Source organism: Nicotiana tabacum, chromosome 17 (genome assembly GCF_000715075.1).
Source record: "Nicotiana tabacum cultivar K326 chromosome 17, ASM71507v2, whole genome shotgun sequence".
Classification (NCBI taxonomy): Eukaryota; Viridiplantae; Streptophyta; class Magnoliopsida; order Solanales; family Solanaceae; genus Nicotiana; species Nicotiana tabacum.
Genome location: NC_134096.1, coordinates 25138075 through 25210163, shown reverse-complemented (window position 1 = coordinate 25210163; position 72089 = coordinate 25138075). Strand labels below are relative to the sequence as shown.

General features: G+C 39.4%; 1 protein-coding gene across 2 annotated transcripts; it reads left to right on the top strand.

Annotated features, from left to right (window-relative positions):
- The first annotated feature begins 36153 nt into the window (after positions 1-36153).
- LOC107778144 (uncharacterized) lies at positions 36154-46083 on the top strand. 2 transcript variants are annotated; one of them, XM_075234114.1, is made up of 4 exons: positions 36216-36370; positions 41994-42149; positions 42341-42572; positions 45558-46083. In XM_075234114.1, exons 2-4 carry the CDS (start codon positions 42142-42144, stop codon positions 45852-45854), a joined length of 537 nt encoding a protein of 178 aa, XP_075090215.1. In that variant the 5' UTR covers positions 36216-36370; positions 41994-42141; the 3' UTR covers positions 45855-46083. The 2 variants fall into 2 exon arrangements, with proteins under 2 accessions (XP_016453836.2, XP_075090215.1); XM_016598350.2 differs by lacking the exon at positions 41994-42149 and having other exon boundaries at positions 36154-36370.
- The last annotated feature ends 26006 nt before the right edge of the window (positions 46084-72089 follow it).

The following is a 72089-nucleotide window of genomic DNA, read 5'->3' as shown; positions in this document are numbered from 1 at the left end:
ATCACACCAAACAATATCAAAATCATGAATCGCACCTCAATTCAAGCCTAAGGAATTAATTCAAATTTCCAAATTCAGAACTTATACCAAATAAGCCTAAACAACTCTGGATGACCTCAAATATTGCATGCAAGTTACAAATGACATAGTGGACCTATTTTAACTCCCGGAACAAAAATTCAAACCCGATATCATCAAAGTCAAAACTCGGTCAAACCTATCAGCCTTTCAACTTTCGCCAAAAAATATCAAATCAACCTACGGACCTCCAAATCAATATCCGGACATGTGCCTAAGTCCAAAATTACCATACGAAGCTATAATGACCATCAAAACTTCATTCCGGAGTTGTATACACAAAATTCAAACTCCGATTAACTCTTACAACTTAAGCTTCCAACATTGAGACTAAGTATCCCAATTCACTCCAAAACCTTCCCGAAACCAAACCAACCACCCAGGCAAGTTACATAACCACAAATACACATATATAAAGCATCAAATAGGGTAAACGATACTAAATTACTCAAAACGACCGGCCGAGTCGTTACACCCTACGTATACCAATCCAATAACACATCACGACCGAAGATCTACCCTTTTAACCTACACTTGTAAGCCTTCAAACACAATATCAATACCTAGAATCTCCTTCCAAAACCTGATTCTCACAATAGCTCTATATTATCAACTTAAATAACCACTATCAAGTCATAGATGAACTAATGAAACACAACCACATGATATATCATGCATCATACACCTCTCTAGTCACACTTTATTGTCATAACACAACTCGTAGTCAAACCTAGTATCGATCAAATGCCCAAACTCAAATAGATCAACATGTTGCCCCTTCATAACACTGCTAATGATAAATTAGACCTATAGAAACTCATATCCACTATCATATAAACAAGTCATGTAGCTCACTCACCCGACAAGGACTATTACCAATTTCTAAGCTGTGGAATGACATTCTTCTTCTAAACATACCTTATCCAAATCCAATTGCACTAATTCCAAATCTGCTAAGTTTGGCTCACCTAGTACAAGCTACTCAGCTAACAAGTCACAACAAATTCTATATGTAATTTCACACACGTGGTCTGTGCATCAAACAAGCGATAACTCAAATATGATAAATAATTGTAAAAGGATCAAATAAGAGAACTATCAAGAAAGTTTAGCAGGCAGGGAAACAAAACATAGACATACAGACCATTTCCATAAAGGAGAAGCAAAACTCGTGAAATAAACACAAGGAATCCCATCCCATTATGATAATCGCACGATAGAAACCTCATGCTACATTAGTGATAATATCACAATAACTACACAACATAAGCCTCGTGTGACAACAATGCCAATATCATAATAACTGCACGGCACACACCTCGTGCCACAATCGTCTCAATACGCTCAAAATGTCCCAATGTGCCATAAGTATGTCAATTAATATAAGACTTTCATTTCTAAGAATTTATGCGTACATTTTAGAGATGATCGATAAGATGCACAAGCACATAATAAATAAAGATACGACGATGTACGCATGAACACATGAGATGGTCTCTAACCATGGTGTATGCCTGCATGTAACATATAATTACAGATTAAACACATAATCCATCAAACAAAGGACGTTCAATTTCAAAATAAAGCATCAAAGCCCAGTCATGGTCTCTAACCTATGGATAACTAAGTAGTCTCACAACCCATCTTAGCATAAGAGAAGAAAACATGAAACATTTAATGGCATGAATAGGACTAACTATACTTGATGGCACATCTATAGTAAAGGTTGCAGTGCATAACCAGATCTGATCCAACGCGAAATACATATCCCCCATAGGACTATCGATAACTCCCAAAACGACTTAAACCATTTCGAAATAGGTACATAGTCATGCCTCTAGAAAATAAATCCGGCCTCTAAACCTCAAGAACATAAGGATTTACATACCTGATCTCCAATTAACCCACTCAAATGTCGGCGCCTTCTCCTACACACAAGCAGCTAATAAAGCATATTTCTATCAATCTGACATGTCGAGTAGCCAAAAATTTGAACATCAACGGTTACCAGCCACGCAATTTCTGTAGTACTTAATCAAGTCACTCGCAAGTCAAGACACAATGCATCTCCTACAACACACACATATTTCTCAAGCGACTCCAGATAGTACCATCACTCTCATAAGCCTCTAAAATCTCTCGCGCTATCTCCAACTTATAGCTTTCCTTTCGGAAAGGAACCATAACCTTTTATGCCCAATCCAACTCTCACGTGACTTACCACGTGTATCACAATGCCATATAAAAATACAAAATTTGCTATCAACTCTAGTTCACAAATACGATAGTCATCCCCAAAGGTACTCTAACGACTAGATGCATACCATCTAAATTAATCTAGAAGATAATCACAACAACAAATTTTCCATACTCATAGAAGACATCTACCTCAAAGTCACGGTTAAATACATCATAGGCTCTCTAAACTCATTTACTCAAAATTATGCTATCAGAACTGAGTCTATCTAAACCACCCAAGCCACGCAGGCTGCCAAATCCAAAAGTCCAACCGCAAAAGTGTCACATCTAGAAACTCGAACCCGTTGAAATTATATCCCGAAAATCAACCACTATACTCTAGTGCCCCAATACATAACCAAGCATACCGAACAATTTGTGCCCTATTGCACCTCATCCCATCAGAAGGAGTAACCTAAATAAGGGATCCGAGTGAGTATCTTCCTATTTCATGCTATAACCACAATGAATTTCGAACCTAAGTCACTAAGAAATCCCTATACATCACTCAGGCGTAGTATATCACATATATGATAAATCCAAATTTGAGTCGACCTTGATGCCACTCTACTCAAGTCACTATAGGCCCACAAATATACCTAATCCAGAAACAACACACACACACATTACCCTGATAAACTCCCCCACTTAGGCTATAGCCCTAATCATATCATCCTAAATCACCTGGTAACCTCATAATCTTACAACCTCAAACCTCATCATAGAAGACAAACCATATGCTATGCCTCAACACGACACCTTTCTCTAACCTTACTAAGGTTACAACCTCTATATGTTCAACCAATTCTATCAAGTCTACACATGTCAACAATATGCAAGAATCTGTTCCTTCCCACTTATGAATAGCTAAAGATCCACCAATACACATGTAACCTAAAGCTGAACTACACCCCCGATATGATAATCAAATGCGCATATCATGTAGCATCTCAAACAACCCTTCTCATTATATCCAAACTCTCTAAACATAGTCCTTAAGACACACAACAACTATCACATAACCATCTCGTAGCACTTCCATAACATCATCACAAATCGCAGGTGCTTATCAAATAACATGTCTTCAACAATGCATACGAACAAATGGAAAGGATTAAAGTTTAAACCTCAAGCTAAAACGAAGTCGCACGATAAGGAAAGAAGGAAGTGAAGTTTCCTAAATATCTCGTAGCCTCTCGAAGATAAGTATAGACATCTCCATACCGATCCGAAAAACTCTACTAGACATGCTCATAACTCATAGAACCTATGAACCTAGGCACCTAACCCAACCTACTAGGTAATCCAACTAATGCATAACACAGTCTAAGCTTGAAATCATTAAATAATATTAAAATAAAATGCGAAAATCTTAGAACAACTTCCAAGGACTAGTAGTACAAGTCATGAGCAACTGAAATTTGAGTTACAACATTGGCAAGAAGAATTATATCATTTGTTTGAATGTTACATAAACAGAAAGCATGTCATATACTACCATGAACAAAATAATAGTAGATAGCTAGAACACCGAATCTTCAATGCTCGGCCTCGAACTCCGCAGCTGCTTAGCTCCAAATATCTGCACGCAATGTGTAGAAGTGTAGTATGAGTACAACCGACCTCATGTACTCAACAAGTATCTTGACTAACCTCGGTGAAGTAGTGACAAGGTTTAGGGTCAAAGATACCTACTCATATAACCTGGACAACTTGTAAGCATAGGAAAATAATATGAGGAATAACTAGGAAAAAACTAAAGAAGCAATGAATAGCAATGACAGGATACACATTCAAGGAATAAGATAACTACATATTGTTCCAAATTTCCAAGTCAAAACATGCAATGAAATCCCACATCCACATACAAAGTAAATATGCATCAATTAGTGCTAACTCAAATGCTCCTACATAATGATGGAGTATTTATACATGATAGGATTCCAATTCCATATTAATTACTAATTGGTGGTGTTATGTATGTGTAATGCCTCGTAACATTTCACCTAAAACCCGGGGTTTCATGATACCGGGGTAGACATATTCGTTGATGCGCGGTTCGGACTTTTTGGATTGAACAGTGCGTTGGGGAGTTGAAGAATTTTTTTGGAAGTGCAGGACGTTTCTACGGTCCATTCTGCGGTGGTAGAACTGGTTTGCGGACCGCAGATCTGTCGTAGACTGAAGCAGAAATCTAGGAATTTTTTTGGACCATTATACGGTCCATTATGTTGCCGCACAATCATTTTGCGGGCCGCATAACCCATCGCAGACCCAGCGTAAAAATTTCAGGTAGGAAGTTCTGTGGCGTATTATGCGACCGCAGACCGATCGCAGAGTGGGGCAGAAATGCCCAATTCTGGAGGGCCATTTTGCGGACCACAACAGTGTTATGCGGTCGCATATGCGACCACAGATCTGCAACGAGGATTTTTTTAAAAAGTTTTAAACCTGACCCCATTCTTATAAAATAACCTTAGGGATCATTTTAGGAGGATAAAACTTATATTTCTAGAGAGAGGGAGTGTCATAAAGGGGGGGGGAGTTCCTAAGCTCATCATTCATCAATTCTTGCTCAAAGTTGAAGAATTCACTAGGTCTTCATCCTAGAGGTAAGGTTCTACTCCATAGCCCTCAATTTCATGATTTTAACTGAAAATAGGTAATAAGCCAAGCAAATTCTTGGGTGTGGGAGTTGTTTATTTTACATGCATGTACCATCAAGGGTATTGGGAAGCTTGTTGAGCTCTTTTGGGTAAACCTTAGGTAGTGGGATGAAAGAATCCACCATAGGAGGACCTTAAAACCTTAATGCACACCTAGTATTTGATAAAATGCTCAAGTGAGCTGGAACTATGAACTTCTTCCTAATTTATGTTTAATTTTGCTATATCTCTAAATAGATCAAAGTCGTTAGGATTCCGAAACTGTGTAGTGAATTAAAGAAAGCTCAAAGCCTGGTATGTTGGCTAAACTCTTCTCTTAGAATTGTACCTCACAATATACTTGTAAGTCCCGTGATACTCATTATAAATTGATTATTCCAAATAAGCCTTGTGTCAAAAATAAATATGCGTTCAATATTCATTCCAAAGATTCTTGTTATGTTGAGTCACTGTTGAGAATGTTGTTTAAGTATGGGCTATGTGTTATTGTGTTATGATTTAAAAACGTGACTCTAATGAAAGCTATCAAGTCAATTGTATAAATATCACATGTGCCTAAGACCATGAATTGCTCAAATATGTGTTTAACGTCTTAATTTGAAAGGCATTGTTGTTGAATATCCATGATGATATTTGAAAGTTAAAGAAGAGAACATGAAATATGATGTGCGACCAACGTGCCAAGAATGATATTGCGTCAAGGCCATTGGTGCCAATGAGATGAATGATATGCAAAAGATTACGAAGTAAGTGATAAATTCTTTTAACAATAATAGATTTGGGAGTATCTATTAGCCACCGAGGAAGGGTAGGTCGAAATAACCTAACCCCGAAACTACACATGCCGGTGTAGGAGTGATTGAGGGGTAAGTCCCCGTGCTAATGTGATGGGATTGTTTCCCCTTATATGGGATGATATTGATGTGTTGAGATGTTTCCTCTTAAATGGGATGAGATTATTGCTAGCGAGATGTGATGTGATGTGATGTCGACCCACACGACATTGTGGTGAGACGGCTTAGTCAGTCGGGCTGAGATCGGATGCCATGCCGTGCACATGGTGGTATTGTGAGTGTATGTCTTGGGGTGAGACGGCTTAGCCGGTCGGGATGAGATCGGACTCTGTGCTAAAACACGGTGGTGTATCGGTGCTAAAGATCTCCCAACTCAAAGTACGAAAACTTACTTGAAATTTACCTTTCCCCTAACTTGACACCTTGATGTTGTTTGAGTCTCTTATTGATTTTATGTTTTATTCTCCGTTTACTATTACTCGTTCTATTGAGAGGGTGTTTAATTTTTCATACTAGTAATTTTGCATATGTACTAACATCTCTTTTGTCGGGGGAGATGCATCTTTAATAGATGCAGGTGGTTCCATAGCAGGTGGTATTTATCAGTGATAGCAGCACACCCTCTCCTCAGCTGAATTGGTGAGCCCCACTTCATTTCCGGGTCCTATATCTCTTATCCTTTGTACATAGCGTTTTGAGGTATAGCCGAGGCCTTATTCCCGGCGTTGTCATAGCACTCTTTTGTTCCTGTTAAAGTCTCCGTAGACATAGTGTGGGTTGTAACCTGTTTTGGGAAGGTTGAACTAAACTTGTTGTAATTGTATCATCTGTCCCACTTTAACTACGAATGTATATTGTACTATTTTGGGGATCTGTTAATGATGTAACTAATAGAAGTGAACTGGTGTTATTCACATGACCAGTTAATGTTTAATTAAAGATATAAATGTATCTTCTCTTTTTTCATGGGCGAGTTGGGTAGAAGGTATTGTACATGCTTGCTCGGCCGGGGTATCTCGGTTGAGCGCCGGTCGCGCTCCCCATGGTCGGGGCATGACAATATGCCTTTACATATGTTCAGTATATCAAGCAAGAAGAAATCTCTTTCTTTACATTAATCTGACACTTCTCCATTGTTCAACAACTTATTTACAAGTCTCATGCGTACGTAAGTATTATATCTAAAAGTGCATGGACATATATGTGTGCAGGTTGCATGTAAGAAAGCATGAATTTATTGTTGCAGTGGCAACCCGATCCAATGGGGCGGCAACCCGATCCTTTATACATTATGGTTGCGGCGGCAACCCGATTCTTTATATATTACTATTGCAGTGATAACCCGATTCTACACCATTGTAGTGTGCAATATGATCCCATCATATCAATTTGCACAAAACAGTAACAACCAAACTACCAACAATGAGGTAACATCAACAAACAAGGTGGAAGGCATGTATGTAACTGTATCAAACGAGGTAGATATATAGATGTAACATAAGCACCCAAGATAGAAGACATAGATGCAACAACAACGGTCAAGGTAGAAGAAATATATTTAACAATAGCAACCAAAGTAGATGGAAATTATGTAACAACAATAACTCAAGTAGAAAGCGTAGATGCAACGGTAGTAACAAGGTAGGAAACATAGATATGACGGTAACCGGTATGCGCGCCAAATTGGTCAACTATTCCACAATGACCCATGACTTTATTCTTTCGATAACGACCATTGCCAGATTTTGAGCTGATTAATGACTTTATTCTTCCATACATACCTTATCCAGATCTGATTGCTCTAATTCCAAGTCCAATAACCTTATCTCACCCAGTACAAGTTGTCCGACCGGCATGCCACACACAATGCCACCTAGAGCCACATCTAACACAATTTGCACCCAACAAGCAACAACTCAAATATAACCAAAGATGGATGGAGAACTAAATAAGAGAATCACCCAACAAGTTCAACAAATACCACTACAAAGCAGTATGCTATGAACCAATCTCACAAGAGAGAAGCAAAACACACAAAGAATCGTGTCCTATCATAACTTTGTTGTGGCACGTATCCCGATCCAAACATACTGATCCACATGGAATACCCATCTAGCCATAAATCTCACAATCAACAACCACGTGCGTATCAACATCAAACTTGTGAAGTGCATGGCCACAACCATGGAGAAACGGATAGCACAACATACCACAGACAGGAAAAACACGGCTAAGGCATGATAAACAATTCAACACCCCAGGAGCCATCTCGCTCGAATCTCGTCACAAGGCCCAAACAGAACCACGTCATGTGTATGAATAGCCATGTAGTCTCACATCCCATCATAGCATAAGAGCATAACACATGGAATATATCAGGACATGAATAAGGTCAACTTTAGCTGCTGACACACCCCCATCAATAGTTGTGTTGAGTAAACAAACCCTATTTGATGCAGAATACACATTCTCATTAGGCCTACAAATGGGCCCCCAAATCCATTATGATCATCCTAAAATAGGTAAATAACCTTCCAAAATCCCACAATAATATATCCATAACATATACAATCAGTTGTCTAACACTTAACATACTTTCACGGTCGGCAACCAAGGAATAGTCTGCCTTTGAGAACATCCAGTCCCTAAACCTCGAGAATACATGAATCTCCATATCTGATCCCAGCTCCTTCACTCAAATGATTGACACATCACTCGTACACAATCATCTCACGAAAAATACTCACAAAAATCTTCTGCGCCATGTAGTGTAACCTAAACCTCAGCAACTAACAACCGGATGATTACTCTAATGCTAGTCAAGAATCCACAAATCAATACACAATGTACCTTCCATATCACATACACTTCTCAGGTGATACAAGATAGTGCTAGCATCCTTTTAACATCTGAAATCTCCCATGTTGTCTAGAACTCGTGACCTTCCTTTCAAATCTGAACTGCAAACTTATCCCTGCAATCTCGATCTCATACGATGCACCACATCCATCATGCTAACATATGAAAATATGAGAATGTTATCTTAACTCTGAATCACAAGTAGGATAGTACATCAACCGGAACCTTCCACTTAACTCAAACCCGGAGGACCAAATCACAATATGTAGCAAACTCCCCACGCTTGTAGAGTACATCACTCGCAAGTCGTGGCCAAACCATCACAAACCCGTCGGAATCCATTGGCGCACAATCAAATAATCAGAACTGATTCCTTCTAACTCAACCAAGTCATGTACACTACCAAAACCAAAAGTAACTCAATCTGAAATGCTTTCTCTGAAGGGCCTTCTACGAATCCGAAGTCGTTTCTTGCATCTCTCTAATGTTGCCATTTAAAGTCAATAAAAATATAGAAGTACTACAAGTCTAGATACCATCCAATACAGATCTTAAGTCCTAGCCATACACTAATCCGAAAAATCCTTAAATACCACATATGAGTCTTTAGTCCACTAGGGCCTTCTTGACAGTCATTCACCTTTCTCTAATCTAAAACACACAATTAGTAAGCATCGAACAACCTATGCTTTACCATCACTTGAATATCCAAAAAGAAGCAATCAAGCGATTCCCTTTTCCTTGCACACTACATCCACAACGAATAACAAACTTGAATCATCCCAAGATTTTTATATCTATAAAGTGTAGTACATTATGCATCCGGAAATTTCATTGCTTGAGTCATCCTCAAAATCAAACTCTTCAAGTCATAACTTATCCACAAGCATCCCTTAGTCCAAAAATTGATATAACACATGACCATGCGGTCCGATTGTCGATTACAGACTCCCCCACTTTGTTCGAAGCCATAGAACATAACATTTGTAACCTATAGTACCATTGTTTTGTAGCCGCCCCAGTCTCACATTGTTAATCAGTTGAATACTCCATAAACTCATGTAACACTAATCATAAAACACTCCAAAGACTCTGGCAAGTGAATACTCATCCTCATGATAGTTGAACGAACTTCCTAAAGCGATCCAAATTGATAGTATATGCATTCTACTTAATAGAAGCCTTATACGAAACACACAACTTCAAATCTTCTCGCATGAGATAACCCACCGGCTAGCCTCAAATAAACATCTTCCCATGGACCTACCATGGTCACAACAACTAGGCAACCAATTAATTCTCCCGAGTCTACACTCATCAACAAGATATAAGAATAACCTTCATTCCTCAAATGAACAACTGAAAGATCCACTGACACACCCACTTCTTAAAACTATACAACATAACGAGATGGTGAACAAATATCTAGTAGCTATTCGCATTCCATCTGCAACACTACAAGATGTTGGTGCACCACTAATATCGAGTGCTCAACAACACATATGAGTGAATGGAAAGAAATCAAAGGTATAAGCGACAAGCTGAAATAAAGTCACACGATAAAAAAAGAAAGATGGAAAGTTTCCAAGATGCCTTGTAGCCTCTCAAAGATAAGTATGGACATCATCATACCGATCCGCAAGACTCTAATAGACACTTGTTCATGACTCGTAGAACTTATGAACCTAGAGCTCTGATACCAATTTGTCATGATCCAAAATCTCACCAAGTCATGAAGGAGCCTAACCCAACCTGTTAGATAAGCCAAACAATATAAGATACAACTATAATGAGAAATCATCAATATTATAAATAAAACTGCAAAAGAATACAATACAACTATACTAAGGACTGGTAGTACAACTCATGAGCCACTATGATTCAGATTTATTAAGTTGGTAAAAAAATACAACATATGTTTGAAGGTTACATAAACAGAAATGAGGTCCTAATCTACCAAGTACAGATGGTAGCTTGAATTTGGGATGCAACTACTTCAATACCTTACTTCGTCATCTATAGTAGCTCAGCTCCAAGAATCTGCACGCAAGGTGCAGAAGTGTAGTATGAGTACAACCGACCCATGTACTCAGTATGTATCTTGACTAACCTTAGAGAAGTAGTGACGAGGTTTTTAAATCAAAAGATACTTACTTACAGAACATGTGCAACTCAATAACAAGTATAATACATAGAAAAATATTCCAGAAAGACAGTTATAGAATAAAGAATATCAACAGTAAAGGTGCACAACTGGGATAGGGTAATAGACAACATTACCAATTAGACATGTTCCACAAATACAACCTGCACCAACTACGCTCACAAAGAGATATGCACCATATAATATGTGTGCTCAATACTCACACATGACTGTAAACTTGGGCCCAACATGATCCCATTCCATATTAATTGCCAAATAACACATTTAAGAGAACTTTACTAGAATTAAATATATCAATGTATGATGACAATTTCCTTATCACGTCAATTCGATATGCTCCCAATATCAAATCAATGTAGAAAAACCCATTTTTGTCAACAAATTATCAAGTAGAAATGGGGGCATGTATAACATGTAAAATTCAACTAACAACTCACTAAAAATACAAGACGAAATTTTAAGAAAACATGCCTATGATAAAAATATCAACCCCGTTGCAATCACTTAAACAACATCGAGAAAGACTCCTCCAAATCATCACAAAACATCAACAACAATGTCACTCTTATTTCGCCGCATGGGCACATAATTATAAAATTCCCTCCTTATTTTGCCACATGCATATATCACCACCCTTATTTTGCTACGTGGGTAATCCGAGAAAACGCCACCCTTATTCCGCCCTACACGCACAACTATAGACACATTCGTGTGGCAAAGACCTCATGCCACAATCACAATAATTGAAGATAACAAATTATCATCGAGAGGCATATCCTCATAACTTACCATTAAAGTGCACAAGGACATGATAACAATAACACTATGGATGGGGTTCAACATATAAAACATGACTATGGCTAAATCAATTATAGAAACTAAGTCCAACTACTTATACAAAGGATCACGTATGTGTAACAGAGTGCATACGTCCCAATCAAGGCACAACACAAGAATAAGTATGGATGTGTGTCATAGCATACGTGTATCTATCTCCGAGGCTAGTGTAGCTTAAATCTCAAGATTAGATCATCATGTTCAAACTAAGGTACCAATAGCCTTAACATTAGCTTTAGTATGGTTTATTACACTCATGTAGTCAATGAATTAAATTATACATAGAATCAAGTAGAACACATAACCAAACAAGGCATAGAGTAATCGAAAATCTACCCCGAGAATGGATACCCATGGAACATGTATATACGCTCGACACCTCATATATACATCACCCTTGCATGTAGCAAATAATACAAATTATTACGAAAATTTTTCTCAACCAAAGCTAGGCAAGACACTTGCATAAAAAAGCCAAATCAATACTCTAACAATGACTTACCGCACGAATCGACCTCTGAATGGCTCAAATCTAGCCAAGAACAACTCAATAACATCAAATAATTCCATAGGAATCAAACTCAAACGATAAAGTTGGAATCTTCAATCAAATATTCAAAGTAAACCAGAAAGTCAACTCCGACTCGCACCTCGAAACCCGACAAAACTCACAAATCTCAAACATCCATTTGAATACGAGTCCAAATACACAAGTTTCATCCAAAACCGACTCCAAATTGGAGTTCAAATCTCCATTTTTCACTTTAGAAAAGTTTTTTCAAAACCCCCCAAAATGCACTTTCTTATCTTTCAAGCCAAAACCCTTTTTCCTTCTTTAAGATTCCTTGATTTAGAGCTAAAATCAATGATAGATTCAATTTATAATCATAAATTCGAGTTAGCTTTACATACCCCAATAAAGTAGATGAATACTCTCTCAAAAATCATCTCTTCTCGAGCTCCAAAACCTTGTGAGAAAAAGTAACTAAATTCTGAAACAAGTAAAAAGGTGCAGTAGAGGTCCGGCCCAATTCAGATCCTAAATGATCCCCAAACTCACATTTGACGACATAAACCTTGTGATATTACACCCAATATAGCCCTTTGAATCACCTAATTTGGCCTTAAAATGATGGGGATATAATCAATATTTTCTAAATTATTACACTAGAAAAATCAGCAATCGCAAAATCTTTGTTTCAACACCCAAAACTCATTCAGAACCTCACTGAAACAAACCAAATATGAATTTCAATCATTAAACATGATACAAGCTTGCTCGCGTACTCAAAATACCGAAAATAGGTCGTCTTGACATGATATTTACCGTGGTCAAACTCCAAATCCTTAACTTAACTAGTCTCTCAAACAACGATCCAAAACACACCCGAGGCTCTCAGGACCCCATCCAATCATACCAATAAGTAAAAATACATTATCCAAACTTATCAAATGGCTCAAAAAACCCATGGGAACATCACAACAACGAATCGAGACTCAAACCGAATAGAAATTTTCTTAAGTTGTTAAATCTGCATTCGTTCAAAAGAGTGTCTGAATTACACTTACACACTTTGGATTACTTCCAAACTTTGAAAAAAGTTCAATTAAACTATATATACATATCCAAAGTCTCAGAACACCAATTGAAGTCCAATAACAACAGAGTCAACTCTTGGTCAAACTTATGAACTCTTAAGCTCTTCAATTGTAAGCTTTCGACAAATAGTATCAAATTCTTCTAGGAACCTCCAAAACTAAATCCGAACATATGGACAAGGCCAAAATAATCATAAGAACCTATCAGAATTCTCAAAACCCGATTCCGAGTCTATTTGCCCAAAAGTCAAACCTTAGTTAACTCTTCCAACTTAAAGCTTCCAAATCGAGATTTATTCTTCCAAATCAGCCCAATCCAATCGAAAGTACAAAATTGACCATAAACATAAGTCATATAAATCATATGAAGATACTCAAACACTAAAAGTACCGAATGGAATGCTAATGCTCAAAATATCTGGTCGGGTCGTTACACGATGAAGGATCTTTTACTCTCATTTATGTTATTCTGTTTGTTGATGATTAAACATGTCTTCTAATTTTGTTGTTTACATGTTATATTTGTATCTTATTTACTTTGTAGCATTATCTTTCCTAGCAAGTGGTATTATGCCCGTTGGTTGCGATTTTGGATCGTGAAGAATTCGTATCACAGAACTAGGTTCATAGGGACTCACGAGTCATGAGCAAGCCTAGTAGAGTCTTGAGTATTGGTATGGAGAAGTCTATACTTATATTTAAGAGGCTACAAGGTTCTTTAGGAAAACTTCCCTTTCTTTTCATTCCTTATCGTGCGATTAACTTTGGCTAGAGTTTGAATCTTTCTTTTTAGTTCTCTAAACGATGGTGAGGACTCGTTCCGTATCTGTAGTAGGTGGTGGAGATCCAGAGCCTCTGGCTAGAGCAGGTAGAGATAGAGCCCCGGCTAGAGGCAGCCCAGCTATGCTCAAAGGTGGAGCAACCAACAAAGTTCAGGGACCTTAGATAGCAATGCCAGCAAAACCATCCTTAGACTTAGAGGTGGATATTATTGATGATTTGGGTGAGGTTCCAAAACCATATCAGAGTTTGGAGGGAGTTATTGCCACACTGGTATTGCAGGAGGCCATGGCCAAGAAGGCCAACTTCATTGATGTTATGACTGAGGCTGGGGTAGCCTCATCAGCCCCAGACACATCTCAGGTAGGAGGGGGAGCTCAGACCCTTGTGACTTCTTAAATTGCTTGGCATATGATTGCACCCACTATGTCTGCCGATGACCAAAAGCAGATGGAACGGTTCCAAAAGTTATTTCCTCCTCACTTTAGTGGTTTACCTACAGAGAATCCTCATGAGTTCTTGGATCGTACTTTTGAGATTTTGCATGTTTTGGGCCTGGTTGAGTCCAACGGGGTGTACTTTGCTACTTTTCATATGCAGGGGTCGGCCAAGATATGGTGGAAAACCTACGAATTGGGTAGATCATCAGGATCACTTCTATTTCCTAGGTATAGTTCTCACAGTTGTTCTTGGAGAAGTTCATTCCGTTTACTCGGAGAGATGTGATTCGAAGTCAGTTCGAGTACCTTTAGCAGGGTGCCATGACTATCATGTAGTATGAGATACAATTTTTGGATCTGTGTCACCATGCCTCTATCATGATCCCTAACTAAGAGGTAAAACATGTGAAGGTTCATCAAGGGGATTCCTTATGGTATTATACTTTAGATGGACAGAGAGTCCGAGACCGGGACTTCTTTTTCCCAGGTAGTTGCGATCGCTCGGAGGATCAAGCGCATTTGAGGGCAAATGAGAGAGGGTACTTCTAACAAGATGCCTCGTCACTTTGGTGGTTTTAGTGGTGCCTCGTCTAGAGGAAATGGTCCATTTGGTAGAGGTCATGCTATGAGACCAATTCTGTTAAAACTTTAGATTTCTCGTGGTGATTCTAGCAGGCATGGTACATATGGTTCTCATACGTGACAGTCCTCGTACATTGCATCTCCATCTCGTGGTCCTATCAGTAGACCCTCAATTCTGAGTTTCTATAGTTGTCCTTTAGATCATCAAGGGCAGCATCGCATTCTGTAGTTATGCCAACCAATTGGGTGTTTTGAGTGTGGGAAGGCAGCACATATCAGAAGATATTGCTCGAGGATGTAGAGTGGTGTGTCACATTAGAGTAGTCACGCCATGATTCCGGCTGTAATGACTCGACTACTCGTTTTGAGCATTTACATTCAGTTTAGTGCTTTGAGCTCATGAGTAGTTTCATATGGTGTATTACGACGTGTTTGTATCATCGGTTCTGGTTTTTGAGTGGTTCGAGATTAATTTGGAAGAATGATTCTCAATTAGGAAGTTTTAACTTGGAAGAGTTGACCATCGATATTCTAAAGTGAATAATTGAATTTTGAACATCGATTCAGATTCGGATTCGAGTTTAATTAGCATGGTTGGACTTGTATTCGAATGGGTTGTCGGAATTTGTGAGTTTTATAGTGTTTTGGGGTGCGGGTCCAGGTTGAACTTTTGGTTCACTTTGAATATTTGATTAAAGATTCGACCTTTATCGTTTGGGTTAGTTTCCTATGGCATTATGTGATGTTTTTGAGTTACTTATGGCTAGTTTCGAGCCGTTCGGAGGTCGATTTGTGCCGGGTGGCATTTCTAGAGTATTGATTTGGCTTGATTGAGGTAAGTATATTACCTACACTTGGTTGAGTCACTACTTGCCCGAGTTATTTATGATAGCTACGTGCTACGGGTGGCGCACATGTGTTGGGTTGAGCCCATGTGCGTGCACCGGGGTATTATTAATGCTGGGAATAGTGCTTAGGCTATAATATGCCTTGAGTTGATTGCTAATCTTCATGTTGTGATGGTTCTTATATTAGTATCCCCTATTGTGAGTTATTTGAGCCATGTTTGAGGTTACATAGAGGTTAATCTCCTGATTGAACTTGATAATTATTACTTTCGTGATGTATTTGCCTGATTTGAGTTATGATAGCACACTTTACACATGTCTACACCTTAGGATGTCACTTATATCAGTCCAGGAGTATGAAATTTGATGTTCATTGATCATGTACATATATTCTTGCATATCTGTTTTTTGTGTGATATGGATTAGACTGGTAGCCCATGACCACACCGGGCAGATTATGATTATTGGCACGTGAGTTGCCCATGCAGCACGTGATTTGTCCATGTAGTTGAAATTATTAGACGTGAGTTGTCCATGCAGCACATGAGTTGTCTATGCGGATCTGAGATATAAATGTTATTGGTACGTGAGTTGTCCATGCATTACGTGAGTTGTCCGTGTATCACATGAGTTGTCCGTGCAGCGTGTGGATATGGATCCATCCCCCTAATGTCACCCTCTGATATTCCTTCTTGATGTTGTACATACGAATTGTGATAAACCGACGGGTTTCTAGTTGATGTGATCCTTGGGAAGGCTGATCAGTGGATTGGTTCGGTTATTGAGATTCTGATATGGGTCGTAGAGCTGTATTGTGATTTTTATTTGGATCGTGTTGTTTACCACAACAAATTTATATTTGGTTATTGCATTTCATCTTTACTTGCAATTCCCTTGGTTGTTTACCTGATTTAATTACACATCTTCCTTATATGTCGGCTTTTTGATTGAGCAGAGTACGTTAAGAAAAATTATGTGCAACAAAGTGATTTTATCCGTGATTTAATTTTTAACCATATTACTGTTTAGTACTTGTTGAACTTATGAACTGTACATGTGATTAGCGAGTATCATTTATAATTTTTGCTTCTATTACCTCGCTGAGGTTAGTTATGGTACTTGCTGAGTACATGGGATCGGTTGTACTCATACTACACTTTTGCACCTTGCGTGCAGATCTTAAAGCTGAGATGTTGTGGATGACGGGAGCTGGCACTAAAGATGTACCTGTGTTTCGGATATAACTACCATTTGTCCTTGGTAGTTTTGGATTTGTAATCTGCTTATGTATATTCCAATCAAATGTTGTATTTATTTTCATACCAGCCTTGTAAAGCTAAGTTTTAATGTTTCATGACTTGTACTATCAATCCCTGGGACGTTGTATAGAAGTTTCGTTATTTCACTTATTGATTCTTATTATTCTCATTTGAGTGTGTTGACTGCTATTTGGCTTACCTAGCAGGTTGGATTAGGTGCCATTACGACTAGGTGGATTTCGGATTGTGAAAAGTTGGTATTAGAGTTCTAGGTTCATAGGTTCTACGAGCCATGAGCAAGTGTCTAGTAGAGTCTTGCGGATCGGTATGATGACCTCCATAATCTATCTTCCAGAGGCTACATGGCATGTAGGAAAATTTTCCATTTTTATTTCCTTATCGTGCGGTATTGATTCATCTTAAAGAGTATCTTTTTGAATTCTTACCACCCACTCATATGTTATGTGAGCACCCGGTATCAGATGTGCCTCGGCGGCTTGTGATGTCATGGATGAGGTGCAAGATGTGTTTTTTCTGTGTTGTGGAGATAGGCTAGTCTGAAGGGCTTGAGGACAGGTTCAGACCGCAGTTTGGGCTCAGTGATTTTAATTGTATGAGTATGTTGGGGACTTATATGTCCGATAGCATCCCTAAGCGTGGGACTGATGGCTAAGAGAGTGGTTAGATAGCTAGATCACAAGTATTATATGATTGTTAAATGTGCTTAGATGGTTTGGATGTGAGGAGAAGATTTTTTCTTGGGATGTGAAAGGACTATGGATTCTTGATTTCTGTTTTGTTGGGCTATGCAGTCTTGAGTTCTGAGTGTGTTAGGCATCTTTTAGTTACTTGTTTGTGGAATAAAGTAGATTCTTATGTCTTTTTGACGAGTTCAGACTAAGGAGAATTAAGTGATTGCATAGTGGTTATGACCATGTTAGGATATAGAGAGATGTTAGTTTGAGGCTAAGCAAGTGGGTCATCTCCCATGGGATGTTTTGGGGTTGTGTGATCCTTATGATGTTTCTGTAAAAAGGTTTCTTTCTACCCAGTGGGATATATGTGTTGAAATTTAAGTTCGGATCGCTTGAAGAAGTTGCACGATTGTCACGAGGATGGATATGTACTTAGCGGGTGATTTAAGGTATCTTATGATTAGGGGTACATGAGTTCATAAAGGATTTGGCTGAATTACTAAGAGATCATGGCAATAATGGAGTAAGGTTATAATAGGTTATTAGATGTTATGTTCTATGGCTTCGAGCCAAGTGGGGGAGTTTGCTATCGACGATCAGGTCACATGGTCATGTGTTATATTAGTTTTGGTCTGAGGCATATTTGTTCATCAGTTATGACTTGAAGAGGTTGGTTTTGAGGATGACATGAGCAAGGAAAATTTCTGGATACATGATGTTTTACACTTTATGGATATATGGAAATCTAGGAATGATTCGGGTTTGTTATGTGTAGTGGGCGTAGTGTGCAAGGAGAAGAGATTCTCTCGGTTGCTTAAAGGTGGGGGTTACTTCTTTAGGTGATTGTGTGCTAATGGAGCACAAGTTGTTTGGCACGTTTTGAATTGGATGGCATCGGGACTTGCGATATTTTTGTATCATTACGGATTCTACATTTTAGTATCAAAAAGGTTAAGGAAAATAACTTCAGATTAATAGAAGGTCTCTTCGGAGTGGGTATCTCAGTTGTGGTATTATTAGGTGGTTAAGATTGAATATAGTGGCCTATGGGCCTTAAGACGATGTGGTTTCATGCTAGGATCTCTTGTGGTGAGTTTTGAGTTAAGGATCATGGTGTACTGGCAAGGAGAAGTATTAACTTGAAGGCAATTTGAGAGGGAATCGAAAATATAGTTCTGCTTGGTAGTGGTTTGGATGAACATAGTAATAGAAGTGATCGGTTCCTTTGGTGGTGAGACTCTACAGGTGTTTTGTGGCAATACTCCTGGGTTTGGCGGTCTGCAAGGTTTGGTTGAGTTAGAAAGATTCAGTTCGGATGGCTTGTTTTGTGCTAATGGGTTTCGAAGAGTTCTCGATGATTTCAACCACAGATTGGGGCAGATGTTGTATATAGGCATGGGAGTTTGTTTTGGGTAGTGATCTTTTCTTGGATGGGGCCAAGTAGAAAGTTTTTGGCTGATGTATTATGTCTCCTGCTTGTGATTCAGAGTTGATAATGGGGTTCTTGTGTTTCCATATGATGTCATGATAGATGTGGGGCGACATGTGGGATTGAGGTTTGCATGTACGAGGTTGAGGCTCCGTTCGAAGGGAAGGTCATGAGTTCTAGATAGCATGGACGATTTCAGATGTTTAAAAGAATGCTAGCACTATCTGGTACCACCTGAGAAGGGTGAGCATTTCAGAAGGCGCATTGTGTTTTGACTTGCGGATGTTTGACTGGTATTATGGTCATCGCCTGGTTGATCGACTGCTGATGTTCAGATTTTGCTATATGGAACGGAAGAATTATGGAGGTATTTCTCATGAGATGATAGTGTATGAAGGATGAGTTAGTTAGTATAGTGGTGTAGTTGGGATCAGACATGGAGATTCTTGTATTCTAGGGGTTTGAAGACTAGGAGGGTCTTGGAGGCAGATTGTTCCTTGGTTGCGGATGGTGAAGGTATGTTAAGAGGTCACCCTCTCATGTTCCATCTTGATGGTGTACACACGGACTGTGAGAAACCAACGGGTTTCTGGTTGATATGGGCCTTGGGAAGGCTGATCAGTGGATTGGTTCGGTTATTAAGATTTTGATGTGGGTCATAGAGCCGTATTGTGATTTCTATTTGGATTGGATTGCGCGCCGTAACAGATTGATATTTAGTTATTGTATTTCATCTTTACTTACAATTTCCTTGGCTGTTTACCTTATTTAATAACATATCTTCCTTATATGCTAGATTGTTGACTGAGCAGAGTACGTTAAAAAATATTTTGTGCACCAAGGTGATTTTATCCACGATTTGACCATATTACTGTTATGTACTTGTTGAACTTATAAAATGTACATGTGATTAGCGAGTTTCATTATAATTCTTGCTTTTATTACCTCCTTGAGGTTAGTTATGGGACTTGCTGAGTACATAGGGTGGGTTGTACTCATACTACACTTCTGCACCTTGCATGCAGATCTTGGAGCTGAGATGCTGTGGATGACGGGAGTTGGCACTCAAGATGTACATGCATTCCGGATATAACTACTTTTTGTCCTCGGTAGTTTTGGATTTGTAATCTGCTTGTGTATATTCCAATCAGATATTGTATTTATTTTCGTACCAGCCTTGTAAATCTAAGTCTTAGTGGTTCATAACTTGTACTACCAATCCTTGGGGTGTCGTATAGAAGTTCAATTATTTCACTTATTTTTTCTTATTATTCTCATTTGAACATGTTGACTGTTATTTGTCTTAGCTAGCGGGTTGGGTTAGGTGCCATCACGACTAGGTGGATTTCAAGTCGTGACACCGGCATTGGTTGCTCGCCACTATCATGACCCAAAATCCACCAAGTACTGATGGCACCTAACCCAACCCACTAGGTAAGACAAACAATGGATAATATGACTCAAAATAAAGATCATCAATAACATTAAACAAGATAGCAGGATTCCGAACAATTTCCCCAAGAATTGATAGTACAAGTTGTGAGCCACTAAGATTTAGATTAACAAAGCTCGTATGAAAAATGGATACAAGATCTATTTGGATATACATAAACAGAAGTACAAAGTCCTAAACTACAAGGAACAAGTGGTGGCTTATAGCTAGAACACAGGTACATCTTCAATGCTAGCCTCCGTCATCCACAGTAGCTCGGCTCTAAGATCTGCACGCAAGGTGTAGAAGTGTAGTATCAGTACAACCGACCCCATGTACTGAGTAAGTAACAAACCTAGCCTGGGGTTGAAAGTAGTGACGGGTTTCTACCAAGGTCGGGTCCTTTACATAACCTATACAACTCAATAACATGTATATGTACCCAGTAACAGTATCACAATCTAAGCATGAAATACAGGTACAACCAAATTGTGCACATAGAGAAGATGTGCGCAAGTCTCTCAACAGTTCAGTATGTAAAGAAGATACCCATTTCATATCAGATAAAACGTCAACAATTTCATATAGAGAAGATATGCACAAGTACCGTACCAGTTTGACAGCCCAACATATAGAGAAGATATGCGTCGAACATCACTAAATCATTAAAGCTTGCACATAGAGAAGATATGCATCAAATATCAAATAATCCATCAATAGTTGCATATAGAGAAAGTGTGCATGATTGAACAAGTCAAGTTACATGGACTGACAAATGGGAAGATATGTACCCCGAATTATTTCATCAAGTAAAGCAACATATAGAGAAGATATGCATATAAAGCATGTATACATTCTGGAGCTAGCATATAGAGAAGAACAACAACAAACCAGTATTATCCCACACTGTGGGGTCTGGGAAGGTAGTGTGTATGCAGACCTTACCCCTACCTTGTGAGGATAGAGAGGATGTTTCCAATAGACCCCCGGCTCAGGAAATCATAAGAACCACATTAATGAAAATATAGACAAGAAGGTACAGTACCAAAAAGCCATAAGTAGAATAAAATAACAAGATAGTAAGGTGATCAACAATGAAAGAAAATAATGGTTAGTCATAAAAACCTACTACGAACAACAAGCAAGATTGAGTGTCAATACTACTGTTATGAACACTCCAGACTACCTATTCTACTACCCTAATCCTCGACCTCCATAACTTCCTATCAAGGGTTATGTCCTCAGTCAGCTGAAGCTGCGCCATGTCTTTCCTAATCACCTCTCCCAACCTCTTCTTTGGCCTACCTCTACCTCTCTGTAGGCTCTCCACTATCAACCTCTCACATCTCCTTATTGGGGCGTATGTGCTCCTCCTCCTCACATGACCAAACCACTTATTCCCACATCTTGTCCTCAATAGGGTTCACACCTACCTTGTCGCGAATAACCTCATTTCTGATCCTACCTAACCTAATGTGCCCGCACATCTATCTCAACATCCTCATCTCTGCTACCTTTATCTTCTGGACATGAGCGATCTTGACTGGCCAACACTCAGCCCCATACAACATCATTGGTCTGAGCACCACTTTGTAGAACTTGCCCTTAAGTTTCGGTGGCACCTTCTTATCACACAAAACACCGAAAGCGAGTCTCCATTTCATCCATCCCGCCCCAATACGATGTGTGACATCTTCATCAATCTCCCCATCCCCCTGAATAATAGACCCAAGGTACTTAAAACTTCCTCTTATGTGGATGACCTGCGAGTCCAGCCTTACCCCCCTTCCCCTCCTTGAGTCTCTCCACTAAACTTACACTCCAAGTATTCTATCTTGGTCCTGCTCAACTTGAAAACTTTAGATTCCAAGGTCCGCCTTCATACCTCTAATTGCGCGTTGACAGCGTCTTGCATCTTATCAATCAATACAATATAATCTGCAAATATCATGCACCACGACACCTCCCATTGGATGTGGTGCGTCAGTACATCTATCGCCCGAACAAACAAAAAAAGGGTTGAGTGCCAACCCCTGATGCAACCCCATCATAACCGGAAAATGGTCTGAGTCCCCATCCCCTGTCCTCACTCGGGTCTTTACTCCATCATACATGTCCATAATTAACCTAACATAGGCAACATGTACACCTCTAGCCTCCAAACATCTCCACAAAACCTCCCTCAGAGCTTTATTGTACGCCTTTTCTAAGTCGATGAACACCATATGCAAGTCTTTCTAGCATATAGAGAAGATACGCAGTAAAAATCATGCATACATCCACTAAGATTGCATATAGAGAAGATACAAAAAAATCCAATCACTAGCCAGTTTCAAATTATCCGTGTATACGTCATCAAGGAGAAACATGAGAGACCGACCCTTGGGCATGGATCCTTATCCATGCTGCACGGACAACTCACATGCATAATCATAACCACTACATGGACAACTCACGTGCCATAACAACACAACCCCCATGGAGCACTCACGTGCTGCCAATCTAGTCCATCACACAGAAAGCACATACAAGAATACATGTATGCAATCAATGAATGCCAAATCACGTACTCATGGACAGAGAAATAGCATGCTAATGTGTATGAACATGCGAAGTGTACAAATTACAGCTCAGTTTAGGCGGGCACGCCATACAACAATGAATATCATGTTCAAATAGGGAATCAACAGCTACACGTGATCTCTAGCATGATTTTCGGAGTTCATGTAGTCATACAAACATATAAACCATGATAGCAAGAAACACAATATACAAATAAAAGCATAGTACAACCTATAAACTACTGTGGTCATGAATCATACATAGCACCTGTATATATGCTCGTCACCTTGCTTATACGTCGCTTCTCACACATTTCAATTAGGCAAACAAAGTCATATCCTAAGGTTTATTCCCTCAACGCGATTAGGCAAGCTACTTACCTCATCTAGACTAGCCTTCAACCACAAATAGCGTAAAATTCTTGCTCTAGCCCTCCACTTATGCAAATCCAAGCCAATCATCAACCAAGGAAGTCAAATAATGCTATGGAAGCGATCCCAATCCATAAAGCTTCAATCTTTGAAGAATTTTCAAGAAGTCAACAAAAGTTAACCTGGGGCTGCATGTCTGAAATCCAAAACCAATACCAAAATTCGATGCCATAATCTGCCGAGTCAAAATATGTAATTAGATTCCAAAATCAAGTCCAAATCGGTACTCAAATCCTCAAAATAAACTCTCTTAAAGTGTAGGCAAAAATTCCAAGTTTTCCTTCAAAATTCCATGTTCTTAATGTATAAATCCATAGGAAAACAAGATATATAATCAATTCCAAGTAGAAATTACTTACCCAATAAATAGTAGTGAAAATTCCCTCTGAAATCGCCTCTTACTGAGTTCATATACTAAAAATAATGAAAAATGAGTGAAACCCTAAAAATATAACCTCATCCAGGTCCATCGCATCTGCAATCAATAGAGCTTCATCTGCGGCCTCTGCTTCTGCGACCCAAGGCCTGCATTTGCAAGCTACCTCAATACCAGCCTGCCTTCTCACCTGCCATGCACACGCTGCATCTGCAACTCCACAGGTATAACCCCTTCTTCTCATACGCGTCATCACATTTGTGCTTCCCTTTGTTGTAGATGCGATCACTGCTTAGCCAGTCGCTCCTTGCAAATGCGCAAACAGCACCGTGGGTACACCCCTCGCACCTACACACCCAAGTCTTGCAGGTGCGACGTACTAGACACTAGAAAAATTCCCAACATACCAAAGTGTTCCAGAACCACTTTGGATCACACCTGAGCCTATCGAGACCCATCCAATCATACCAACAAGTTAAAATACAATATAAAAGCTCAAAACAACACAAATAAAATCAAAACCAACAATCGAAGATCAAATAATTCTCTAAACTTTCAAACCTTCAAACTTTGCCGAACGCGTCCGAACCACACTTAGACATTCAATATCACAACCGAACTTTCACACAAGTTTCAATCAGCTAAATGAACCTACACAAGGTCTCAAAAATAATAATAGAAGTCTGATAACACCGAAGTCAACTCCTAGTCAAACATATGAACTCTCCAATTTTTACAATTGCTAATTTTTGACAAATAGAGCCAAAACCTTCTAGGAACATCCAAATTCAAGTCCGAACATATGCCCAAGCCCAGAATCACCATATGAACCTATTAAAATCATCAAATCCCAATTTCGAGATGTTTACTCAAAAGTAAACCTTGGTCAACTCTTCCAACTCAAAACTTCCATATAGAGAATCACTCTAACAAATCAATCCTCAAACACTCGAAAATCAAAACCAACCATGCACGCAAGTCCTAATACACCATATGGATCCGCCCATGTCTCAAATCATAGAACAAAATGCTATAACTCAAAACGATGGGTCGTTATATTTTCCCTCACTTAAACATACGTTCATCCTCGAACGTGCCAAGAGTCATTCCAAAGTCATCCAATCACTGTATAAACTCATCACACATATACCCATGGGTGATCCCAGGTCACCGTGATCTATATAAGTCTATTAGCACAACCCTGACTGAAAATTCTTTTTTCAAACTTAGCCCATAAATCTTAGAACTAATTTCCAACATCTAGAATTCCTTATAAGATCTGAATCTCGCATATGTACAATGTATCAATTCCCACAAGTTGTACCAAGTCATAAATGTACTCCCAATATATAATCACACAATGTACCACATAACTTAATGCTCATAGCAATACTTTCCTACCACATTAATTGCCCATTGCCAAACCTGGTACCAGTAACATACGTCATATCAAATAAAACCTTGCTCCAAACCTTCGCAACACTGCTAATGATAAAGAAACATGTAGAAATTCATAGCTACACATCAAATAAACAAGTTGTTGAGCTCTCTTGCCCGACAAGAACAACTACGAAACTCTAAGATGGCTAATGACATTCTTATCCATATTTGATTTCCAACTCTCACGTTCAAAAGACTGATACGTCACTCATGCACAATCACCTCATGAGAAGTACTCCCATAAATCTTATGCGTCGCATAGCAGAACCTGAACCTCAATAGTCACTAACCATGCGATTCTGTAGTACCAATCCATAATGAACTCTTCGAAACCCCTTCACACACAACTAAGCCATTAGAACTTAATCCCTGTGAATCAACCAAGTCACGTAGACTGTCAAACACAAAAGTATTAACACAAAACACCTGCAAAGCCCTATCATACCAAAGGAACCGATCATTTCTATTACCATGCCGATCCAAGCCACTGCCATGCTGACCTTCATTCTTCTGATTCATCCTGTCTTGCCTTCAAGCTAACACCTCTCTTTTCTAATACACTATGGTCCTCAATCAAAGCTTATCCCAAGTGACTATAACATGAAACCATATCGTGACAAGACCCATAAGCCACTTTATTCCTTCTCTTGCACCCAATAGTACCACAAACCGAAATGCCCGCTCTGAAGAGACCTTCTATGAATATAAAGATGTTTTTTTCATCTCTCTAATACTGCAATATATAATCAATAACGATATATAAATACTACAAGTCTCGACACCTTCCAATGCAAATCTCATATATTAGCCATACACAAATCCAGGAATCCTTAAATACCATATATGAATCTTGAACCTATTAGAACCTTCTCGAGAGTCATTCACCTTGCTCTAATATTCAATGCACAACCAATATACATCGAACGACTTGTGCTCCACTAGCACATGAATATCCAAAAAGAAGCAATCAAGCAATTCCTTTTCCTCGCACACTACACCCATAAAAAATATCAAACCTAAATCATCATAAGATCTCCATAAACCCATAAAGCATAGTACACCATGAATTTAGCAATTTCTTTGCTTGAGTCATCCTCGAAGTCATCCTCTTCAATTCATAATTAATCCACAAGCGTCTCTTAGTCTAGAAACTAATAGAACATATGACCATGCGATTCGATCGTCGATGGTAGACTCCTCCACCTGGCTCGAAACCATAAAACACATCATCTGTTAACCCACATTATTCTTCCTTCATAACTGCCATGATATTGCATTGTTATTCAACTAAATTTTCATAAGCTCATGTAGTACTTGTCATAAAACACTCCAAATCATCTACCAAGTGCATGTTTATCCTCATGGCAGTTGTGTGAACTTCCTCAAGCGATCCGAACTGTAATCGTGGCATGTACGTCCCATTGGATAGAAGGAAAACTCTTTATAGAAACCTCGTAAGAATCACACGACCTCATACCTTATTGCAGGAGATAACCCACCTGCTTAGTCTCAAATAGACATCTCTATATGACCCTACCATGGTTACAACCACTATGCAATCAATTAATCTCTCCTGAGTCTACATGTCAACAAGATATAGAAATCCGGTTCATTCCTCAAATGAATAACTGAAAGATCCCCAAAACATCTTTATCTTAAGATAATGCAACATATCAAGACAAAAATCAAGCATCCATAGCCATTTGCATCCCAAACAAATCCTCCCCGTGATATACAACTATATAGGCATAGCCTCAGTTACATAATACCCATCACATAGCTATATATCCACTCACTGAGACATAAATCCCATCACTAGGGACACCACCGGACAAAAGAGTCCAAGTCGCATACTCATACAACTGAATATGCTGAGCCCAAACTGCGGTCCAAACCTGGCCTCAAGTCCTCCCGACTGTCCTACCTTCACAACACAGAAACAAATCTCACACCTCATCCACGACATCACAAGTCACCGGTGCATAACTGATATCGAGTGCTCAATATCACATACGATTGGATGGAATGAAATCAAAGGTATAAGATTCAAGCTGAATCAATGCCGCACGATAAGGAAAGAAAGAAGGCGAAGTTTCCTAGATGCCTTGTATCCTCTCGAAGATAATTATGGACATCATTGTACCGACCCTCAAGACTCTACTAAATACTTGCTCATGACCCATAGAACCTATGAACCTAAAGGTCTGATACCAACTTGTCACAATCCAAAATTCCACCAAGTCGTGATGGCACCTAACCCAACCAACTAGGCAAGACAAGCAATGAATAATACGACTCAAATGAAATATCATCAATAACATTAAACAAAATAGCTAAATGCCAAATAATTTTCCCAAGGATTGATAATACAAGTCATGAGTCACTAAGGTTTAGATTTACAATTGTGGTATAAAATATAGATACAAAATTTGTTTGGATATACATAAATAGAAATACAAATCCTAAACTACCGAGAACAAGTGGTAGCTTATAGCTGGAGCGCAGGTACATCTTCAATGCTAGCATTCGTCATCCACAGCAACTCAACTCCAAGATCTGTATGCAAGGTACAGAAGTATAGTATGAGTAAAACTGATCCCATGTGTATTGTGATGTGCCGCATATTAGGCTTGGCTGTGTGTTGATGCAAGATGATAAGGTGATTGCCTACGCACATCGGTAGTTAAAGGTTCATGAGAAGAATAACCCAGTTCACGACTTAGAGTTGGCGGCTATTTTTCATGCATTAAAGATTTGGAGGCACTATCTGTACGATGTCCCATGTGAGGTCTATACCGACCACCGGAGTCTCCAACATCTATTCAAGCAGAAGGACCTCAATGTGCAGCAGCGGAGATGGGAGTTGCTGAAAGACTATGATATCACTATTCATGCATTAAAGATTTGGAGGCACTATCTGTTGGGCTCCCATGGACTTTGAAGAAATTCGACGCATTGTGGGTGATTGTGGATAGGCTTACCAAGTCGGCATATTTCATTCCGATAGTGACTACCTATTCTTCGGAGAAGCTGGCTCAGATCTATATCCATGAGGTTGTTCATCTCCATGGTGTGTCAGTGTCCATTATATTCGATCGAGGCACACAGTTCATATCACATTTTCGGAGAGCTGAGCAGTGTGAGTTAGGCACACGGGTTTAGTTGAGTACATCATTTCACCCGCAGACAGATGAAAAATCCAAGCTCACCATTTAGATCTTGTAGGTAAGCTACAACATGTGTTATAGATTTTGGGGGTTCATGGGATCTGTTCCTACCGCTTGTAGAGTTCGCCTACGACAACAACTACCAATCGAGTATCCAAATGGCTCCTTATGAGGCCTTATATGGGAGGCGGTGTCGTTCTCCAGTTGGTTGGTTTGATCCGGGAGAGGCTAGGTTGTTGGGCACTGATTTAGTTCGGGATGCCTAGGATAAAGTCAAGTTGATTCAGGATCGGCTTCATATAGCACAGTCTAGACAAAAATGTTATGCTGATGGGAGGGCTCTTGATGTAGCATCTACAGTGGGAGAGAGAGTTTTGCTGCGGGTTTCACCCCTGAAGGGTATGATGAGGTTCAGGAAGAAGGGAAAGTTGAGCCCCAGGTATATTGGTCATTTTGAGATCCTTGAGAGACTTAGTGAGGTGTCCTACAAGCTTGCATTGCCACCCAGCTTATCGGCAGTTCACCCGGTGTTCCATGTCTCCATGCTCCAGAAGTATTATGGCGATCCATCCCGTGTATTAGATTTCAGGTCAGTACAATTGAACAAGGATTTGACTTATGTTGAGGATCCGGTGGCCATCTTGGATAGGCAGGTCCAAAGTTGAGGTCAAAGAACATTGCTTCAGTGATGGTTCAATGGAGGGGTGATCCGGTCGACGAGGCGACCTGGGAGTGTGTACGCGAGCTATATGTGGTATTTTGACCGGTTCATACTTTTAGACTTCTTCCATGAATTTAATTTAATTTGTTATAACATGTTACATCTGTCATTGTTAAATTTCCTCCCACATGCTCTAATTGATGTTGTTAGCATTTGTTCTATCCTTTGTTATTATAATTGCTCTTATATGCTTCAGTTGAAGTTGCTACCTCTCTTATTGTCTTTTTACCCCTTTATTGTTCAATTACTCTTACTTGAAGTTGAAATTTTGTAGAATATCTTCTTGTAGGGTTATTGATGTTGAAGTTGCGAAAGCAATTATCACATTGAGGTTGAAGTTGTTAATTTTTGAGATATCTTTCCTTGTTGAGTATTCCTCATTCATTTTATTGTTATTGATATTCTTGTAGATATTGTGGTTGAGCCATGGGCTATATATTTTGGTAACATTGGTATTGTTGATTTCGGCAAGTGTTGTGGCATATGGGCACATGTGGTGCAGGTTGATTATTGTGTTTTGACATTGATACACATGCGATGGTATAAGGATAGGGGTTGATACGCATGCAATGAGATAAGGTAGGATTTTTACGCGTGTTGCTAGTAAGGGAATTAGTTGAAGCCACATGGTGAGATAAGGGGGCTAAAACGCGTGTAGCTATTTTAGAAAACTGTTTTAAAAAATAAATGCAAGGATGACATAGTGATATAAGAAAATATTGTGATTGCGATTGTTAAATGAGGTTATGAGGTGTGGTACCTCGATTGTGATTCTTGTTGTACATCCTATTTTAAAAAGGCTTATTGGTTGAGCAGTTCTTGTTGTTTTTTCCATTGTCTTACTTGTAATTGTTCGAATTTGACTACTTGTTGCTTCATCATGTGTTCACTACTTGTTGCTTTTACCGCTTAAATTTCCATTGTTAGCTTACATTATTTAAATGCTTATCTTTCATTTACTTCCTCGCTTTCTATTATTAAACTATGCCATACTCTGTTCAGTTTTCTTATCCTAATATGTGTCTTGACCTGCCTTCATCACTACTCTACTGAGGTTATGCTTCATACTTACTAGGTACCGTTGTGGTGTATTCATACTACGCTTTTATACATTTTTGTGCAGATCCAGGTACATCTACTCGTGCCGGATGCCGGTGATCGTACAGTTATTTCAGAGACTTCAAGGTATATCTACTCGACGCTCGCAAGCCTCAGAGTCACCTTCTGCTATTTTCTTATTATTTTTATTCCTATTATCAAATAGTGTTGTATTAGAGATTTTCGTACCTTTCAATATAGCTTATGACTCAGTTCCACTGGTTTTGGGGATTTGTTGTTGATGCTCCATTTTTGGAGTTATTATGAGATTTATTGGTCTATTTTATTATCCTAGTTTCTGTTAGTTCTGTTAAGCTATCAATGAATGTTAGGCTTATTTAGTTTTAGAGACTAGGTACCATCATGACATCCTAAGGTGGGAAATCGGGATCGTGACACAGAAGATGAAGAAGAATGTATTGACGCATGTAGCACGGTGTTTGAATTGCCAACATGTTAAATATGAGCACCAGAGACCGAGTGATTTGTTTCAGCAGATAGATATTCCGGAGTGGAAGTGGGAGCGCATCACTATGGACTTTATAGTAGGGTTGTCACGGACTTTGTGGAAGTTCGATGCCATTTAGGTGATTGTTGATAGATTGACCAAGTTCGCGTACTTCATTCCTGTGTTGACTACCTACACTTTAAATAGGTTGGCTCAAATCTACATTCGGAGATTGTTCGTTTGCATGGTGTTCCCTTTTCCATCATTTCAGACCGCGATGCGTATTTTACATCTCACTTTTGGAGAGCAGTTCAGTGCGAGTTAGGTACCCAGATGGAGCTTAACATATATTTTCATTCGCAGATCGATGGCCAGTCTGAGCGGACTATTCAGATCCTTGAGTACATGTTATGAGCTTCTATGATTAATTTTGGTGGCCATTGGGACCAATTCTTGCCATTTGCGGATTGGGTACAACAAACAACTACCAATCCAATATTTAGATGGCGCCGTATAAGGATTTATATGGTAGGCGGTGTCGTTGTCTAATTGGTTGGTTTGAGCCTAGTAAGGCGAGGTTGATAAGTACATATTTGGTTCGAGATGCCTTGGATAAGGTGAGATTGATTCAGGATTTCCTTCGAACAGTGCAGAGCTGACATAAGTGTTATGCGGACAAGAAGGTCTTGATATGGTTTTTATGGAGGGTAAGAAGGTGTTGTTGAAAGTTTTTCCTACGAAGGGCGTGATGAGATTTGGGAAAAAGGGCAGTTGAGCCCTAGGTTCATTGGTCCGCTTGAGGTGTTAGAGAAGGTTGGTGATCTTTCTTATAGGCTTGTATTGCCTCCCAGCCCAACAGGGATATATTTGGTACTTAACATTTTGATGCTTCAGAAGTATCATGAGGATAGGTCGCATGTATTGGACTTCAGCACGGTGCAACTTGATGAGAATTTGACTTATGAGAAAGAGTCGGCAACTATTTTAGACCGGCGTGTTTGAAAGTTGAGATCTAAAGAAATTTCTTCCATGAGCGTGCTTTGGAAAGGGAAACCGACTGAGGAAGCTACTTGGGAGTCCGAGTCCAATATGAGGAGTAGATATCCGCACCTCTTGGCCAGTTTAGGTACTTTTCTATGTCTGTTCGAAAACAAATATTTTTTTTAGAGATGGAGAATGTAACGACCCGATAGGTCGTTTTGAGTTCCAGAGCTCCGTTTTGTGATATGAGACCATGAATAGTTTTGTTTCATGAGTTATGACTTGTGTGCATAGTTTATTTCGTTTTTCAGAAAGTTTAAACTTGTTTTGGAAGAGATTCTAATTCTAGAGCCTAATTGTTGTTGGAGTTGTCAACAACCTTGGTAAACGACCTCGTATCGGTATTTTTACGATTTTGATAGGTTCGTATGATGATTTTGGACTTGTACATATGTTTAGTTTGGGTCCTGGGTGACCCAAGGCCGTTTCAACGCTTATGGTAGAAAGTTGGAAAAGTGAACTTTATAACTTTGAAATTTTGATTTGAAGGTTGATTCTTGATTTTGATGTTATATTTGATGTTGTGTGCCCTCGATCAAGTTCTTATTAACTATATAGACTAGTTAGGATGATTGGACCGGGTCTCGGGGGGCCGGGTGAGTTTCGAGGTAATTTTCGGCCATTTTTACACTTATTGCATGAGCTGTCCAACTGCTGTGTTGCAGTGAATCGCGATCGCAATGAGGTCTACTGCGAACGCGGAGGATAGTGGGGCTCAGGGCAAAAAGTGTTCTCCGTGATTGCAAGGTGGGTGACCGCGATTGCGTATGGGTGAGCTGTGGTTCAGATTGAAACTAAAGAGACATGAAGTTGGTTTGTAAGAATATTGAAATCTAAATTGGAGATCAATGATGAAGGAGCAAAATTAACAATCATTAGTGATATGTAAACAGTACTAGCTAACTAGTTATAAGATTTACATTCTCTTTGTTCATAAAAAAATAGTCTCTCTATTATTTGTTTAGTCTATTATTTTGCAGGGTTTGTATTCATTAGTTCAAGATTATCTTCCTGAATGTGAGCGTAGAATGTGTCTAATACATATTCTAGCTAACTGGCAACAGAAATGGAAGGGTATTCAGAGACGAAATAGATTTTGGAGTTGTGCAAGGTCAACCTATGAAGCTGAACTTAAAGCAAACTTGGACAATCTAAGTAAGCTAGGACACAAGATATGTGAAGACCTGGTAAGTTATAATCCTGAGAAATGGAGCAAAGCACTGTTTAGAACATCTTTCAAGTGTGACAGTGTAGATAATAATATGGGTGAAAGCTTTAATGCTTGGGTTTTGGGTCCTAGGCACAAGACAATCATTACCATGCTTGAAGAAATTAGGACAAAGGTAATGAATAGGTTCACTAGAGTAAGGGCATTTGTAGATACTTGAAATGAAGGCATATCCCCAATGAAAATGATGGTATTGGTTACAAATGTATAGAGATGAATGAGGTGCATAATACACTAGAATGGTGATGTTGGGTATGAAGTTAGGGAGTTACAAGGGTTAAACACATTGTCAAGTTGACTGAGGGAGAATGTAGTTTCAGAGCTTGGCAACTGAAAGGGATACCTTGTGCACATGATGTAGCAACAATTCATCACAACAAACTTAATCCACTTGATTTCATTTGTGAATGACAAATGGTACAAGAAAGAGACCTACCTAAAAGCTTATTCTCAGTTTATACAACCAATATCATGTATGGAGATGTGGCCTGAATCAACAAATGAAAATGTTGAACCACCTCTTGTTAGAATAATGCCTGCAAGCCCCCCCTCCCCCCTCCAAAAAGAAAAGTTGTGAAGATAAAAAGTAGTGGAAAACTTACAAAGAGGATATATCAATGAGTTGCTCAATTCGTAAGTCAACATCTCATAATAGAAGAAGATGTCCAAACAAACCTCAAAGTACTTTAGAGGTACTTTCTGTCCATTTCAAACTACTTTATTTCTGTTTTTATTTTTTTCATAGTATATTATCCACACAACATAAATAATGATATTTAGCAATAATTATGTAATAAATGGACAACTAAATTTAGGTTACTGAAGTTACTATGGTAGACTAGTGTCCTGTGCTGTTTCAGTTTCCTTTATGCAATTATGTGACCACTCAATTCTTTATTTTTGTACCCAAAGTGAAGAGGAGTTAAAGGGGGTTTCTTCAAAATTTGTTTTTGTATTGACAGCTTGACTGTAAATTATTAGTGGAGTAACTCGTATAAGATCTTGGTAAGTAAATTTCTTGGTTTGCTTCAGTAGGGCATAAGTATAATTAAATTACTAACTGTTTAGGAGAAGTAGATGAGTTTGACTATTTTGTAGTTTTGGACACTGTTTTGCTCTTATGAACTGATAAATCACATGTTATAATCAATGTTACCTCTGTGCACTTCACGCTACTTTATTTTTGTTTTTGTTTTTTACATAGTATATTGGCACTACTTTAACAATGTAATTTTTTTTCCCTGCAAAATAGAGTGGCTCACTCACAAACATCAACCTCTAGGAAGAGATCAAAGGCTGACTCACAAACATATACTAGTAAGAAAAATGCTAAAAGCAAGGATGGTAGAGGAAGATGCAATGGCAAGATGGTGCAGAGCTCACGAACCTCAGATGTCCAGGAATCTCAAGTTTCAGCAGTCTCAAGCAAGCATCATAGATGCTCTTACTGTATTTAAGAGGCAAAAAGTAGTGGGACATGGAGTGTTTGTCAGCAAAAGCGGCTTTAGATATGTTGAAGTAAGGAGCAGTTTGGTGTGCTAGTTTAAGGTTGAAGGTTTAACTTAGTTGTTTGATATCTCTTTTTTTACTTAATTTTCAGAAAAAGAGGTCTATTAGTAGGATAATCAACACTAGAACAGTGAAAAGTTCAACTGCGATAACTAGTCTTCTTGGTAATAAACCAAGTAAAGGCCTAAAATGGAAGAGAAAGCAAGCGATCACAACTAGACAACTTCAACACAAAATTGCATTACTACAATATTTAAAGTCAAATTCACCAAAAGCTAGTGAAAAAACTGGAGGTGGTTGAGCTTCTGCACTACTCTATTCTGGCTGCGCACTGATGTAAAATGATACTTTGATTGTGGTTTGAACAATATTTTTGGGGGTGCAAGCTATAATGTAAACTATTAAACTTGTGCTGTTTCTATGATTTTGGGATGCAAGTTCTGATGTAAAACTGATTAATTCTAGGCGTTTGAGCTATAACTCAATGTGTTCTTTCTAGCTTTAATTGTGATTGTGCAACAAAAAATCATAATGAAAGCATGTACTCGTAATCAACATGAAACCAAATTCTTCAAATCACACAAAAAAATGGATACAAAAACAGAAACCAAAAGAAAATCAGCCCCTCTAATTCTAGATACCACAAACAAAATTCCAAAACTTCATGGAGTAATTCTACCTAACAAAAAAAAGGTTCATGGTTACACAACACCCCCAGATTTGAACAACCAAAAATATACATTGAAACATAAACTAATAATAAGCAACATCATCAAAATTTTCCTCTTCTTCAATTCTACCTTAAATTATATTTTATCCTTCTGTAAGCCAAGAATTAACGCCTTTGATTGGCTTGAAAATTTTGGATCGTACCATTGTGAAACCACAAACCACACGATCCTTAGCCAGAAAAATTTAATCAAATCATTAGGTAAAATAAAATCATGGCCAAAATATATCACATAACATATGATGATTTGAAAAATGATTATCCCATATTGTTTGCATCCAATAAAACGTCTTCGTGGATTAGCATTTGACATTGATGTTCTCAAAGATTTAGGCTGCCCACAACCATATAAGACATTAAACCTCATGCTCGACAAATACTCGAATGAGTATTCCTTCTTTCAAATAAATTTGGGTAAGAAATGAAGGACGGATAAAACGAGAAAGATAGATAAACTCAGAAATAACAAGAGAGAGAATTTGAGATGGATTCAAATAAAGAAATGGAGAAGAAAGGTGAAAAATCGGAGAAGAACAATAAAAAATGAAGACGAAAGATTAAATATTAAATATATAAAGAAAAAGATGAGAAAATAAAAGATTTTTTTGTTTTTGAAAAAAGGGCTCTTTAGCTGTGAGACAGGTAATAGAAACATGTATTATGACAAATAAAATCCAACTTTATTTTGGTAAAAGCCAAACTGTCCTTACTATTAACTCCCAACTATATATTTTCTAGCAGTCTCAAAAAGCCCTCCATTCTTCATTGTCTCCTTCCATAGACTTTACTTCTTCTGCGAATTGGGAATGGCGAACGCTGCATCAGTTTCAACATCATCAAAAGGAAGATGGAGCAACCTCTCCAAATACGCTTCTAGAATTTATTTTGTCCTCATCTTCCTTCAGGTCCCTTTGTTCAGGTATTTCTGCAATTACACTAAAATAATAGCCTATTTTCCTTGATACTTACATATGCCATATTATTGTCATTCCAATGCAATAAGATACTATAAATCGATTTATGTACTGAGGAGTCGCGACTAAAGTTCGTGTCTATGTTAGATCTGGGTTCGTTGAATTAAATGAAGCTTCTTCTTTCCCTTTTTTTGTTGTCATAAGTGGTCGTTGATTGTAGTAGTTATAGTTGATGCTAATTTTGAATTGACTTGTGAGTATTTCCAGTTACTAAGTGTTTCCTAATTATCTTGCATTAATGTTATTGAATTTGGACTAACAAAGTCGTCTAGATCTTGATTTGGTACATTTATTATGGTAAGTCATGATTTATTTGTTTAGGCAAATCCAGGATATGAATATGGGTGCCACTGAACCCATTGACCACTTGAGTTAATGGGTATGAAATTTAATATTTGTATATATTTAGTAGAATTCTTAACACTTATACAGGGTCTGAGTCTAAGATACTGTGTTCAGCCGAGCCCATAGCTTATACTGTACATTAACCACTGATTTGCTTATGGGAAATAAATTGAGCTTCAAAGACTTTATTTTGGTCTAGGTTAGTTATTGTTTATTTCTCCAAATTTATGTGGATTCTTAACAAAGTTAAGATTATTGAATTTCAATTATACCAAAAATATCTGGATTTAATAAGTGTTCTATGCATTTATTTTTAGTTGATTGCTCCTATTGTCCCCGGACCCCACTTGTGGGAATACACTGGGATGTTGTTGTTGTTGTTGCTCTTATTGTCATTCCCATCAACTACGCTGTTAGAATTCAGCTCGTAGAATCTTTTGATGTAACTCCATAACTTTGGTAGAGAGACTATCTTAATTGGCAAGAAACTGTAAGTTAATCTGTTGAGGGGCAGAGGACAGAAATGAAATGGAATGTCTTAAAATACTCCAGATCCAGTCTTCAGACAGTAGCACTTTAGCGGGTTGAATTCTCAGGAAGTCTTTTGCAGTTTGCAGTTAGACGTTAATTACCTGTTCAACTCATACTTTATTTGTTTTGCTAAATTTCCAAGTCGTGCATTAAGGACCACTATGGAGGGTACTGCTTGTCATCTTATTCATTCATGATATGCATGACAATTCTGATAATAATCCAGACTCTGATTGTATATTTCCACCACATCACACATACTGCAAGCATCTTGCTTATTGTAGAATTTTTTATGCTGTTGACCTGTTCATGCATCAACTTTAGAAGGCCAGGGAATTTAAGAAATTTCATAAAATCTCGGACAGGAAATGTGGCAAATTCTTAGTTGAATTCAAACTTCAATATAATGCTCATTCCAAATTTTAAATTTTTTATGGCAATTATCATTATATCCAACATGGAATGTATATTTAAATTGATATATTTATTTTTAATTGTATAGATATTTACCACTAATTCATTTGTACTAATCTAATTTAGTCTAAAATGATTAATTAACTCTAAATGAAATAAAAAATAAATAGATAAACCTAACCTCTACATCTGGAGAAAACAAGCAATATTATCATTACAATCCTATCGTGTACTACAAAGTCACACCATAAATTGATATAGTAACATTTAGAAAATTTAGGACTTCTTACCTAGTTCAAATAAGGAATGATTTGGTAAGAAGATTTTTAGTTTTTTTTTTCAAATCCCTAAATTGTTTTTTTGAAGGGCAAAGTCCTAAATTTTAGAGAAATAATTAAATGACAATCTATCCAATGTGAAATCTATTTTGAAAGGATAAAAAATGCGAACGACATTTCGCTAACGGGCTTCATGTGTATATATATATATATCGAGGATTTTACAGTTCTATAATATATATGGGGCTTGTTCACTCTCACATCTTTGCCTCTCATCTTACCAGTTTCTTCCCCCCTACCCAATCCCCGGAAGAAAAAGAAAAAAAGAGGCAAAACTTTTTCCTCTCATCTTAGCTAGCACAATTTCTTGGAGGCTTTCTTTTCTAGTCTTGCACTAGGAATGCTATGGTTAGCTTGAAAGAGCTTACATGATTTTCAAGTTAGGGTGATTCAGTTCTAGTATCTGTTTCCTCCACTTAGTTAATGATTTTGTCTTTTTTCAGACGTGGAAGGTTTTTTTGCCATTATGTTTTCTGGGAAAACTATCTAGAACTTTGGTTGGAAGTGGAGGGTGCTCACCACTAGAGCAACCCACTCTTGTCTCATGATTAAATATATGAAAGCATCATTTGCCTCATGTATGGCAAAGAGTGAGACCTTTTTCCTCATTCTTTTTTGATAACGCGGAGAGTGATACTGTAACACCATGGGGAGATGTCAAAGCTTAAAAGCTGCATGAACTAGCTAATCTCATCAACTTGTATTTGGGTCATTTAGGCTAGAAGTTTCAATGACAAGGTTTAACCTTCTTAATTGAGAAATACTATTGTCATCTGAATTTCCTCGTGTGAGTGGTATCGCTGAACCATGTTTTGCTTAAACCTAAAATGAGGAAGTGAATTGGTAACCCACAGAAGGTTTAAGCTCTGCATTCTTGTGCTCGAGTAGAGGTCTATTTGGATCATAGAAAGTGGCAATGCTCAATTAGAAACTATTTTGAGTTTGGTTCCCGCTTAAACTTTACCTTGTAAAAAAAAAAGAGTTTGGTTCCCGTCAGTAATAGGTCTTGGACAAAATTGAAGCAACCTTATGTAAGTTTCAAAAATTCGACTTATTTTATGAGCTCGATGAGCAACTACAGTAAAAGAAACTAATGACCTTCATGGCTTTTGTAGGACCGAGTCTGGTTACTTTATGATTCTTTACCAGTTTTTATTTGATGAGATGCGAGTTTGTTTTGTTCACTTTATTCATTCGCCTCTATCAGAATAGTTGAAAGGAAAGTAGCTTTGATCCTTAGACTAGTGGCCAATTGGATTCGATCATTTTATCTGGATTGGATCTAATCAGGTTTTTGACTCCTTAAATGTGTACGAGCTCATATCCTCTATTAGTTAATCTTTTTCGTTATTTGCGCCTAACTATACTTGTGTAAAATGTTTAAAATCAAGAAAAAATCAATGTAGTTATAGTCTTATAGAATAGAATACATCTGCATTCCCAATAAGTTTAGATTCTTGAACTTTAGTGGAATAATGGAGAATATTCCATATTGTTGCATTTGAAAGCTGAGAATATCTTATACTTGAAATTATGGGATAATAACATACCTTGTTATGTGTAGAGTCATAGAGATCAATTACTTACCACATTATATGTGGTAGAAGTTTCTTATACAAGAGGAGCCCCTTTTGTACATCATTCAACAACGTCCATAAGAAGATTCCTTTCTAGTCCTCCTTTTTTCTAATGTTATTAGAATCTTTACAATCTTAGTAGGGACTTAAGTAGCTTTTGCCTAATGGCGAGCGGCTTATGCTGTCTATCCAGTCAAAAGTTTTTTTTCTTGCCATAACTCTAATAGTACAATCTATTTTCTATGACTGCTCCAACAGCACCACGACTCTTTTCCGGTGACTGCCTTTTTCCAGTGATTGCTCCAATAGTACTGCTTTTTCTTTCTCTTTTGACTATTCTTTGGGCCTATTCCGACTTTTTGGCTGTTTGAGGTCACTTTTGTGGTCATTGTTTAGACAACATGTACCATATTCCAATTAACTGACACATTATTCTTTAGCATGCTAACACGTCATCCTCCAGTCAGCTGACACATTACCAATAACTTAGTGCCAGTCAATTGACATTAACATCGTCCAGTTAGTGTCATTCGCTGACATGTAACCGTTGTCGCCTGATGACATGTCAACTCCAATAAGCACCACTTATTAACAGTTTCCAGTCAACGCCACATGACTGCCCTACCATATGTGCCATTTTTCCATCGAGCACAACATACTTCTCCAATCAACATTTTTCCTGAGCAAAGTTATTGTCCAAAGACACATCACTGCTCTACTACTCTACTAGCAGCTCATTAACACCACATCACCATTCAGCAACTCGTTATGTTTCAGTCAACACCAAGTTGTCCAGTGACTCGTTTCTCGCTCTTCTCTGGACTCAGCTTCACTTTATCTAACAACACGTCACTTTACATTTAGTGCCTTAATAGCATCATGTCACTGTCCTCAACGTGTCATTTAGTCAGTGCAACGTCAATGCTATGTTTCCATTCAAGGACACGTCAATGTACCCCCGGGCACCATGTCAGCGCCTAGCTGTCGGTCAATGATATGTCACTGTTTCATTCACGCAATGTCACGTAATCGAATAGTGACCTTTTTGGGCGCGCACAACTTGATTTCCCAGTGGAGATTTGTTGACTCAAGTTGTTTCACCACCTTGAGTTTGAAGGGACATTTTGAATTTTGGTAAAAGAAAAGTTATTAGTTATATGATAGAAAATGTCTATTTTTGTCAATCCTTTTGCTCATTTTCCTTCTCTTACGGTTCTCTTCCTCTACTTTGTTTGACAGGGATAAATAATAGTACCATTTTATGAATAACAAGAAAAAGTAGCACTTTATTTTGAAATAGTTTTAGTTGGAAGTAACATGTATGTATTGATAGGTGAGAATTACAATATCGTTTAATTGAACCACAATAGAAGAATATGAGAGACTATTTATATAGGACATTGAAGAATATTCTATATCTAATACTAAGATAATTACTACCTTGTTAGACATTGAGAATAATTTACCATATAATAAATAGCCTTAAACTCCTATATAAGAAGTCCCTCTTATTTTTTTCTTTTTCTGATAGCGGTAGTATCTAGGCAAGCTTGTGTGCACCTCGACTATTCTATCTCACTAGCACATGTAGTGACTAACTCTCCCGATCAATGCTTAGGCAGATGGGAAGAAATCAACTAGTTGTTTTGCCTCTGTTGGGATTTCAACTTTGGTCTCCCAATTTTTTCATTCCACTTTATTGTTCGCTAGGCCACATCCTGGGGTGCTATAAGAAGTCGCTCTTGTGCATCAGTAAACCATGCCAATAAGAAGTTTCCTCTTTTTCCTTCTTCTTTCGGACAACGCTTGTCATGCATGCTTGACCTTACTGTTATGGGCTGGTTGGCATTGTTACCAAAATAGTTCAACTCTAATATATGAAATGAGACTTATTATCATGGGGATGCAGTGGTGGGGACACCTTCAATCAAGTGTCATGTGATACCGTTTTGCAAAAAAAATTTGTGCATGTGTGCAAATAATATTTTTTCAAAAAAACAATAATGCAATAGACCGTCACTGCTTGAAAAATAATGTAAAGTAGACATCTTTGAGGTAGGAATTAAAGCCTTAGAACTGCACTGCCCTAGGCTCAAACCTGTGTACAACTGGAACTGTGACGATAAATTTCGACATCGCTTGTGCAGATCTTGTATATGCCACTGTGGGGATGCTATTCTCAAGTTATAGGAGTCACAAACTTCGGTATTAATTAATTCATGTTGATCACCAAGAATCATGATGATAACAGTAGATAGTAAATTTCATGAAATAGTAGGGTCCACCAATACTCACTTCGTTATCATATTCCATTTCGTGTAAATAATTTGCTGATTGATACGCAATCTTATATGAATTTGCAGATAATCCACCTAGGGAAAGTTGAGAGGTGACACTTTTTTGAAGGGGTTAGAGGAGTGACATGTTGCTCAGAAGCACAGAGATCAAACTGAGTAGTTGCATGGGTTAATTAGACTCATGAACATGCTTTCTGAAAATACAGAATGAAGAATGATAAAGTTCAGTCTTCATCTTTAAGTTTTTACTCTGATCATACAGATTAGTGTGACAAATTTTCTTCTCTTCTCCTTTGTAAAAGTTGTTCGGAGTGTTTAGCAGCTTTCACCATGTTTAGTAATTGTAAAAGAAACACGTTTTACAAGAATTCTCCTTATTGCTTACTCCTTTGGCTCTACCTGTCTTCCTTCAGGGTGCCATGCAGATCTGGTATGTGCTCAACACCTATGCAGGTCACGTCTTCCCAGTTGATTTCCAGTGAGATCTTTCCTCTACCATTAGTGAAGGCCATGCTCTATCCTGGTGCAGTTGCTAACGGCTTAATCACAAACAGGACTGTTCCAAGCTGGGATAATCTGCTTAACATCTACAACCTGACTGATGTGAAGAATGCATCAGCTGTAACTGACCTACAGCGCTTGGAGGTATGGCGTTAAATCTGTTTTTCTCTTTAAGATTGTGTTCTCCCCACACACGTGTGTGTATAAGTATAGATATAGATATAAGAGAGAGACACTAAACCTGAATATTAGAGGTACTTCTCTATATTGTGGCTCATTCTTATTGAGTGTTTATATGATTTTTTTTTTGGTCTTGTTGATGCATTCAAGCAGGATGTCCGTGTTTAATATTTTGGACTTATGCTCGTCCATTTACACTCATTTGATACTATTTCCACATTTTTCTCAAAAGGTGGCATGGACCCACTTTTATATTAATACAGGTCAGACCATTTCCAAAGTAAAGTTTATGTCCACTTTGGAGTCATTTTCATTAAAGCACCAAAACACACACAAAAAAAGCTGCTACCCTCACTTTAGCACTAGGGCCTTCTAGGATACCTGAATCGGCGACAAAGGGAATACATTTTTTGGAAGTGGGGTGACGAGTAGAAAAGGATATCATTCTAGGTAGAACTCTTTTTCAGCAGTAGCTATGCAAAGAAAAGATCCGTTAAAATCTCTCACCTTATGCAAGTTCTCCAAAACTTGAGGTAATATCCAAAAATCTTTTTTGGGGTAGAAAGTTGATTCAGGGATGGAATTTTAAGAATGCCTTAACAAGCTTCATGATCTATTCTTGTGTAATGGAGATTTCTTGAAATGATTGATCATCCTTGGTACTGCTTTATAATGTAATCATCATGGCGTTTTAGTGGTGTGATATGGAAACTGCGGAACTGGGGCAATAGTCAGATCTTATAGTAGTCTTAATCTAATAATAATATGATTCTCAAGCTCAAATTCTGCTAATTTCCATCTTGGAATATTAACTTCAACATCTATATATAATAAAAGGAGAGGCAAAGACACGGAATTAAGCGAAGTGGCAGCATAATAAAAAGCCACTTTGCAATTTTAGGGCAAAATAATAGTTATTCATAAGATTAAGTCAAGTGTCAAGATACTACAGAGCCACTTGATAATTTTTACAATTATTCATGAAAAATTTTAAACACACAAACAAAAAAACCAAAATAAAATTATGAAGTCAGTAAATAATATACAGAAGTATTATTTATGAAGAATGTGAATAATAGAAGGCTTCTCTTTAGACTTTTGAACAAAATAATAATAGGCTTCTCTTTTTATACTTTTAATGAATTCAAAATTACAATTTAATAAAAAAATAAGGGTATTTTAATTATAAGTAAAATACTAAATGTGAAAAGTAATTAAATATAGTAGTAGAATAAAATGTACGAAAAGAGAAAATAAATATAATATTAGGATATTTATAACTTGAATTAGTTGATAAAACTCTAAAAATCTATTGATAACTTTAGACAATTAAAGAATTTTTAATAGTAGACAAAGATTTGATATTATTTCGATGAATTCTGTGCCAAGTGTCGGTTTAAATTTTTAGGAAAAAACTCCAACAAAAATTTCAAAATTATTTTATTATTAGAAGGTAGAAAATAAAAAAAATAAAATTAAACATGCCAATTTTAAAAAATATTAATATTTCCTCCCACGTTTAAGAAAAATTAATACTTCCTTTTGCATTTGTTTGGCAGTTTTTTTGATTTCTTTATTACATCTTTCAATGTTAAAAGAAATTAATATTTTCTCCCACGTTTTCTTGTGCTGCAATTTGTAATTTATTTATATACTTAATATTTGTTTTTTTGCCTCTCTACCTTCATTAGGTAGGGGTAAGATCTACGTACAAACTACCCTTCCCAGACTCTACCTGTTGGGAATATACTGGGTCTGTTGTTGTTGTTGTACTTAGTATTTGTTTTTGGATAGAAACAAGATAAAAAAGAAGAAAAAAAATAAATGACCCGAAAATTCAACCCCACAACTGATGTCTTCTCAAATGTGGGTTTGGAACAACAATTCTAACCTGCCTCTATAATTGATGATTATTATCCACGTTCTCCTATGCAAATAATTATTTATGCAATTTGTTTTTCAAGTATCCACATTAAGCCAAGTGGCAGCCTAATAATAAGTCACTTGTCATTGCGACAATTGGCAATATTAGGACAAGATAAATAAATAATTTAGTGTGGTTAATTTAGCTAATATGGTTGTGAAATGCGGCATTTCTAATTACATTAGACGTGGAATTTATTTTTTATATTAATTTTTGTTGCTAAGTTATGTGGAAGTTTGATGTAATTTTGTAACTATCAACACTATTAATTATATTATAATTGATCTATTTTCATATTGTTGCACCAACATTTATCAGTGACGGGTTTATATAATAATGTTGTCTACTATTTCATGAAGAAAACAAAAAGATGATAAATATTTTTAAATAATTTTAAATGCAATCTTTATCCTGATTTGTTTTTTCAATTTCTTCAGGTACTTAAATAATAAAATTGTAATTCAAAAAATAATAGTAGAATTTGGATAGACTTGAATATATAAATATCCAGTGCATTTACATGTTAATAATAATATCATTTACATGCTTCTTTGTGTGTATCGTATTTTTCAAGTAATTTTTTCTTATGAAAAATTATATTTAATATTCTCCACGCAACGTGCGGGGTATGAATACTAGTTTCCTTGGAAGCAGTGGCATGTTCATTTTTGTTATTTTCTTTTTCTGGGTTCATTTTGGGGGTGTTTTATTAAGCTTCTCTAAACTGGCTAGTAGCTTCTGCAATCTTCAGGCTGTACATTAAGTGCGCTTAAGAACATATACATTTTCCTTTATCCTCCATTTATTATAATCTGCTAGAGGACCAGATAGTGATGCTTTAGTGGTCATGAAAATGATCCCATTTAAGCTATTTTTAGTTAATATATGTTATAACTAATGAAGTGCACATGCGACTGAATTATTTAGAAAAAGAAGTAATGAATTGCCCATGTAACGGTGGTGGAATAATGAGAGCTTATCTGACTTTTCTTCACATCTGCGATGATGTTCTTTTGTTTGATTAGGTTCTTGCTGGAAGCTATTTCTCTGTGGCTGGAGCTCTTATTGGTATTTTAAAACCTGGAAGGATGAGCATGTTTGGCACACTACTTGTTGTTTGGGGCCTTATTAAGGAAGGGATACTTAACAAGCCAACAAAAGTGGATCCTGCAAAAGCAGTGTATGTCTACCCAACAATGTTACTAGCCTTGGTTTGTTCTTTCATGTCTGTCAAGTATGATATAAAAAAAGTGTCAAGAGGTGCCCCAGCAAGACCTGTTGCAAAACCTCTCCAAAGTTCTTCAAAAGCTAAGCTTAAATGAGCATGACTTTTATGCTTTTGACGTGATACAAGCACACCATGCATATCCCCTCTTTTTGTCAGCATAGTTCTTTACTGCTTATGCAGTGCAGAGGTTTTATTCCTTTCTTTTGTTTTTCCTGAGAAATGTATGTTCGAATTGATGAAGCAAGTGTCTGGACCCTGTAATGTACTGTAATGTACTTGCTGTATTTCTGTAATACATAATGAAGAAATTCAGAGGGTTTCTATGTGCTGCGGCCAAACGCACACGCAAGTATACGCGGTCGACAAGTAATAAAGAGTGAGTAGAGTATCGTTCCCATGAGGATTTATGATTACTATCAATTAAATTAAACTAAAATAATTCATCTATTCAAGTGATTTTCTAAAGTGTAATTATTTAACTATAACTAATCTAGAGTAGTAAACTAAGAAAATATTCCAAGGCTATGGTTCAGCTAACAAACCTGTTGAGTCTTCAAGTAAATTTATCTAATTAATTTAACTAGTTTATTGATTGACAAGGTTAATATTACTTGTGTCACGATCCCAAAATCCTACCTTAGGAATCGTGATGACACTTAATCTCTACAACTAAGTAAACCTATCACACATCTTTTGGCAGGATATAATAATTTAATATTATATAAAATTGAGACAAATGGCCCGAAACGTAGCCAATAACATAATACAACTTTCGTAATCCCAAAACCTGGTAATACGAAGTCATAAGCTCTACGGAGAGTACACAAGATACTCCAAAATATATTACTGTTTTGGATTACAATTAAACAGTAGCATAAATGAAGTAAGAGGGTGCCTGCGAGGCCTGCGAACGGAACGTGTATAACTTGAAGTCTCCCACTGCACAGGCACTGCTCTCAAAACCAACACGATCTGAAGTACCTAGATCAATACAAAAATATCACGACCCTGAATTCTCGCCTTCGGGACCGTGATGGTGCCTAAGATTTCACTTGCTAGGCAAGCCAACGTTAGAAAATTATTAAGCCAATCCTTATTCAATTTAGTAAATAACATCAAATAAGCTAAAACGAAATAAAGCGAGTGCGGAATAATAGAAATGCTTTAATATTTACTACAACCCGGGTATGGAGTCACAATCCACGAACTTCTAGGATTTACTACAAGTAAATTCTGAAAGAAATACAACTGTTTGAACGAAAGAAACAATAAAAATATGGAAAGATAGATGGGGACTTCAAGGTCTGCAACGCCAACAGATCTACCTTTGTCTCCAAAGAACCAGTCCGAGCTGCTACGCCTCTCGATCAGCTGGAACCAATGCCAAAATCTGCACAAGAAGTGCAGAGTGTAGTATGAGTACAACCGACCCCATGTACTCTGTAAGTGCCAAGCCTAACCTCGACGAAGTAGTGGCGAGGCTAAGGCGGGTTACTCACACTACAACATGTACGCAATATATATAATAAAGACAAAAAAGGAAATACGGAATGAAATAAAGTAGTAAATTTCAAGTAATAACTACAACTCTAGGAAATAAGCCAACAACGTTCAGAATTTACCAATCTTTAAGTGCAAATGAAAATACCGTAAGACTAACACAACTAAGGGAAATATAACACATAGGTTATTGCGGCGCGCAACCCGATCCCACCGTATCACAATATCAGAATCATAATTCATCCTTATTCCACCAAAACAATCCATCCTTATTACACCTGTTGCGGCATGCAACCCGATCCCACCGTACATTATAGATTCACCCTTATTCCACCACATTATTCCACCCTTATCTCACCTGTTGCGGCGTGCAACCCGATCCCACCATATCAATACCAAGTACTCAAAGTGCACAGTAAAATTCACAATTCAAATTACGGGAAGCCTTTACAATCCATAAATACCAACTGAACCAAATAGGAAACCTTGCACAACATGAGGATCTACATAAGTAATTCTACACAGCTGGACCAATCCAGAAGTTTACAACTAAAAGATGCAAATAAACCAACTTGAGCAAATAACAGGAAATCATGAAACTATGAAAAACATCTAATATCATAAACAGGAGAAGACATTGATTAACATGTAGCAGTTAGACATGGAAACACATTTAGAGCAGATAATAAGTTAGACAGGGAAAGAGATAATTAAAGAAAGCGGAAAAATAGGGAAGGCAGGTAATTCAGAGGCGCATAAGCACTCGTCACCTCGCATATACGCCGCTCACATGAAATTCACATAACACATAGTTTGAGGGTTCCTAATTCCCTCAAGTCAAGGTTAGACACAACACTTACGTCGCTCCAAAGGCACTCAATGCTCAATCACAAATTTTCTTCTAGAATCCGCCTTCAAACCACTCGTATCTAATCACAATTGACTCAATAATATCAATTATTGCTAAAGGAATCAATTACAATGCATAAATTTAGATTTCCCAAACTTTCCCCCCCAAAGTAAAAAAATCGACCTCGAGCCCGCTTGGTCAAAACCCGAGGTTCGGATCAAAATTCATTTACCCATTCACCCCCGAGCCCGATTATGTAATTAATTTCGAAATCTGATCTCAAATTGAGGTCTAAATCCCCAATTTGCAAAAAACCCCAATTCTTCCTAAATCCCTTGTTTTCTACCATGAAAGAACAAATATTGGGGCTAGGAATTAATGGGTGATGTTAGATGGAAAAAATGAGTTAAAAATTACAAACCTATGAATTGGTATTGAGTTTTCCCTTTAAAATTACACCTAGGCCGAGCTCTAATGGAGAGTTTATGAAAAATGAAATTAATGGGCCTTCTTCGCGTTCACGAAGTGCAGCAGCCCAAATGGATTTCGCGTTCGCGAGTTCTCCTTTGCGTTCGTGAAGGCTGCTCCCCCCTGTCCTTCACGTTCGCGAGCCAGTGCCCGCGTTTGCGTAGAATAACGAGTTCCCCCTCCCCCAGGTCCCTTAAGCTTCGCGTTCGCGAGAAACTGGTCGCGTTCCCGACGGGTAAGGCCCCCCATTGCTTCGCGTTCACGACCCAGCTACCGCGTTCACGTAGAATAAAATCACCCTGCCCCATTTTACCCTTCGCGTTCGCGAGAGTACCTCCGCGAATGCGAAGAAGAAGACACCAGATAGCAGCTGAAGCCAAAAACCAGATTTTTCTAAGTTTCAAAACACCCGTAGCCTATTTGAAACTCACCCGAGCCCACGGGGCTCTAAACCAATTATGCACACAAGTCCAAAAACTTCATACGAATTCGCTCGCGTGATCAAAACACCAAAATAACGCCTAGAACTACGAATCAGACACTAAATCAAATGAAATTTTCAAGTAAACTTTAAAACCTTTATTTTCACAACCGAACATTCGAATCACGTCAAATCAACTCCGTTTCTCACCAGATTCGACAGACAAGTCATAAATATCATAGTGGACCTATATCAGGCTCCGGAACTAAAATACGGACCCGGTATCAATAAAACCAAACATCAGTCGATTCTTAAAAACATCAAACTTTCAAACTTTCAATTTTCAACAAAAATCAATAACTCGAGCTAGGGACCTCCGAATTCGATTCTGGGCATACGCCTAGGTCCCAAATTACGATACGGACCCACAGAGACTGTCAAATCACGGATCCGAGTCTGTTTGCTCAAAGCATTGATGGAAGTCAACTCAAATGAATTTTTAAGGCAAAGTTCTTATTTTTTTTAGTTTTTAACATATAAGCCTTTCGGAAGAATACCCGGGCTGCGCACGTAAATCAAGGAAGGCTGAGATGAGGTATTTGAGACTCAAAACATAAAATTAGGTTCTAAAATATAAGATCACCTATCGGTTCATCACATTCTCCACCTCTAAAACAACCGTTCGTCCTCAAACGGACATAGAAAAGTACTAGGGCTGGTAAAAAGGTGTGGATATCTACTCCGCATATTTGAATTGGACTCCCAAGTAGCTGCCTCGACGAGCTGACCTCTCCACTACACTCGAACTGAAGGATAATTCTTAGACCTCAACTGTCGAACCCGTCGAGATAAAATAGCCACCGACTCCTCCTTGTAAGTCAAATCCTTGTCCAACTGGACAAAGATGAAATCTAACACATGGGACGGATCGCCGTGATACTTCCGGAGCATGGACACATGGAATACCGGGTGAACAACTACTAAACTAAGTGGAAATGCGAGCCTGTAAGCCACCTCACCCACTCTCTCCAGGATCTCAAAGGGTCCGATGTACCTAGGGCCCAACTTGCCCTTCTTTCCGAACCTCATCACACCCTTCATGGGTGATACCCGGAGCAACACTCTCTCCCCGACCATGAATGCAACATCACGAACTCTACTGTCGGCATAACTCTTTTGCCAGGACTGAGCTGTGGGAATTCGATCCTGAATAATCCTAACCTTATCCAAGGCATCCTATACCAAATCTGTACCCAACAACCGAGCCTCCCCCGGCTCGAACCACCCAACTGGCGACCGACACCGCCTACCATATAATGCCTCATAGGGGCCATCTGAATGCTCGACTGGTAGCTGTTGTTGTAGGCAAACTCTGCAAGGGGAAAGAACTGATCCCACAATCCTCCGAAGTCTATAACACATGCGCGAAACATATCCTCCAATATCTGAATAGTGCGTTCGGACTGTCCGTCCGCATGAGGATAAAACACTCTGCTCAACTCAACTCGCGTGCCCAACTCATGCTGTACTGCCCTCCAGAAGTGCGAGGTGAACTGCATACCTCGATCAGAAATGATAGACACGGGCATACCGTCAAAATAGATGATCTAGCGGATGTAGATCTTAGCTAACAACTCTGAAGAATAGGTAACTGCCACATGAATGAAATGAGCTGACTTGGTCAGCCTGTCCACAATGACCCAAACTGCATCGAACTTCCTCTGAGTCCGCGGGGGTCCAACAACGAAATCCATAATGATACGCTCCCATTTCCACTCAGGAATCTCTATCTTCTGAAGCAAACCACCAGGTCTATGATGCTCCTACTTTACTTGCTGACAATTTAGAAACCGATCTACATAAGAAACTATATCCTTCTTCATCCTCCTCCACTAGTAATGCTGCCGTAAGTCCTGATACATCTTGGCGACACCCGAATGAATAGAATACCGGGAACTATGGGCCTCCTCAAGAATAAACTCATGAAGTCCATCCACATTAGGCACACAAACACAACCCTGCATCCTCAAAACTCCATCATCTCCAACAGTAACCTGTTTGGCACCACCGTGCCGCACTGTGTCCCTAAGGACCAACAAATGAGGGTCGTCATACTGCCGATCTCTGATGCGCTCCAACAAAGAAGACCGAGCGACTGTACAAGCTAGAACACGGCTGGGCTCTAAAATATCCAACCTTACAAACTAGTTGGCCAAAGTATGAACATCTGATGCAAGCGGCCTCTCACCGACTGGAATGAACGCAAGGCTGCCTATACTCGCTGCCTTCCTACTCAAGGCGTCGACCACCATATTGGCCTTCCCGTGATGATACAAGATGGTGATATCATAGTCTTTCAATAGCTCGAATCACCTCCTTTGCCTCAAATTGATATCCTTTTGCTTGAACAAATACTGAAGGCTCCGATGATCCAATGAAGACCTCACACGACACGGTGTAAAGATAGTTCCTCCAAATCTTCAGCGCATGAACAATGACTGCTAACTCTAAGTCATGGACAAGGTAATTCTTCTCATGAAACTTCAACTGCCGTGACACATATGCAATCACCCTGTCCTCCTGCATCAATACCGCACCGAGCCCAACACAGGACGCATAACAATAAATCGTATAAGATCCTGAACCAGTGGGCAACACCAACATCGGCGTTATAGTCAAAGTAGTATTGAGCTTCTGAAATCTCGCTTCACACTCGTTTGACCATCTGAACGGGGCACCCTTCTGGGTGAACCTGGTCAACGGGACTGCGATAGATGAAAACCCCTCCACAAATCGACGGTAATAGCCCACCAAACCCAAGAAACTCCTGATCTACGTGGCTGAAGTGGGTCTAGGCCAGTTCTGAACTGCCTCAATATTCTTAGGATCTACCTGAATGCCTTCTGCTGATACAACGTGTCCCAAGAAAGCGACTGAATCCAACCAAAACTCGCACTTTGAAAATTTAGCATATAGCTGGCTGTCCCTCAGGGTCTGAAGTACAATCCAAAGGTGCTGCTCGTTCTCCTCTCGACTGTGCGAGTAGATCAAGATATCATCAATAAACACAATCACAAATGAGTCCAAATAAGGTTTGAACACTCCGTTCATCAAATCCATAAATGCTACTGGGGCATTTGTCAACCCAAAAGACATAACTAGAAACTCATAATGCCCGTATCGAGTTCGAAAAGCTGTCTTAGGGACATCGGATGCCCTAATCCTCAACTGATGGTAGCCAGATCTCAAATCAATCTTCGAAAACACCTTGGCACCCTTAAGCTGATCAAATAAGTCATCAATACTCGGCAATGTATACTTGTTCTTGATGGTGACTTTATTCAACTACCGATAATCTATGCACATCCTCATCGATCCATTCTTCTTCTTCTTTACGAACAACACAAGCGCACCCTAGGAAGAGACACTAGGTCTAATAAAGCCCTTATCAATCAAATCATGCAACTTCTCCTTCAATGCTTTCAACTCTAGCGGGGCCATACGATATGGCAGAATAGAGATAGGCTGAGTGCCCGGAGCCAAATCAATACATAAATCAATATCCCTGTCAGGTGGCATCCCCGGTAGGTCTGCAGGAAACACCTCTGAAAACTCACGAACAACTAGTATTGAATCCATGGAAGGAACCTCCGCACTAGAATCGTGGACATAAGACAAATTAGCTAGACACCCATTCTCGACCATATGCCGAGCCTTCACATAAGAGATAACCCTGCTAGTAGAATGGACATAAGTCCCTCTCCACTCTAATCGAGGCAACCCCGACAAGGCTAAGGTCACCGTCTTGGCGTGATAATCCAATATAGCATGATAAGGTGACAGCAAGTCCATGCCAAGAATGACATCAAAATCAACCATATCGAGAAGTAGAAGATCTACGCTAGTCTCAAGACTCCCAATGGTGACCACACACGAATGATAAACACGATCTACAATAATAGCATCCCCCACAGGTGTGGACACATACACATGAGCACTCAAAGAATCACGAGGCACAACCAAATATGAAGCAAAATATGATGACACATAGGACTAAGTAGAACTCGGATCAAATAGAACTGAAGCATCTTTAATGCAAACTGAAACAGTACCTATGATAACAGTGTCGGATGACTCAGCCTCAGGCCTAGCTGGAAAAACATAACATCGGGGCTGGGCCCCACCACTCTGAACCACATCCCTGGGACGACCTCTAGATGGCTGGCCTCCACCTCTAACGACCTAACCTCCACCTCTAATAGTCTGGACTCTACCTCTGGCTGCCTGACCCCTTGCCCCTGGCTGGCTGAGCAGGTGGTGAAACAACTGGTGCCTAACCATAGCACGAGAAACTTGATGCTGTGGCGGGATGACCAATAATCTCGGACAGGTCCTCCTTATATGCCTATAACCACCACACTCGAAACATCCATCCTGGTGCAGTGGTTGTGGAAACTGAGACTGACCCGAACGGGCCGGATAACCACAATAATAACTCTGAATAGGAGGTGCACTGATAAGAGCTGGTGGTGCACTGTAGGCTGGCTATCCAAAATGAGGCAGATAAGGACCACGACTCCCTGAAGCACTGTGGGATGCCTGAAGCGCTGAATGAAATGGCAAGGGAGGATGGCCTCTACCAAAAGTACCCCTACCTCCAGATGAGGCACCGCTGAACCCACCGAAATGACAAGGTCTCTAGTCAGACCCCTGACCTCCTTGTGCAAGAACCATCTCGACTTGCCTGACGACATTGGCAGCTGTTGAAAAGAAATCTCACCCCCAGTCTCCTTAGCCATCCGCAATCTGATAGGCTGAGCAAGTCACTCAATAAACCTACTCACCCTCTCTCTCTCTCGGTAGGAAGCAGAAGAAGATCATGACGGGCCAAATCCACAAAACGGGTCTCATACTGAGTAACAGTCATACTGCCCTGCTGGAGACGCTCGAACTGACGACGATTCTCCTCTCTCAATGTGATAGGGAGGCACTTCTCTAGAACGAGCTGAGAGAACTGGTCCCAAGTAAGAGCAGGTGACCCATCTAGTCTAGTCAACAAATAATCTCTCTACCATTTCTTGGCGGAACCTGACATCTGAAATGCAGCAAAATCTACCCCATTGGTCTCCACTATACCCATGTTCCGTAGCACCTCATGACAGCTGTCAAGATACTCCTGGGGATTCTTTGAAGATGCACCACTGAAGTGAACTGGAAAGAGCTTAGTAAACCTGTCTAATCTCCATAAAGCCTCAGAAGACAGCGGATCCATCACCGGCATATGCCGCAATAACTGGCTGAACAATCCCAACTGGCGGGGCTACTGGAGTCTGATACTGTGGTGTCATCTGCTCCGGAGTGTGAGCATAGGGAGTCTGTGCTCCTCCCCCAACTTGAGAGACGTCTGGTTCCATATGAAAGGTACCAGCTTGGGCCACACTCTCCATAAGGCCCACCAAACGGACCAAAGCATCATGAAGCACTAGGGTGGCAATGAACCCCTCTGGGACCTGAGCTGGTCCGACAGACACAGTCTGGGATAGAACCTCCTCACCAAACTCCACTAGGGGCTCCACTGCTGGTGCTGCTGCTCGAGCTCTGGGCTAAGCTCAGCCCCTGCCTCGGCCTTTAGGGCGGCCTCGGTCTCTGCCCCTCGTAGGAGTTACCACTGGGGGCTCCGGCTGCTGTCCAGCTGAAGACATAGCACATGTTCTCGCCATCTGCAAAAGGAAAAGAATAGAAGAGTTCAATCAGCAATGATAAAATAAAATCGCACGACAGAGAAGAATAGAAGTGAAATGGTTCCTAAACTTCATAGCCTCTGGAAGATAAGCACAGACGTCTCCGTACCGATCCTCCAAACTCTACTAAGCCTGTTCGTGAATTGTGAGACCTAGGCAACCTAGTGCTCTGATACCAACTTGTCACGACCTAGAATTCTTGCCATCGGGACTGTGATGATGCTTAACATTTTACTTGCTAGGCAAGACAACGTTAGGGAATTATTAAGCCAATCCTTATTTAATTCAGTAAATAATATCAAATGAGCTAAAATGAAATAAAGTGAGTGCGGAATAATATAAATGCTTTAATATTCACTACAACCCGGATATGGAATCACAATCCACGAACTTCTAGGATTTACTATAAGTAAAGTCTAAAAGAAATAAAACTGTTTGAACGAAAGAAACAATAAAAATAGGGAAAGATAGATGGGGACTTCAAGGTATGCGAACACCAACAGATCTACCTTGAGTCTCCAAAGAACCAATCCGAGCTGCTACGCCTCTCGATCAGCTGGAACCAATGCAAAAATCTACACAAGAAGTGCAGAGTGTAGTATGAGTATGGTCGACCCCATGAACTCTGTAAGTGTCGAGCCTAACCTCGACGAAGTAGTGACGAGGCAATGGCGGGTCACTCACACTACAACATGTACGCAATATATATAATAAAGACAGAAAAGAAAATACAGAATGAAATAAAGTAGTAAATTTTAAGTAATAACTACAACTCTAGGAAATAAGCCAACAACATTCAGAATTTACCAATCCTTAAGTGCAAACTAAAATACCGTAAGACTAACACAACTCAAGGAAATATAACACATAGGTTATTGCGGCGCGCAACCCGATCCCACCATATCACAATATCAAAATCATAATTCATCCTTATTCCACCAAAACAATCCATCCTTATTACACCTGTTGCGGCGTGCAACCCGATCCGACCATACAATATAGATTCACCTTTATTCCACCATATTATTCCACCCTTATCTCACCTGTTGCGGCGTGCAACAAGATCCCACCATATCAATATCAAGTACTCAAAGTGCACAGTAAAATTTACAATTCAAATTACGGGAAGCCTTTACAATCCATAAATACCAACTGAACCAAATAGGAAATCTTGCACAACATGAGGATCTACATAAGTAATTCTACACAGCTGGACCAATCCAGAAGTTTACAACTAGAAGATGCAAATAAACCAACTTGAGCAAATAGCAGGAAATCATGAAGTTATGAAAAACATCTAATATCATAAACAGGAGAAGACATTGATTAACATGAGCAGTTAGACATGGAAACACATTTAGAGCAGATAACAAGTTAGACAGGGAAAAAGATAATTAAAGAAAGCGGAAAAATAGGGAAGGTAGGTAATTCAGAGGCGCATAAGCACTCGTCACCTCACATATATGCCGCTCACATGAAATTCACATAACACATAGTCAGAGGGTTCCTAATTCCCTCAAGTCAAGGTTAGACACAACACTTACGTAGCTCCAAAGGCACTCAATGCTCAATCACAACTTTTCTTCTAGAATCCGCCTCCAAACCACTCGTCTCTAACCAGAATTGACTCAATAATATAAATTTTTGCTAAAGGAATCAATTACAATACATAAATTTAGATTTCCAAACTTTCCCCCCAAAAGTCAAAAAATAACCCCGAGCCTGCTTGGTCAAAACCCGAGGTTCGGACCAAAATCCATTTACCCATTCACCCCCGAGCTCGATTATGTAATTAATTTCGGAATGCGATCCCAAATTGAGGTCTAAATCCCCAATTTGTAAATCCCCCTCAATTCTTCCTAAATCCCTAGATTTCTACCATGAAAGAACAAAGATTGGGCTAGGAATTAATGAGTGATGTTAGAAATGGAAGAAAATGAGTTCAAGAGTACAAACCTATGAATTGGTGTTGAGTTTTCCCTTCAAAATCGCACATAGGCCGAGATCTAATGGAGAGTTTATGAAAAATAGAAACTTTTTTGTTTTGAAATGTTTTAAGGTCTGGGCGTCAGGCCTTTTTCGCGTTCGCGAAAGGTCTGTCGCGTTTGCGAGGTGCAGCAGCCCAAATGGCTTTCGCGTTCGCGATGCTTCTCCCCCCGGTCTTCGCGTAGAAGAACGAGTTCCCTTTCCCCCAGATCCCTCAAGCTTCGCGTTCGCGAGAAGTTGGTCGCGTTCGCGAAGGATAAGGCCCCCCATTGCTTTGCGTTCGCGAACCAGATACCGCGTTCGCGGGGAAGAAAATAAACCTGCCCCATTTTACCCTTCGCGTTCGCGAGAGTACCTTTGCGAACGCGAAGAAGAAGACACCAGATAGCAGCTGAAGCCAAAAAAAAGATTTTTCTAAGTTTCAAAACATCCGTAGCGTATCCGAAACTCACCTAAGCCCTCGGGGTTCTAAACCAATTATGTACACAAGTCCAAAAACTTCATACGAAATCACTCGGGCGATCGAAACACTAAAATAATGCCTAGAACTACGAATCAGACACCAAATCAAATGAAATTTTCAAAAAAACTTTAAAACTTCTATTTTCACCACCGAACATCTGAATCACGTCAAATCAACTCCGTTTCTCACCAAATTCGACAGAAAAATCATAAATATCATAGTGGACCTATACCGACCTCCGGAACTAAAATACAGACCTGATATCAATAGAACCAAACATTAGTAGATTCTTAAAAACCATAAAACTTTCAAACTTTCAATTTTCAACAAAAATCAATAACTCGAGCTAGGGACCTCCGAATTCGATTCCGGGCATACGCCCAGGTATCAAATTATGATACGGACCCATCGAGACCATTAAAATATGGATCAGGGTCCGTTTGCTCAAAACGTTGACCAAAGTCAACTCAAATAAAATTTTAAGGAAAAATTCTTATTTTTATTAGATTTTAACATATAAGCCTTCCGGAAGAACACCCGAACTATGCACGCAAATTGAGAAAGATTGAGATGAGGTATTTGAGACCTCGAAATACAGAATTAGGTTCTAAAATATAAGATGTCCTATCGAGTCGTCACAAAAAATGTGTAGAAGCGTAGTATGAGTACACCACAACGGTAACCAGTAAGTATCAAGACTAACCTCGATGGAGTAGTGACAAGGTATAAGTCAAGACACTCACAAGACATGAAAAAATATGAAGACATTCAGAGGGTTTCTATGTGTTGCGGCCAAATGCACATGCAAAGTATACCCGGTCGACAAGTAATAAAGAGTGAGTAAAGTATCGTTCCCATGAGGACTTATGATTACTATCAATTAAATTAAACTAAAATAATTAATCCATTTTTTGAGAAATTAAAGAAAACTAAATATTCTAAGGCTATGGTTCAGCTAACAAACTTGTTGAGTCTTCGAGTTAATTTGCCTAATTAATTTAAGGAAATTTTATATGGTATAACTAAATTATATAATATATTTATCTTAAATAAATACACTTCAAACTAATTATAATACATATCTACATATTGGGTCTTATAGCAAATACCCTCTCTAAGGAATTTCTAACTTCCCCCATCTCCCTTATACTCTCTCTCTCTCTCTCTCTCTCTCTCTCTCTCTCTCTCTCTCTCTGGTGTTACAATCTCGTCGGAGGACCACTGCCGGCCTAACCCGTCGGAATAGTGCTGTTCGACCTTCTTTTTATTTATTTTTCTCTCATTTGTACGCTCTATTCTCTCACGCGCTATAAAAATACCATAATTTAATTACTCAAATTCCTCAATCCAGATCGGTCTTGTCATTACCTCCGCCGTCGCCATCATCTCTGGCTGGAATCCATGGCCAACCGACCTGATTTCTCATATTTGAGTGCATTTTCTCAGATTTGTTTATATTTTATTTATTGAGGCTGAATTAAATACAATGAAATATACATTATGGCAGGATTTTTATTCGTCCGACCAAATATTTGGTAGATATAATGTGATAGTTTATTCTTAGATCTGGCCGGATTTTTGTTCATCTTATTTCTTAGTTTTAATACAACGTAGACAATGTTTTGCTTGGGTGAAGACATCATCTCCAACGAACTTTCTTCTCTACTTTGCTATCGAGTCACATACAATGATACAAATACACTGTATTCTGTACAAATATACTCAAATTTGAGTGTATTATGTATTTTCAATTTAAAAACAATTTGTTTTTATTTTTTGTATTTTTGCCTGTATTTATGTATTCCGAATGTTATTGTTTGAGGCAGATCCATGTATTTTTTGAATTTTGGTTGTTTGAATACAACTAAATTAAATAGAGTGTAAAAACATCTACGAATGAATAGTGAATTAAATATAATAGAATATCACCTCTTTTTCTTGTTTGAATACAGTCGAATTTAAAATAAAAAGGAAAAAAATTCCTGAATTAGCACTACAAAAGTATTTCAAATACTATTGATTGCCAATCACCGGCAACGATGCCAAAATTTGGAAAGCTTGAAACACACACTTAAATATGCTCGCTAGTCGAATATAGTATAATATAATATCGTATCCACAAGGATTCGAGTTAAATAGTATTATCGAAGTTTGTAGCTAGATTTCTATTCAAGATGATCAATAATTGAGAATTATGTTATTAAAACTAAAATTAATTAAGAATCTAGAGCTAATCGACTGATGACAATCGAACAAAAGTAAGGAAATAAAATATCAGTGGGAGAAAATAGGGGTTGATTGGATAGGTGCAAGATAATTTTCTGGGATTTAACTCTAGCTAGTTCACTTCTAATGTTCAAGTGATTCTCTCGAATTCACTCAATTACTAGTTCAAACATTTAGCAGAAACTCCTCTCTCGATTAAGTTTCAACCTCACAATATGAACCAATTTAAGGTCGGTGAAGATATGCAAAAATTCGTAATGGATTGGTCTTTAGGTATGATGACTCGATAGGTCATCTCATGTTCTAGAACTAAATTCTATGTTCCACATTCTTAAATATTTCATTTTAGCCTTTTTCGATTTGTGTGCATGGTCCGAATATTTTTCCAGAAAGCATATATGTTTAAAACTGATAAAAATAAGAATATTTGCCTTAAAAGTTAAATTGAGTTGACTTCGATCAACATTTTGAGAAAACGGACCCGAATCTGTGTTTTGATGGTGCCGGTGGGTCCGTATCAAAATATGGGACCTAGGCGTATGCCCGAAATCGAATTCCGAGGTCCCTAGCTCGAGATATGGAATTTTTATGAAACAATTAAAAGTTTGAAAGATTAATTATTTTAAGAATTTATTGATGTTTGATCTTGTTGATACCGGGTCCGTATTTTGGTTCCAGATCCCGGTACATGTCCATTGTAATATTTAAGACTTGTCTGTGAAATTTGGTGAGAAACGAAGTTAGTTTGACGTGAATCGGACGCCCGATTGTGAAAATAGAAGTTTTTGAAAATTTCATTTGATTTGGTGTTCAATTCATAGTTCTAGGTGTTATTTTGGCGATTTGATCGCGTGAACAAGTTCGTATGATGTTTTAAGACTTGTGTGTATGTTTGGTTTGGAGCCCCGAGGGCTCAGGTGTGTTTCGGATAGGCCACGGGATGACTTGAACTTAGAAAATCTATTTTTTTTGTGCTTTAGCTGATATATGGTGTGTTCTTCTTCGCGTTCGCGAAGGACCTCTCGCGAACGGGAAGTCTGGGTCACGAATGCGGAGCGATGGGGGCCTTACCCTTCACGAACGTGACCAGCTCAACGCGAACGCGTAGCATTTGGGACCTGGGGGAGGGGTCAGTCATTCCTTCACCGCGAACGAGAGCAAGGGCTCGCGAACGCGAAGTCCAGGGTGGCATAGCCTTCGCGAACGCGATGAGGGTTTCGCGATCGCGTAAGCCTAGCAGGTGCAGCTCTTCGCGAACGTGGAAGTTTTCACGCGAACACGATGAACACTGTCGCCCAACTATTAAACAGTCCCATTACGGGGTTATGGCCATTCTTTCAAATTTTGAAAAGCTAGAAAGCCTAGAGACGATTCTTCCAAGATATTTTCTTCCCTAAATTATTGGTAAGTGATTATAACCTACTTTCATTCAATTACCCACTATATTTCATGAATTTTCAACCTAATATCTAGGATTTTCATGGTGGAAATTGGGGGGTTGGGGGGGGGGGTTGGGTAGAATTAGGGATTTTTGTAAAATTGGAATTTTGACCTCGAATTGAGGTAGGGTTTCGAAACAAATTACATAATCGGGCTCGGGGTTGAATGGGAAAATTGGTTTTGGTCCGAACCTTTAGTTTTGACCAAGCGGGCCCGGGGTTGATTTTTGACATTTTGGGAGAAAGCTTGGGAAATCTAAATTTATGCATTGTAATTGATTTCTTTAGCAATATTCGATGTAATTAAGTTAATTGTGGCTAGATACGAGTGGTTTGGAGGTGGATTCTAGAGAAAAAAGTGGTAATTGAGCATTGAGTGGCATGTGTAGCGAGGTAAGTGTTGTGTCTAACCTTGACTTGAGGGAATTAGGAACCCTCGACCTATTAGCTATATGAAATTCATGTGAGTGACATATATGTGAGGTGACGAGTACTTATGCGCCGCCAATTTGTCTGTTTAGCCTGTTTCTTGCCCGTTCATCTCATATTGTTTCTTCCCCTGCCTTAACTGTTACATGCTTTACTTGTATTCTCATGCCTAATTGCTACTTGTTAGACATCGTTTCCCTCTGTTAATAGTATTAGTTATTTCGTACCTTTATTATCTCCTATTGTTTGCTTAAGCTGGTTTATCAGCTCTTTTATGGTATATTCTGAATTGGTCTCGCCGAGTAGTATTACTTATGTGAATTTTCATAGTGTACAAGCTTTCTATGTGTTTCGGTTTGAAGTTTAAGCATTATGAAGGGTTTTGTGATTTGCATTGTGAAATTTCTGTACTTACTGAGTAATTGATATTGATATGGTGGGACCGGGTTGCGCGCCGCAACAGGTGGAATAAGGGTGATATATTGAGGAGGAATAAGAGTGAATTGATATTGTACGGTGAGATTAGGTTGCACGCCATAACAGGTGTAATAAAGGTGCATTGTTTGGTGAAATAAGGGTGAACTGTGACTGTGATTATTGTGATATGGTGGGATCGGGTTGCACGCCGCAATACTTTTATCTATATTCTGTTGTTTATGCTATTATGAGTATATAAGGGAGGAATGAGATACTGTACGGTGGGATCGGGTTGTGCGCCGCAACAACCTATCTGTTTATGTTATCCCTGACTGTGTTAATTGTACGGCATTCTTAATTGCACTTAAGTATTGGTAGTATCTGAACACTGTTGAATTACTTCGGAGAACTGTAGTTATTTCTTACAAGTTACTGCTTTATTCTATTTTGTCTTCCTTTTTATTCTTTTATTATTTATATTGTACGCAGGCTATATTGTGAGTGACCCGCCGTAGCCTCGTCACTCCTTCGTCGAGGTTAGGCTCAGCACTTTCCAGTACATAGGGTCGATTTTACTGATAATGCACTCTGCACTTCCTGTGCAGATTTTGGAGCTGGTCCGAGCTGATTGAGAGCTTGGCCGTAGGGTTCATCGCTAGGAGACCCAAGGTAGACCTGTCGGCGTCCGCAGGCCCTGGTGTCCCCTTCTATATCTCATACTTTACTGTTTTCCTTATTTCGCAAATAGATGTATTTTCTTTCAGACTTTTCCTTGTAGTACATTCTAGATTGTTCGTGAATTGTGACTCCAGATTCTAGATAGTATATATGTATATTAAAGCTACTATACAAAATTCTGCATTTAATTTAATTCATTATAGCTTAATTGTTGTTAATTACTAAATTGTAAAAGAATTGGTTCATAATTCTCTAACGTTGTCTTGCCTAACAAGTGTAATGTTAGGCGCCATCACGATCCCGTTAGTGGGAAATCCTAGTCGTGACAAGTTGATATCAGAGCACTAGGTTGCCTAGGTCTCACAATTCATGAACTAGCTTAGTCGAGTCTGGGGGATCGGTACGGAGACGTCTGTACTTATCTCCTAGAGGCTATGAAGTTTAGGAACAAATTTCACTTTTATTCTTCTCTGTCATGCGATTTTATTTTCTCAATACTGATTGAACTCTTCTACTCTTATTCTCTCGAAGATGGCGAGAACGCGTACTGCTTTTTCAGCTGAGCAACATCCAGAGCCTCCAGTAGCATCTCCTACGAGGGGCAGAGGTCGAGGCCGTACCAGAGGCCAAGGCAGGGGCAAGGCTTAGCCTAGAGCCCGAGTAGCAGCCCCAACAGTGGAGCCTTAGGTAGAGTTTGATGAGGAGGTTCCAGCTCAGACTGTTTCTGCCGGACTAGCTCAGGTTCCGGAGGGGTTCATTGCCACCCCAGTGCTTCAGGACGCTTTGGTCCATTTGGTGGGCCTTATGGAGAGTGTGGCCCAGAGTGGCGCATTTCACATGGCATCAGCCATCTCTTAGGCTGGAGGAGGAGCCCAGACTCCTGCTTCTCACACTCCGGAGCAGATGGCTCCCCAGTATCAGATCTAGCAGCTCATCCAGTCAGAGTAGTTTAGCCGGTTACTGCGGCACAAACCGGTGATGGGTCAGCTATGTCTTCTGAGGCCTTGTGGAGATTAGACAGGTTTACCAAGCTCTTCCCAGTCCATTTCAGTGGTGCTACTTTAGAGGATCCCCAAAAGTATCTTGATAGCTGTCATGAGTTGTTTCGGAACATGGGTATATTGGAGACCAATGAGGTCTACTTTGTTGCATTTCAGATGACTGGTTCCGCCAAGAAATAATGGAGAGATTATTTATTGACCAGACCAACTAGGTCACCTGCTCTTACTTGGGACTAGTTCTCTCAGCTCTTCTTAGAGAAGTTTCTGCCTATCACATTGAGAGAGGAGCATCGTCGTTAGTTCGAGCATCTCCAGTAGGACAATATGACTGTTACTCAGTACGAGACCCGTTTTGTGGATTTGGCCCATCATGATCTTCTTCTGCTTCCTATCGAGATAGAGAGGGTGAGGAGGTTTATTGAGGGACTTGCTCAGCCTATTAAATTGCAGATGGGTAAGGAGACTGGGAGTGAGATATCTTTTCAGGCGGCTACCAATGTTGCCAGGCGAGTCGAGATGGTTCTTGGACAGGGAGGTTAGGGGTCTGACAAGAGACCTCATAATTCTGGTGGGTTCAGCATTGCTTCATCTGGAGGCAGGGGTACTTTTGGTAGAGGCCATCCTCCCAGGCTATTTCATTCAGCGCTTCAGGCATCTCACGATGCTTCAGGGAGTCGTGGTTCTTATGTGCCTCATTCTGGACAGCCAGCCTATAGTGCACCACCAGCTTCTATCAGTGCACCTCCTATTCAGAGTTATTACCGTGGTCATCCGGCCCATTCGGGCCAGTATCAGTTTCCACAGCCACAATACCAGGATATATGTTTCGAGTGTGGTGGTTATGGACATATCAGGAGGACCTGTCCGAGATTATTGGGTGTTCCTCCATAACATCAGGGTTCTCGTGCCATGGTTCTGGCACCAGTTGCTATACCGCCTGCTCAGCCATCCAGAGGCAGGGGTCAGGATGCCTGAGGTAGGGGCCAGACTATTAGAGGTGTAGGTCAGGACGTTAGAGGTGGAGGCCAGCCAGCTAGAGGTCGTCCTAGGGACGTGGTTTAGAGTGGTGAGGCCCAGCCCCGATGTTATGCTTTTCCAGCCAGGCCTGAGGTTAAGTCATCCGATGTTGTTATTACATGTACTGTGTCTGTTTGCAGTAGAGATGCCTCAGTTCTAATTGATCCGAGATCTACTTACTCTTATGTGTCATCCTATTTTGCTTCATATTTGGTTGTGCCTCGTGATTCTTTGAGTGTACCTGTGTATGTATCCACACCTGTGGGGGATTCTATTGTTGTATATCATGTTTATCGTTCATGTGTGGTAACCATTGGGAGTTTTGAGATTCGTGTAGACGTTCTACTTCTTGATATGGTTGATTTTGATGTCATTCTGGGTATGGATTGGCTGTCACCTTATCATGCTATATTGGATTGTCACGCCAAGACGATGACCTTAGCCTTGCCGGGGTTGCCTCGACTAGAGTGGAGAGGGACTCCTGGCCATTCTACCAGCAGGGTTATCTCTTATATAAAGGCTTGACGTATGATCGAGAATAGGTGTTTAGCTTATTTGGCTTATGTTCGTTATTCGTCAGTTTCCAGAGGTATTTCTTGCAGGCCTTCCGGGGATGCCACCCGACATGGATATTGATTTTTGTATTGATTTGGCTCCGGTCACTCAGCCCATTTCCATTCCGCCATACCGTATGGCCCCACTAGAGTTGAAGGAATTGAAGGAACAGTTGCAGGATTTGCTTGATAAGGGCTTCATTAGATTTAGTGTCTCTCCCTGGGGTGCACCGGTGTTGTTTGTGAAGAAGAAAGATGGATGTTTGAGGATGTTTATAGATTATCGGGAGTTGAACAAAGTCACCATCAAGAACAAGTATCCATTGCCTAGGATTGATAATTTATTTGATCATCTTCAAGGTGCCAAGGTGTTTTCGAAGATTGATTTGAGATCTGGCTACCATCAGTTGAGGATTAGAGCATACAATGTCCCTAAGATAGCTTTCCGGACTTGGTACGGGCATTATGAGTTTTTAGTGATGTCTTTTGGGTTGACAAATGCCCCAGCAACATTCATGGATTTGATGAACCGAGTGTTCAAGCCTTATTTGGACTCCTTTGTGATTGTGTTTATTGAGGATATCTTGATCTACTCCCGCAGTCGAGAGGAGCATGAGCAACATCTTAGGATTGTGCTTCAGACTCTGAGAGACAGCCAGTTGTATGCTAAATTTTTGAATCTTGAGTTTTTGTAGGATTCAGTCGCTTTCTTGGGCCATATATTATCAGCAGAGGGCATTCAGGTAGATCCTAAGAAGATTTAGGCAGTCCAGAACTGGCATAGACCCACTTCAGCCACGAAGATTAGAAGTTTCTTGGGTTTGGAGGGCTATTACCGTCGATTTGTGGAGGGGTTTTCATCTATCGTAGCCATGTTGACCAGGTTGACCTAGAAGGGTGCCCCATTTAGATGGTCAGACGAGTGTGAGGCGAGCTTTCAGAAGCTCAAGACAGCTTTAACTACAACACCGGTGTTGGTGTTGCCCATAGGTTCAGGATCTTACACGGTATATTATGATGCTTCCCATGTTGGGATCGATGTAGTATTGATGCGGGAGGGCAGGGTGATTGCATATGCATCGCGGCAGTTGAAGGTTCATGAGAAGAATTACCCTGTCCATGATTTAGAGTTGGCAGCTATTGTTCATGCGCTACAAATTTAGAGGCACTATCTTTATGGCGTGTCGTGTGAGGTCTTCACGGATCATTAGAGCCTTCAGTATTTGTTCAAGCAAAATGATCTCAATTTGAGGCAGAGGAAGTGGTTAGAGCTATTCAAGGACTATGACATCACCTTCTTGTATCATCCCGGGAAGGCCAATGTGGTGGCCGACGCACTGAGTAGAAAGGCAGCGAGTATGGGCAACCTTGAGTTCATTCCAGTCGGCGAGAGGCCGCTTGCATCAGATGTTCAGAATTTGGCCAACCAGTTTGTGAGGTTGGATATTTCAGAGCCCAGCCGTGTTCTAGCTTGCACAATCGCTCGGTCTTCTTTGTTTGAGCGTATCAGAGATCGGCAGTATGACGACCCTCATTTATTGGTTCTTAGGGACACAATGTGACACGGTAGTTCCAAGCAGGTTACTATTGGAGATGACGGTGTCTTGAGGATGCATGGTCGTGTTTGTGTGCCTAATGTGGAGGGACTTCGTGAGTTGATTCTTGAGGAGGCCCACAGTTCCTGGTATTCCATTCATCCGGGTACCACCAAGATGTATCAGGACTTGCGGCAGCATTATTGGTGGAGGAGGATGAAGAAGGATATAGTTGCTTATGTAGCTCGATGCCTGAATTGTCAGCAAGTGAAGTATGAGTATTAGAGACCTGGTGGTTTGCTTCAGCAGATAGAGATTCCTGAGTGGAAGTGGGAGCGTATCACTATGGATTTCGTTGTTGGACTCCCACAAACTCAGAGGAAGTTTGATGCCGTTTGGGTCATTGTGGACAGGCTGACTAAGTCAGCGCATTTCATTCCTGTGGCAGTCACCTACTCTTCGGAGCGGTTAGCGGAGATTTACATTTGTGAGATCGCTCGTCTTTATGGTGTACCCGTGTCTATCATTTCTGATCGAGGTACACAGTTCACCTCGCACTTCTGGAGGGCAGTACGGTGTGAGTTGGGCATGCGGGTTGAGTTGAGCACCAATATTCATCCTCAAACAGACGGACAGTTTGAGCGCACTATTCAGATCTTGGAGGATATGCTCCGCGCATATGTCATAGACTTCGGAGGATCGTGGGATTCATTCTTGCCCCTTGCATAGTTCGCCTATAACAACAGCTACCAGTCGAGCATTCAGATGGCTCCCTATGAGCCATTATACAGTAGGCGGTGTCGGTCGCTAGTTGGGTGGTTTGAGCCGGGGGGAGGCTTGGTTGTTGGGTACATATCTAGTACTGGATTCCTTGGATAAAGTCAAGATTATTCAGGATCAACTTCACACAGCTCAGTCCGGACAGAAGGGTTATGCCGACCGTAGAGTTTGTGATGTTGCATTCATGGTCGGGGAGAGAGTTTTGCTTCGGGTATCACCCATGAAGGGTGTCATGAGGTTTGTAAAGAAGGGAAAACTCATCCCTACATATATCGGACCTTTTTGAGATTCTCGAGAGGCTGGGAGAAGTGGCTTACAGGTTTGCGTTGCCTCCGGGGTATCGACAGTCCATCTGGTATTCCATGTGTCCATGTTCCAAAAGTACCACGACGATCCGTCCTATGTGTTAGATTTCAGCTCTGTCCAGTTGGATAAGGATTTGACTTACGAGGAGGAGCTAGTGGCTATTCTAGCCCGACAGGTTTGACAGGTGAGGTCTAAGAGTTATCCTTCAGTTCGAGTGTAGTGGAGTGGTCAGCCCGTCGAGGCAGCTACTTGGGAGTCCGAGTCAGATATACTGAGTAGATATCTACATCTTTTCACCAGCCCGGGTACTTTTTTATGTCCGTTCGAGGACGAACGGTTGTTTTAGAGGTGGAGAATGTGATAATATGGTAGGTCATCTCATATTCTAGAACTAAATTCTGTGTTCTGCATCCTTAAATATCTCATTTTAGACTTCCTCAATTTGCGTACGCGGTCCAAGTATTTTTCCGGAAGGCTTATATGTTAAAAACTGATAAAAATAAAAAAAATTTACCTTAAAAGTTAAATTGAGTTGACTTCGGTCAACGTTTTGAGCAACCAGACCCGAATCCGTATTTTGACGGTGCCGGTGGGTCCGTATCGAAATATGGGCCCTAGACGTATGCCCGAAATCGAATTTCGAGGTCCCTATCTCGAGATATGGAATTTTTATGAAAAAATTAAAAGTTTGAAAGATTAATGATTTTAAGAATTGATTGATGTTTGATCTTGTTGATACCGGGTCTGTATTTTTATTCAAGAGCCCGATACAGGTTCATTGTAATATTTAATACTTTTTTGTGAAATTTGGTGAGAAACAGAGTTAGTTTGACGTGATTCAGACGTCCAGTTGTGAAAATAGAAGTTGGAAAGTTTCTTGAAAATTTCAATTGATTTGGTGTTCAATTCGTAGTTCTAGGTGTTATTTTGGTGATTTGATTGCGCGAACAAGTTCGTATGATGTTTTAAGACTTGTGTGCATGCTTGGTTTGGAGCCTCGAGGGTTCGGGTGAGTTTCGGATAGGCTACGAGATGATTTGAACTTAGCAAATCTGGTTTTTTGTGCTTCAGCTGATATATGGTGTGTTCTTCTTCGCGTTCGCGAAGGACCTCTCGTGAACGTGAAGAGTGGACTAGACCGGGGAAAGATTTTCTCTTCGCGATCACGAAGTCTGGGTCACAAACGTGGAGCGATGGGGGCCTTACCCTTCGCGAATGTGACCAGCTCAACGCCAACGCGTAGCATTTGGGACCTGGGGGAGGGGTCAGTCATTCCTTCACCGCGAACACGAGCAAGGGCTCGCGAACGCGAAGGCCGGGGGGGGGGGGGTAGCCTTCGCGAACGCAATGAGGGTTTCGCGATCGCGTAAGCCTAGCAGGTGAAGCTCTTCGCGAACGTGGAAGTTTTCACGCGAACACGATGAACACTGTCGCGTAGCTATTAAACAGTCCCATTACGGGATTATGGCCATTCTTTCAAATTTTCAAAAGCTAGAAAGTCTAGAGACGATTCTTCCAAGATATTTTCTTCCTCAAATTATTGGTAAGTGATTATAACCTACTTTCTTTCAATTACCCACTATATATCATGAATTGTTAACCTAAAATCTAGGATTTTCATGGTGGAAATTGGGGGTTTGGGTAGAATTATGGATTTTTGTAAAATTGAAATTTAGACCTCGAATTGAGGTCGGGTTTTGAAATAAATTACATAATCGGGCTCGGGGGTGAATGGGTAAATGGGTTTTGGTCCGAACCTCGGGTTTTGACCAAGCGGGTCCTAGGTTGATTTTTGACTTTTTGGGGGAAAGTTTGGGAAATCTAAATTTATGCATTGTAATTGATACATTTAGCAATATTTGATGTTATTAACTTAATTGTGGCTAGATACGAGTGGTTTGAAGGTGAATTCTAGAGGAAAAGCGGTAATTGAGCATTGAGTGGCCTGTGGAGCGAGGTAAGTGTTGTGTCTAACCTTGACTTCAGGGAATTAGGAAACTTCGACCTATTTGCTATATGAAATTCATGTGAGCGGCGTATATGTGAGGTGAAGAGTACTTATGCGTCGCCAATTTATCTGTTTATCCTGTTTCTTTCATGTTCATCACATATTGTCTCTTCCCCTGGCTTAACTGTTACATGCTTTACTTGTATTCTCATGCCTAATTGCTACTTGTTAGACATCGTTTCCCTCTGTTAGTAGTATTAGTTATTCCGTAGCTTCATTATCTCCTATTATTTGCTTAAGCTGGTTTATCAGCACTTTTATGGTATATTCTGAATTGGTCTCGCCGAGTAGTATTACTTATGTGAATTTTCATAGTGTGCAAGCTTTCTATTTGTTTCGGTTTGAAGTTTAAGCATTGTGAAGGGTTTTGTGATTTGCATTGTGAAATTTCTGTACTTACTGAGTAATTGATATTGATATGGTGGGATCGGGTTGCGCGCCGCAACAGGTGAAATAAGGGTGATATATTGAGGAGGAATAAGGGTGAATTGATATTGTACGGTGGGATCATGTTGCACGCCGCAACAGGTGTAATAAGGGTGGATTGTTTGGCGAAATAAGGGTGAACTGTGAATGTGATTATTGTGATATGGTGGGATTGGGTTGCACGCCGCAACACTTTTATCTATATTATGTTGTTTATGCTATTATGAGGATATAAGGGAGGAATGAGATACTGTACGGTGGGATCGGGTTGTGCGCCGCAACAACCTATGTGTTTATGTTTTCCTTGACTGTGTTAATTGTACGACATTCTTAATTTCACTTAAGGATTGGTAGTATCTGAACACTGTTGAATTACTTCGGAGGACTATTGTTATTTCTTACCAGTTACTGCTTTATTCTATTATGTCTTCCTTTTTATGCTTTTATTATTTATATTGTATGCAGGCTATATTGTGAGTGACCCGCCGTAGACTCGTCACTCCTTCGTCGAGGTTAGGCTCGGCAGTTACTAGTACATGGGGTCGGTTGTACTGATACTGCACTCTGAACTTCCTGTGCAGATTTTAGAGCTGGTCCGAGCTGATCGAGAGGTTGGCTGTAGGGTTCATCGGCTAGGAGACCCAAGGTAGACTTGTCGGCGTCTGCAGGCCCTGGCGTCCCCTTCTATACCTCCATACTTTACTGCTTATTTATTTCGAAAATAGTTGTATTCCTTTCAGACTTTTACTTGTAGTAAATTCTAGAATGTTCGTGAATTGTGACTCTAGATTCTGGGTAGTGTATATATATATATATATATATATATATATATATATATATATATATTATTGATAGAATATTAGATTAATTAGTATTTCATTTGAAATTAGTCATAGCTTAATTGTTATTAATTGCTGAATTGTAAAGGAATTAGCTCATAATTCTCTAACGTTGGCTTGCCTAACAAGTGTAATGTTAGGCGCCATCACGGTCTCGACGGTGGGAAATTCGGGCCGTGACATTAGGAGAACCTCTTTCGATTATCCTCCTAACTAGGTTTAATCAATGATTCAACTAGCCTCTTTCGATTATTTAGAAGAATTAATGAACTCAACCAACAAGATAATGCAAAAACATCACAAGTTATGCCTCTCTCGATTACATGAACATATGAATATTGATGCAACAATTAAAACATACATAAAAACTAGAGTTAATATCCACAAACAATCATCAAAACACCAAATTCATCAAACCCTAAAGATAACTACTCCATTGATATAGAGTAATTCATCAAAAATATAAGAAAAAACATAAAATAATCCAAACTCTTATCTTGAGTGAGGATTGAATGATAAATTCCTTGCGCTTATGCTTCTCCACCTCCTACTTAGCCTCCTTAGGTCTTAGATGTGTCAAAAGTCCCAAAAATACTATTTTTCATGTAGTTTTACCAAGTAGGGTCGAGCCCAAACGAAAACACCTTTCCTGCGTGAAATAGGACAAATACTCTGTAAAAATTACACAGGCGCTCTGCATGGGGCGACGCGCCATGCGGGGCATTAGTGGGGATTTTCAGAGAGTTGTTTCTGACGGGCAGCATGCATTTTACACAGGCGTGCCGCGCTAGTGTTGTTTTCTCAAAGTCCGAATTTTTCTTGACCTTTTGATATCCGGACGTGGTTTTCGACCTCCGAACGCGATCCTGGCCTAATCACTTGGGTTTTTGACTTAGACTTCAAAGCTCCAAATCACTCGAATTCATTCTGTAATATCTACATAGCTCGGAATCCTCCTACAAAGCATAAAACACACAATTAGTGCAAAATACTAGCGATTAAAGCTCAAACTCAATTAAAGTGCAATAAGTGACTAAAACACAACATTATAGCCTACCATCAACAATAAAGATTATTTCGGATTAAAAAAAAAAGACCTTAAATAAGGAAAGTACCCTACTTGTATTTCTTTGTAATAGTTTCAATATATAGAGCTAGGAAAACTCCAACTATTTTGTGCTTGATGCTACAACGTCAAAGTGGACATAGCACTAGCATTCAAAATAGAAAATTGGTAGGGATCGA

Excerpts from the sequence above, each read along its gene's own strand:
- LOC107778144 (XM_016598350.2), top strand. The coding sequence starts at position 36,258 with ATGGCGAACGCTGCATCAGTTTCAACATCATCAAAAGGAAGATGGAGC. Across the intron at positions 36,371-42,340 it reads CTTCAGGTCCCTTTGTTCAG|GGTGCCATGCAGATCTGGTA; the intron begins GTATTTCTGCAA and ends GTCTTCCTTCAG. Across the intron at positions 42,573-45,557 it reads CTGACCTACAGCGCTTGGAG|GTTCTTGCTGGAAGCTATTT; the intron begins GTATGGCGTTAA and ends TTGTTTGATTAG.